A 72,089-nucleotide genomic window follows, 5' to 3' on the forward strand; every position below is an offset into this window, starting at 1 on the left:
CCCAGCTCACAGGTGGAAACAGCAAACTCAATGTATAACATGGATCACTTATCTGTGGGGGGTAGGTACAGTGAAGAAGCTTAATCACACATTTTACGTTCATCACAGCTTGAGGACTTGTCATTAACTTTTATCTATCGTGGGGTCAAGTCTTCCTATCTCCTATAATTATTATTAACATTCTCTATACACAATATTTACTGCATAACATTAAGATTTACACAACTACTACTACTCTAATCATCTGCAGTCGCTTGATCCTCCAACGTTAACAACCCCCCTCAGGAATTTCTCTTATCAGGGAGAGGTGATGAGTAAGATAAACCAAGCTTTAGCTGTGTCTGCCTCCTACAGCTAACTGCAGCATCCTTGTGCTATCCTTCCTGTAATAGGGACACTCAGCTCTCACATTATCAACAACTTCATTATTATTATATCTTACATGACATTATCACATTGAAAACACCATTTAACAATCAAAATCACTGCAAACCAATCACAGAACGGACATGTACACAAATAACAGCAAGAATGGACGTTCCCTATTCACACAGGTTTATACTAAACTTCATTCCTGATCATCTTCATTACAGGTCTATTCATATCAAGCAAGCAGAGCATGGCTAGAGTCAGTCACACTCCCCCCCTCCCTTTTTCTCACTGAACTCTAAAGCTAAAAGGTGGGGGTGAGGGTGAAAGAAGCATTCCCATGTAACAGACGATTTAACCATTTGTGAGCTGACCCCAGCACACAGAGCAGCACTCAGGCCATTGTCATCTTCATCTAATACTGCTGTAAACCTTCATTCCTTCACTGTGTGATCCCAGGACTGTCTGCATCATGTAATCATCCCTTCTGTCCGGCTGCCTACTATCCCTGGTCCTTGTCAGCAACACTGTCACCCATAGCAACCTGTCACCTCACTACCGTCACCCATAGCAACCTGTCCCCTCTGACACTTATCTGAAGGAGACCTTACATATTCCTCTGCTACGACTAAATATCCCGCAGTATCATACTGACCCCATCTTATAGCGCACACCTCAGGTAGACAACATATCATCAACACACAGAGGACAGTGATGGAGGCTGCTGACTATTCCTATGCAGTTCAGAGAAGGCACTAATCACTGGTGTCGTATACTACAAGTACAAGCATTGGGATGCCAGGTAGAAGGTACAGCTATGGGATGTAAGGAGCCAAGATGGCGTCTGGGCGGCGGCCGAAGGTATTACAGCAGGTACTAAAATGGCCGCAGGCCATGACTAGCACTAAGATGGCCGCCAGGGACGTGGCCTGACTAGGAGTACTATCAAGCCAGGCAAGCATCTAGCCACACCTTACCCCTTTGTGTGCAATGCCAACAAGTCCCTCATCTGACACACATCTATAATCTTTGTGTATAGCGCCAACATATCCCGCAGCGCTTACATAGACGGGGGATACAGAAAGACAAAAGTACAAACATTACAGAACCACGGTTACATAGTAATCAGGCAATGCGAACAATAGGGGTGAGGGTCCTGCTCCAACGAGCTTACACACTACAGGTAATGGGGTGATACAGAAGGTAAAGGGCTGGAGATGTGCACAGTATGGCAGGGTGGAGATGTGCACGGTATGGCGGGGTGGAGATGTGCACGGTATGGCGGGGTGGAGATGTGCACGGTATGGCGAAGTGAAGAGTGAGGGATGCTATACACATAGACAAATGGTCAGACATTTAGCCGTGTGACGGCAGAAACGGTGTGACTGCAGGAGCGGTTTATGATGGCTAGCAGGGATTGCAGTCAGTAGGTCAGGGAGCAGATCTACCAGTATGGCGCTCGTCACTCCTTCTATAAAAGTTACACTCAGAGCTCTCCCAGCATCCCCCATGTGTAGGACGGCGCCCCCTCCTGGTCTTATACTCCCTTCTGCATTGTTTAGCACAAATAATACAAGACAAAAATTTTTTTTTAGAGTAGTTTGTAAACCCCTAGGCTGTGAACACTGTCCATATGACTGCCACCATCCCCCCTGTTGAGACATGACACAGGCCATGGCTCAAAACTGCTGCACATCTGAAGAACAATTTAGGTAAGATAGCTTTTTTTTTTTTTTTTTTTTTTAACGGAGATGTACAGCCCATCTACAAAGAGTGTATTCAGCATCTACAAGAGATACATCCTGCAGATCTGGTCTGAGTAACACCTCATGTGCCATCTCTCCTAGACAGTTGTATGGGGGACCGTCTGAAGAAATAGGCAGTAAGGTAAATGGATGGAGCGTAGTACATCCCGAGGTTGTCAGGTGTGGCTGTGAGCAGTAGTGTCCTGCAGGGGGATGTCTAGAAGGACTAAGATACGAGTATAACTAACTGCGTGCGGTACTCAGTGTGTGGGGGGACAGCACTATAGTGGCAGAAGGTCTGACTACCACTTGTACACAGGCTGGGAGCGCTCGGCCACTGGATCTAGTCTGCTTCCCACCGTGTTCTTGAGTTAACACAGAGGTGATATATCCTTCTCCTGAGTCAACAGTTAGCACAAAGGGCTTGCTCTAGTTCAGCAGCCCCCCAGACTGGTGTGCCCACCAGAGTCTGTTTTAACCTGACAAAGGCTTCCTCAGAGGCCCATCTCACTGGATCCTGCCGGCTGCAGCCAGAGGGTCATCATAGATGATTCTGGTAAGAAGCGCTGTCAGAGATGCAGAATTTGAGATCCAGGAGCTGTAGAAGTTTGTCTGTTACGATCGTGTGGGCAGGCAAAGCACGGAACGCACATGATCATGACCAAAGGGGACGCACACGGGTATCACCAGGGTCACACGGGACTCACATCGGTTTCAGGCAACTGACCCTGTGCTACAAGGGAGGATGACAGTGGCCCTACCTAAGCGGGGACATTGCCCTAATAAGGGCAGCCCAGCGGTCTTCGGATCTGGGCCCTAGCTGATCCTAGGAGCCACACACCAGAACAGGATGCATTCACATGCCACATGACAGACCCAGAATATACTGCATACAACATACAACCACTAGTAACAGATTGGAAGCTGAATATAAATACCAGGTATTAGTTGACATGTTGTACAAGATGTTGAAAGCTAGCAGGCCACTTCACGGCTCCTGGTTATACTGCTAGTCCCTACACTAACCAGGAGTCTAGCAGAACCAGACAGCATTCACACAGAACGCTGCAACAGGACACAACACAGATAGCAGGACACACAGCAAGCTAACACAAAACTGACAGAATATAAACGTACAAATGGACATGAACCTGATCACACTGCAAACCTCACCAGACAAGCATTCATGACTGCTCGCCTGAGGGGCCATGCAGTGACTGACCAGGGGATTGGCTAGCAGACAGTACCACACCCAGCCAGCTCAAACATTAACCCTGTGAGTGCTGTGCTGCTGGAAACACAATAGAACAACATATCCCAGCAGCACATGTAACATTGTCATTCCCAAAGAGGACATCATTTGCTCATAGTTTTGGGACCTCCAGAATTGCTTGCCTACCTTCATCTGACAGGTTATGCCCCAAATATTTAACCGTGTGCTGACCGTATTGGAGTTTCTACCTGTTTACTTTTATGGCCTTGCTCATAAATAAACCTCAAGAGTGCGACTGTGTCCCTCCACAATTCTCTCCACTGTCTGCTGCTGGCTACCAACATACAGTAGTAGCTGACTACCTCTAAGAGGCTGGAACTGGGCTAAGTGTACTGACATAGCCTGGGAGAAAATTGTTGGAGGTTCACAGCAGCCCTGAGGTACTCTGGTGAAGGTATACCTAATTCTATCATAATATCTCATCACAACACATTTACTGGACATATTCAAGACTACATAATTTGACATTCACAGGCTTATTTGTCTCTAGGTCTGTTATAACTGGTTCAGAGAGGGATTCCCTGTGGGTCCGGCCATTAACCCCTCTTACCAGGATATGACTATTAATACATTTTACATTGGCTACATATTGGGATGTATTAATGCCCTGGTCGCTCCTGAGCCCACCAGGAAAGTAATCATCCGCCCATTCACCTGGAGATCTATCTCAGGCAGTGGAGATTGCCATGAGATCCTCCAAGTGTTGTACATCCACCTCTTCTAGTCATTTTTTCCAAGGTGTCCGAGAGTATTCGTTCTCTGGACATCCTCGGGCAATATGACCAGATTTCCCACAATTCCAACACACAATTGAGTCCCTGAATGGCACCCGACCTCTGCTTCTCCCTCTACCTCTACTTCCACGTCCTCTCGCTGTCCAATGACCTCTCTGACTTTCTTGAACCATTATATCACATTCTTCTCATATAAAAACCTCACTTTCTCACCCTTTTCTTTGTAACACTTTTCTGCATGTTTTGCATATTGCAAAACATCCTGCAAGATCTTATCCTCAGGGTAACCATGTATCTCACTATATAACCTCCTATTCCCTTCTGATTATACTATGGAAGGGGTCCACCATCTCCTCCCCTTCCATTCTAATTTCCTTCTACAGAACTCCAATCTGGCCATAGAATTATTCTATCTGCTCTCTCTATTTTTCATTCAATTGGAACTCCTCATTAACCCTTTGAATTGTTCATCAAACTGTCAGGCGTCTATTTTTATATGGGCGTGACAGTTAGGGGCTTCTTTTAACCAGACTTCAGCAGCGGATAATCCGTATTTCTGCTGATCTTTTAGCTGATTTTGTCCGTATTTTATCACATAATTCTTTACAACTAGGACTTTTAATTTATTTATTTATTCCACTCATCTCAATCACTCACACATTCGCTTCATGCAATATAAGACAGCAATACAAATAGTACATTATGTTAGTAGGCGGCCGCCCTCTTCATATTCTTAGTTACTCTATAACACAATATCAAAGAGAAAGTAATAGAAAGATAAGAAGTAAAGTTCCTGGACACCCCTGTGTCCCATGACGTCATCTAACCACTTTTTACGTGTCGCACGGAGTTAATTCTTTCCTGTAGCCTTCTCACAATGGCTATGGTCTCACATAGACTACTGCTATTGCCCCTTTGGCAACCCATTCATCTATACTTCTCATTTACCTTACACATTTCACATAGACTACTGCTATTGTCCCTTCGTCTATGATTGCCTCTCATTTACAATACACATTGTAAATTCTACTAACACTAAAGTATACAGAAGAAGAAGAAGAGAGTAGAGAAGTTTAACCATTGTTATACTTACTACACGTTATCTGGGAGGCTTCCAAATTCTCCGGCTAGTTCGGAAAAACGTCACTGTTTCAGACAGGATGCCCGACTGGCCTCTAATTACGTCTAAGCAAGACGGAGGTCTTTTAATGATCGGAGAGTACTTCAGACCCACCTTTTCACAGCCAGGCTGTCCTCTCCCTCTGCAGTGAGTGATTCCGGCTCGAAGGACCAAAAATGTAAGGAGAATTTATGTGTTTATCAAAGAGAAGACGATCCCAGATCTCGTGCAGAAGTCTGAGCCCAGGAGAAATTCAAATCAAACCAACTTTATGTGGTATCAAATAATTTCTACTTTATTCTGAGGTGGACAAAGTATATATATCCTAAATGACATCACAGTAAAGATTATACCTCCAAAAATGGATAGAATATATGATAGGTTAAGATAAAAAATGATTAACATAAGTTACACCTTCTAGGGTGTATCTATTACATACAATGAGACCACTATGAATTCAGGAGAAAGGAATGCATGTAATACTTTACAGGCCTCTACCCCCTGTAGTGTATAGCTTCCTGTCTATAGATATGCATACATGGGGGGTCTAGTAGACTCATCTTTCCTGAGAAGACATGGAGGCCTAAAGAAGGGTTATATTTAACCCTTTCACTACTCATACCAGTATCATGCTCTACAATGCAATATAGAATAATTAACTGATACATTGATCTACAATTTTCTTAACATACGGCACACAAACTGCAACAACAATTACATGATAACTTTATTCTATGTGTCAATACGATTAGTTGTTTTTTGCTGTAGTACTTGTATTTCTTTTCAAAGACATTTAATTTTTTAAAATTATTTTCTGCTGCATCTTCTGCGCGCAATATCTTTTTTTATTTTTACGTCGACGTACTTGAGCAAGGGCTCATTTTTTGAGGGATGTCCTCTAGTTTACGTTAGTACTAATTTGGAATACATACGACTTTTTGATCGCTTTTTATTGCATTTTTTATAGGAGACAGGGTGACTGAAAAAGTGCATTTGTGGCGTTCTTTTTTTTTTTCGGACTACGTTTACCGTGCAGGGTAAATAATGCACTACTTTGATAGATTGGACATTTACGGATGTGGCGATGCCAAATACGTATTTTTCTTTTATGATTTTTATTTTTTTATTATAGGTATGGCAAAAGGAGGGTGATTTAAACTTTTATTACTTTTTTTTTTTTTTTTTTTTTTTAAGGGGGGAAAAAGTCGGGAAAAAGAAAAAAACTATTACAATTTTGGTATGGGCATAATCGTACTGGCTTGTAGAATTACTTTAATACATTATTTATACTGCTCAGAGAATGCAGTGAAAAATAAAAATAAAAAACATGCCAGAATTACAGATTTTGTTAATCTTGCCACTTAAAAAAAATGGAATAAAAAGCGATCAAAATTTTACATGTTTCAAAAAATTAGATAAATGAAGACTAGAATTCATCCTGCAAAAAACAAGGCCTTCTAGGGCTCTGGCAATGAAAAAAAAAATAATACAGCTCTTGGAATGTGGCGACACAAAAGCAAACCTTTAAGAAAAAGAAATGTTTTAAATGTACAAAAATAGCAAAACATAAAACAACTGTATAAACTTGGTATCGCCTGAATCGTGCTGACTCAGAGAATAAAGTTATCACATTATTTATTCTGCACGCTGAACGCCGTAAAAATGAAATCCAAAAAACAAATGGCAGAATTTCTTTTTTTCCCCCAATCTCCCTAAATTTTTTTACAAAAATTAAGCAATACATATACCCAAAAACGATACCATCAAAAAGTAAAACTTCTCTCGCAAAAAACAAGCCCTCATATGGCCGCGTCAATGGAAAAATGAAAACGTTATGGCTCTTGGAACGCGACTGCAAAATAAGTTGAAATTAAATGATTAGACCATTTATAAAACCTGCCCTGGTTGGTACGACAGTGTAGTAAGAAACCCGCCACTCAAGAGGTTAAAATTTGAGAGCTCAGAGCATAATAAACACGCAATGAGGGAGGGACATGGTCAGGTTTATATAAGATGTCCAATCAGCATGGGATGGAGGTAATCAGGAGCTGGGTTGCAAGAGCGGGCTGAATAGCTCACTAGGGAGAGCCACCATCCCTAGTGAGCGCAGGAATTTCCAGGTTCGAGTCCTGACTGTAGTGCAGCAGAATAAATACATTTGTTATCATCATGATAATACTGACTCACAGAATAAAGTTAGCATGTAATTTTTGCTGCAGCGTATGTGCCATAAAAACAAGACCCCACGCCCCAAAGATGGCATATTTGTTTTTTCCTCTCTATTTTACTCCATTGAACATACAACCTGTGCATCAAATAACAAGCCCTCAGACAACTGCATTGGCAGAAAGATGAAATTTATGATTATTTTTTAAATGGAAAGGAGAAAACAAAAGTGAAAGAGTATGAAATTGGCATGTTCTTAAGGGGTTAAATAGCTCAACAAAACTAACAACTAGTTTCTCCAAATTCAGCATGAAATGCCACTTTTCATGACTTCTGCAGTCTCTGTATTATTCAACCCCCTGAATAAAAACCCTCATAAGAGTACACATTTACAAATTAGGTGATGTCTCAAGCATACCTGATGTAACTAATCAAAGGCTTTATTAGTTGCAGCAGGTGTGCTTGAGACAAAACACATCAAATACCTGGATTGGCTAGGGCATTGTAGATTGTGATGTTTGACTGCATGCTAGAAATATGGCTAAGTCAGGAAAGTAGTCTAAAAAGGTAAGAAATCACTGCTTTGCACAAAGAAGGAAAAAGCCAAAAGCGGATGCACTAAATGTTCCCAGAGATACAGTTGGAAGCATAGTTCGCAAGTTCAAAGTTAAAGGCACACTGACTACATTACCAGGATGTGGCAGAAAGCGGAAACTGTCACAGGCTGCCACCAGGTTGCTGAGGAGGCAGGTGGTCAAAAACCTTTGAGTGACTGCAAAAGACATGCAGCAAGATCTAATAGCGGTAGGTACTGAACTTTTCATTTGCACAGTAAGGCACATACTAAACGCTAAAGGTCTACGTGCCAAAACTACAGGACGTACACTACCGTTCAAAAGTTTGGGGTCACCCAAACAATTTTGTGTTTTCCATGAAAAGTCACACTTATTCACCACCATGCGTTGTGAAATGAATAGAAAATAGAGTCAAGACATTGACAAGGTTAGAAATAATGATTTGTATTTGAAATAACATTGCTTTTACATCAAACTTTGCTTTCGTCAAAGAATCCTCCTTTTGCAGCAATTACAGCATTGCACACGTTTGACATTCTAGCTGTTAATTTGTTGAGGTAAGCTTGTGAAATTGCACCCCACGCTTCTAGAAGCATCTCCCACAAGTTGGATTGGTTGGATGGGCACTTCTGGCGTACCATACGGTCAAGCTGCTCCCACAACAGCTCAATGGGGTTCAGATCTGGTGACTGCGCTGGCCACTCCATTACCGATAGAATACCAGCTGCCTGCTTCTGCTGTAAATAGTTCTTGCACAATTTGGAGGTGTGTTTAGGGTCATTGTCCTGTTGTAGGATGAAACTGGTTCCAATCAAGCGCTGTCCACTGGGTATGGCATGGCGTTGCAAAATGGAGTGATAGTCTTCCTTATTCAGAATCCCTTTTACCCTGTACAAATCTCCCACCTTACCAGCACCAAAGCAACCCCAGACCATCACATTACCTCCACCATGCTTAACAGATGGCGTCAGGCATTCTTCCAGCATCTTTTCATTTGTTCTGCGTCTCACAAACGTTCTTCTTTGTGATCCAAACACCTCAAACTTGGATTCATCCGTCCACAACACTTTTTTCCAGTCTTCCTCTGTCCAATGTCTGTGTTCTTTTGCCCATCTTAATCTTTTTCTTTTATTGGCCAGTCTCAGATATGGCTTTTTCTTTGCCACTCTGCCCTGAAGCCCAAAATCCTGCAGCCGCCTCTTCACTGTAGATGTTGACACTGGTGTTTTGCGGGTACTATTTAATGAAGATGCCAGTTGGGTACCTGTGAGGCGTCTGTTTCTCAAACTAGAGACTCTAATGTGCTTATCTTCTTGCTTAGTTGTGCAACGCGGCCTCCCACTTCTTTTTCTACTCTGGTTAGAGCCTGTTTGTGCTGTCCTCTGAAGGGAGTAGTACACACCGTTGTAGGAAATCTTCAATTTCTTAGCAATTTCTCGCATGGAATAGCCTTCATTTCTAAGAACAAGAATAGACTGTCGACTTTCAGATGAAAGTTCTCTTTTTCTAGCCATTTTGAGCGTTTAATTGACCCCACAAATGTGATGCTCCAGAAACTCAATCTGCTCACAGGAAGGTCAGTTGTGTAGCTTCTGTAACGAGCTAGACTGTTTTCAGATGTGTGAACATGATTGCACAAGGGTTTTCTAATCATCAATTAGCCTTCTGAGCCAATGAGCAAACACATTGTACCATTAGAACACTGGAGTGATAGTTGCTGGAAATGGGCCTCTCTACACCTTTGTAGATATTGCACAAAAAACCAGGCATTTGCAGCTAGAATAGTCATTTACCACATTAGCAATGTATAGAGTGCATTTGTTTAAAGTTAGGACTAGTTTAAAGTTATCTTCATTGAAAAGTACAGTACTTTTCCTTCAAAAATAAGGACATTTCAATGTGACCCCAAACTTTTGAACGGTAGTGTATATATTTTACTGACCCCAAAGCACAAGAAAAGACAAGTCCAATGTGCTCAAAACCATATAAATAAGTCACAGAAGTTTGGGGATTCTGTCCTGTGGAGTGATGAAGCAAAACTGGAACTTTTCGGGCCTAATGTCTGGAGGAGGATGGATGAAGCACACACTGAAAAGAACACTATGCCTACAGTAAAGCATAGCAGTGGCTTAGTGATGCTCTGGGGCTGCTTTGATTCCTCTGGTACTGGAAACCTGTACAGTGTGGAGAATAAGATGGATTCAATCAAGTATCAGGAAATCCTAGGAGAAAGCGTCACGCCTTCTAGTCAACTAAGGCTTGGTTTCAGAAACAGTCCTGGAAGATTCTGAAGTGGCCATCACAGTCACCTGACTTGAATCAGATAAAAAGTCTTTGGTGGGATTTAAAGAAGGTGGTTACAGCACACAAACCCAAGAATATTAGTGGACTGTAGACCATTGCCCACGAGGAATGGGCTAAGATTCCTCAGGAATGCTGTCAGAAGTTGGCGTCTGCCTATGTATCGTGTTTGAAGCAGATCATAAGAGCAAAAGGATGTTCTACTAAGTACTGAAGATGCTGGTCATAAAGGGAAGGGGGGGGGGGAATAATTCAAAGGCTGCAGTAGTTATTAACAGTGGCATTTTGTGGTGAATTTGAAGAGACCACTTGTTATGTTACCGTATATACCGGCGTATAAGGCGACGGGGCGTATAAGACGACCCCCCAACTTTCACCTTATACGCCGGTATTACAGTGGAGAAAAAAAAAATCAGTACTCACCTCCCCCGGCGTTCTGTCGCGCTCCGGCAGGATGTCGCTCGCTCCTCGTCCCCGGCGCAGCATTGCTTTCTGAATGCGGGGCTTGAACTCCCCGCCTCCAGAAAGCTAATACACACGCCGTCAGCCAGTTACAGCCATTCAATGACATCATTGAATGGCTGTGATTGCCTAAAACACACGTGGCTTCAGCCAATCACACTATTCAATGACATCATTGAATGGGTGTGATTGCTAACACACGTGCGCCTTCAGCCAATCACAGCCATTCAATGCTGTCATTGAATGGCTGTAACTGGCTGACGGCGTGTGTATTAGCTTTCTGGAGGCGGGGATTTCAAGCCCCGCATTCAGAAAGCAATGCTGCGCCGGGGACGAGGAGCGAGCGACATCCTGCCGGAGCGCGACAGAACGCCGGGGGAGGTGAGTAATGATTTTTTTTTTTTACACTTTTTTTTTTTTTATTACCGGCGTATAAGACGACCCCCGACTTCAGAGCAGATTTTTCGGGGTTCAAAAGTCGTCTTATACGCCGGTATATACGGTAGTTATATTGTTTACATTATTCTTGAGTGATTTTTATTTTTTGCAAAGAGCTGAAAGTTTGTAAATTTGGCAAAAAATCTTAATTTGTAATGGGGGGTTGAATAATTTTGATTGCAACTGTATAAGTTACTATACTACTAATGTATTCATTTACTACACTGTGGTTAGACTTTCACTAGTATATGAACTCTGTTGCTGCCCCATCAATTATTTGAACTAACATCTGGAATGGATGCTGGCACATGTACTCTTAGCATGGGAAATACTCTGCTGGGATTGTACTCATGAAGGGCTTATTCACACAAACAATCTTCAAGTCCATATGTTGTTCATATTTGCAACTGAAGGAAGGGAGATCTGTAAAACACTTTGGAACGTTTTTTAAGCAGAAAGTCATTTTTTTTTAAAGTAAATTGGAGTTTTACTGTTTATCACATTGGCTATTATATTAACACAATCTTATTGAAATTGCAGTGATCATATAAACTGTCATTTATTTATGTTCAAAGTACAGAGCAGGCGATTATGAACATTGATGCAATAAAATGTTTAATTAGCCTATTCTGTAGGCTTTTAGTAGAATAAACCTCTTGAACTGCTCCCTCTATCTCCATTCAGCTATGCAGCTGAAAAGTAATCCTAAGCAAACTCTATCTTCAGCTGGCTGAATATGGGTAGTGAATATGGGATCTCTGCTCTTCACTGTGCTTGCACTGGCAACTGTAGTGCAGGCACAGCAATGTACGTAGCATAGTTTAGATCCTGGCACATTTGCACAAGAAACGAGTCCTGATAGCCTTCTTCCAGGAGACACACTACAGAGATGGCCATCTCCCCAAGGCAAGTAACACATATTTTACAATCTGGTATCATAGTGTGCATCCTGAAAGGAGGGTATGCTGAGTGTCTGTAGCAATCCATGAGAGTCTTCCACACAAAGTTCTGGCCTCCATGGTAGATAGTGAGGATAGAATTATTTTCCTTAAATTGGATCTGGGATGTTGCATACCCCCGGTGGCTAATATCTATTCTCCCAATACAGGTCAGGTGTCGTTTGGCTGTCGAATACTGGGGCGCTGGCACAGCTCTCCTCGGGTTCCAATATCATTCTCGGAGGGGATCTCAACCTTGGCTTGGACGCTGAGCTGGACACATCCTCGGGTAAGTCCAGGCCCTCCCTGGTGGCCTTGCGTAGACGACTGTCTGAGCTGCGACTCGTTGACTTTGGAGGATTCTACATCCCGGGGAACGGAACTACAGCCATCACTCCACCACCCATAATAGTTATGGGCGGTTGGACTACTTTTTTGTCTCACATAGTCTTTTAGATTTGTACCTTAGATGCTCCATGGGTAATTTTATATGGTTGCACCACACACCTGTCTATGGGGCCTTGTTGGGACAGAAGAGGAAGAGGGGGGTGAACTCTTAGAGACTCAATGACAATCTTTTAGGTGACGCTTGCTGCCTTCAGGAAGTCAGACAGACAATAGAGACCTTTGCAGAGATCCATAAGACAGACATGACACCCCGACCATCGAGTGAAAAGCCTTGAAATGTGTTCTGAGGGGCATCTTTATCTCACATGGGGCAAGGCTCAAGAGGCATAGGGTGGGCAAGTTGATGGACTTGATTTCTCAGCTGGATAAGGCGGAGCAGGCTAATAAATCGAAATCCTGTCTTTAAACGTGGACATATCGACCATACACCAACAAATCTTGGGGATTATGAATAGGGCACATCTGTGCATGCGAGATAGAATAAAGGGGGATTCTACGAGCATGGCAATAAATGCGGCTCCTGGTTGGAAAGGGCATTAAACCCTAGGGAAAAACAGTCCTACATTTTTGCAATGAGCTCACTTGATAAAGGGAAAATACATGCGACAAATGATATTTTAGAATGCTTCAGGAGCTACTATGGCGAACTATATAATATAGATGAAGCAGTAGACACGTCGGCGATTGATCAATATCTACAGGAAAAGGCTCCAATAGAGATCACTGCGGAAAGCTTGGCGACATTAGAAGACTTCCTAGAATTGGAGATTTTGGGGGAAATTCAGAACTTGAAAATAGGGAATAGTCCTAGTCCCAACAGCTTTACCCCCAGGTTTTATAAAATCTGCAGGGACCTCATAGTCCCTCTTCTGAGTAGAGCCTTTAACATGGTCCCGAAACCAGGCAGAGACTCCATGTCATGAGGGAATTATCGCCCAATTTCCCCACTGAATGTAGATACTAAACTGTTTGCGAAAACTATCGCCACACATCTACGGCTCCTCACTCAAGATATTATCCATAGGAATAAGGTGGGATTTGTCCCGGAGAGAGAGGCAAGAGACAATACAATCAGGACACTTTCCTTGATAGGAAAAGCAAGGGAAGTAAATAGTCCACTGTGCTTGCTTGTGGTTGATGCCGAGAAGGCTTTTGACCGAGTGAGTTGGGTTTTCTTGGAGGCTGCATTGAAAAAGATAGGACTAGGCAGTAGAGTATTAAATTGGATAACGGCCCTATGTAATAAACCCACTGCACAGGTTTGGGTAAATAAGAAACTCTCTAACCCGATCAATATCAGAAATGGCACTCAGCAAAGATGCCCACTGTCTCCAACCTTATACTTTCTGGTAATGGAATCATTGGCTAAGGCCATTAGAGAAACTAAGGAGGTCTTAGGCTATAAAACAACCAAAAATGAGCCAAACATAAACCAAGTGGCATTGTTCGCAGATGACCTCTTGGTATATATCACAAACCCTAAATGGGTGCTACCCGCTATCCTGCAAGAATTGAATAGGTACAGCCAGGTTGGCAATTTTAGGATCAATCTGAGAAAGTCAGAAATTTTGAACATTACGCTCCCATCATCAGAAATTGTGCAACTAAAGCCTCTTTTCCCCCTGAGCTGGCCGGAGGACCACATTAAGTACTTTGGGGTGGTCTTACCTCCTGATCCAGGGAAATTATATGAACTGAATTTTGATCCCATGTACTCCTCCATAGTAAAAGACTTTGATAGATGGCGATCGCTAACCCTCTCGTGGTTCAGTAGAATCAACACTATTAAAATGAACTCTCTTCCTAAACTCCTCTACCTTTTCCAAACACTACCTATAAGGATTCCATGAAATTATTTTGTTCGACTTCTAAAAGCAGTGTCACACTTTGTATGGGGAGGGACCATGTCGCATCTTAGTTATAGCATAAAGTACAAAAATAAGTCCCACCTTTTAGTCAATCTTCTGCTCTCAGTTCCATTCAAACAGGCATACTCACAAGTGCTTTACATACCATCCGGTCACAGTGGCTCTCTAAGTACGATATATCCAAAAGTCGGGAACAACAGAACTTGTGTGAAAAAACTCCTGTTTATTATATAAAAATGTGCTCAATCACAGGAACATGCAGAGTGTTCTCCGTTGTAGACTACTTACCCAGCGGAAAGAAAGGGGAGGGACCGGCTTTCCAGACTTGCTTCTCTATTAAAGAACAGCAATCTGCAAAGTGGTTTTGGACTTGGTGCAGGAGGGGACATCCAAGTTATGGGTCGAGCTGGAACAGGAGGTTGCCGTGGGGAGGATTCAAGGACTCTATTGTCTGTGGGGTGGACTGGGTAGACATGGTATAAGGATTTCTCCCTTCATGAATTCACTCCTGAAGATATGGGACGGTTTCGCATATAAGCTTGACCTGATGACAATCCCGGGTCCATAGACGCTCCTGGTAGGGAACCCAGACTTTCCCCAGGGAGACGCAGGACTATCTTTACTGGACAGGTTGGGGACTCAGCTTCCGAGGGTCTAGGACTTGGTTGGCGGGGATGGGCTCTTGCCACTGAGCATACTCATACATGATAGGGGGCCCGTAGCTGGGGCATGGTTCCAGTACCTTCAGATAGGCCACTACATACAAGCTCTGGGTCCAATTTCTGATCTGACATCACCTTCCACCACCCATGAGATTTGTAGGAGCCCTCATAGGTTGAAAGGCGAGATCTCCACGATTTATGGCATCTTGGTGGCTGGGAGGCGGAAAGACTCCGGGGGAGGTTTTAGGAGATCTCGGGAAAGGGAGCTGGGACAAACTGTGTCAGTGGAGGATTGGACCAAGGCGATATGCCTAACTCATAAGATGATGGTCTCAGGTAATCACCGAGAGCTAAACTATAAGTTGCTGACACGGTGGTATCGTACTCCAGCTCGTCTGGCTAATTTTACCCGGGAGCTTCTGATTTGTGTTGGAGATGCCAGAGTGAGGTTGGAACATTTATACACACATGGTGGACCTGCCCTCAGGTCCTGGCACTCTGGAAGGAAATCAAGGGCTTATACAACACTCTGAATGGGATCTCCCTGGTATTCACCACGGAAATTGCTTTACTATCAATCTTGCCAGGACCTGTGGGGGCAAGCAAAAGAAATATGCTCTGTTTTTTCCTTCTAGCAATGAAAGCAGTGATTCCTCGGCTCTAGAGATCGGGAGGTGGTATGGATATAGTTTACAAGTTTGCATAAGTTGATGAAAGAATAGTTTATTACTAAGTTTTGAGAATAGATATTTTAGCAGGTAAAAACACAATAACGCAAGAGACTTTTAGGAAACAGTTTATCAGATACTAGTCAGTTACTTAAATACAGGATCAGTTTCTTATGTTTCCAAACACTAAAGCATTGTATATTTGTGGATTTGAATCTGTTATACTGTGTACAGTGCATAAGGTCTCTAAATAAAAAAGACTACATTTTGAATAAAAGTGCAGCTTATAGTATCCATTGCACGGGTAAATGGTTTTGAAAGTCCTGAGAGAAGAAGAAATAAAGGAGGAATTTCATTGTATCATGCGCCCATTTTTGCATAAATTTGCCTTTTTTCCTTTGTATGCCACGCTTGACACTTTTCTCAAAACTGGGAGGGGTGTGGCCTGCCACAAGTTGGTAAATCGTCTATGATTTATAAACTGGTGTAAGATATATCACAAATCTACCCCAGTTCTAATCTGCAAATAAGCCAGAGATGTAACTAATTTATTAGCAGATATACACCTCTTAATAAATTAGTTGCACCTTATGGTAGCTCTGCATGAGACAGCTATCATCTGAATGGCCGCTCGACAGAGCGAATGTAAGCAATAGTTCCATTTAAACACAGCCACCAACCAATTGATGAGCAAAACTTTATTTACTAGTCACCTTGTTTCAACTTACGGGAAAAGTTACTGGGTTAAAATTTCAAGTACATGGCCGACAAAGAAACTCAACCCCCCGATCTTTAGCTGTGTATTTTCTACCATTCGCACGGGCGTCTACTGTCTATAAGCAAAAAATAAGCTGCTGCGCAGGAATCCCTCAATCAGCACTAATCCACAAAATGATTACTAATGCTTAAATAGAGGCAGCTTTTCCCAGTGTTGGATGCAGCTAAACTTCCTCCCCCTTCCTTTTTTCCCAGCTTCCATAGGAGTCTATGGGAGCTTCCAACATATCTCGGCCAAAGATAAGGCAAAGATCTATCTTTGGACGCAGCATATAAATCGGTGACCAAAAACAGTCACAGATGTGCTATTTGTTTTCCTGGCGCGATTTTTTTAGGCGACCCAAAAGCGTTCATCTGAATAGATTGGAATGCAATGCTTCAGATGATCATGATTTTTGCCTGATTTTGTTGATGCCGCTAAATAGCTACATATATACGGTTGTGTGAATAAGGTCTCAGGGTGCGTTCATACAGAATGGAATTTGGCAGGGATCTGCACCTAAGTTCGCATCATAATTTGCACTACAGATTTTGGTGCAGATCTGAGTCAGACCCTACAGGTTTCACCCTTTCAATTGAAGGTATGGATTCATGTCAAAAGCTGCACTAATGAACCTGAGTTTTATTTAGCCCTTAATGCTAATTTTCTGCAGCAGAAAACCCTCTACGTGTGAATGTACCCATACTGTAGCGCTAATAGAGGCAGCTTCACACAGGTGTAAGCACAACTGCGCACACCTTAACAGGTTTTTATGCAATGAACGAGGCTTTCCTGCATGCGTATTGGCGTATTTTACTGTCCTTTTTTTGCTCACAAGGCATGTTCATTTGCGCGCAGCAAACAAAAGCACTGATTGCAATGGCTAATTAATTCCATAGATGTTTTTACAGTGTTTCACACATCTCCTTGCATATTGCACGCACATTTGCGCACCTCCATTGACTTCTACGGGGACCTTTGTTGTGAAAATACGCAGAAAGACAGAGCTTTTTCAGTTATTGGTGCAGCTGAAATGTGCACGCAAAATCGTGCGAACGAACCCACTGAAATCACTGTGTATTGTGTATGCAAATACGTCCGTGTGAGGCCAGCCTACAACTGCTGCATGAAACGCCAGTCTTTCTAAATACCCCCAACGTATTGATTACAGTGAAAGCATTTTCTTGTCAGGACTCCTACAGCACATCACTGCTCCTCCCCAGGACCCCTACGGAACCACCCAGGGACCCCCACAGAACACCACTGCTCCTTCCCGGGACCCCTACAGAACACCATGATCGCTCCCCGGAACCCCACAACCCCTCCCCGAGACCCCTATGGAACCCCACTGCCCTTCCCCAGGACCCCTACAGAACACCACTGCTCCTCCCCGGGACCCCTAGAGAACACCAGGGCCCCTCCCCGGGTCCCCTGCCGAACACCACTGCTCCTTCCCGGGACCCCTACAGAACACCATGGAACCTCCCCGAGGCCCCTACAGGTCACCCCGGCCCCTCCCCGAGGCCCCTACAGGTCACCCCGGCCCCTCCCCGAGGCCCCTACAGGTCACCCCGGCCCCTCCCCGAGGCCCCTACAGAACACCATGGCCCCTCCTCTGGACCTCTACAGAACACCATGACCCCTCCCCGAGACTCCTACAGAACCCCACGGCCCCCCTACAGAACACCACAATCACTCCCAGAAACCCCACGGCCCTCCCCGAGACTCCTACAGACCACCACGGCCTCTCCCCGGTTATAGAAGTAATGGCTTGTATTCAACCACAAACAGTGAAAGAAAAGCCAACTCCAGCAGCATAGGGCGCGCGGCAGACGTGTGACGTCACCACGCCCAGCGGCCTGTCGCCTAGCAACCACGCAGCGTGCGCTGTGAGACCAGGAAGTAGTAGTGGAGCTGTGCCCGCGGCATTGTGTGGCAGTGCTGACTGTCCTCTCCTCCGGGCAGCGGGGGGAGGAGGAGGATGTGTGAGGAAAACACAGTATGGCCGCCCGGCTGGGTGACGTGCGCCCTGTGTGTGCTGCTCACTCTCTGCTGTGTGCCCGATGTCCGCAGCTCTCCGGGCCCAACAGCAGCTGGCGTAGAATCCCCGACCAGTGTCAACGGCCCGCAGCTCCCTGCACCTGCCAACGGGAGTAGTTCAAACACTGCCAATGGCGATGTGTCCTCTACCGTGCCAGCCCCCGTCGTGCCCAAGCCTCAGACCCAGCGGGCTCTGGCAGTGCTAGTCGTGGTGAGCGCCGCCGTCATCATCTTCTTTGTCATCAGGACAATCAGGTGAGCCCTGTGGAGGTGATGACGACATGTGTGTGCAGGACTGACGTCACCACTGTGTATTCTCTCTGCACCATGTTAGGGTGACCTCATCCTTCTGCTCCGCCAGCCCAAGTGTGGACTGAATTGGGTTCACAAAGGGTGTCTTTCATGCGGACTGATAAGCGTAAAAGGTAATCGCAGCGCGTCCTATTTTGATTTGTCTTTACGGACCAGAATTGTCTATAAGTGTGTGGAGGGGAAAAAACGCACCCAACACGTATGTAACCTGCATTCTTTTTTTCCTTTTGCGCTTATGAAAACCTGGTGGTACACGGACCGTACGAGAACGTAAAAAAAAAACCTTAAGCTGCACGCAACACGCCAATACGAGCGCAGTGCAATTGGTCTGTTTTTTTATGGATTAAATTAGTTGATGCCCGTGTGAACGAGCGCTGGGATGCCCGCACATGGCAGGAATTTGCTGCGGATCTTGTTGCAGATCTACGACACGCTATGCAGCTTATTAGCAACATGCGAACATCCAAGCCCCCGCCCCCCTGGCGCATTTCACAGGGTACTTCTAAATCTACACTTGGCAGGCATATTTGAAAAGTAGTCAACCGCATGCAGTCTGCCCGGGAAGCCGCCACTCAGTGTGTGCATACACAGCGGCTGCCATCTCATTATGGACAGTGTAGGGAATGTAGAGAGGGGTCCAACACTGTGCTTTTGGCTAATCATATGGAACCCTGGGGCGGCAAGGCTCAGCATACACAGAACTACACTGTGAGTGCAACTCAGTGCCCCCTGGGGTCGGGGTGGTGGCTGCTTGGCGCCCCCTGGGGTCGGGGTGGTGTCGCCTCACTGCTTCTTTTGAAATAGTCATAAAGTTGAAGTTCAGGCTGGGCTCACACGAGCGGGTTGGATTCCGCATGCAGGAGGCCCACAGCGGATTCTGGCTGTGAGCCGGTGACCCTGCGTACCTCTCTTAACTGTACTACGGATAACCGCGGAGGCTAGCAGGCGATCATGCACAGTACAGCTTTGATTCATTATTGATTATTCAATGCTAATTGCAAAAGTATTGGCGCCCCTGTATAATGTACCTAACCTAATTCTCTAACTTCCCAGTGTCGTACAAACATGAAATTTGGCACGACCATTCTTTAGGTCCTAAAAGGAAAAGTAAAGGGGGCACAACTTGAGTTTCAATTCTAAGTGCAAAAGTAAGTGACCCCCTATGTAATGTAACTAATAACACATCTATACCGCACAAACATGACATTTGCCACAACTATTCTTTACAACCTGAATAGTACAAATAAAGGGTTCGCAAGTTCAATTTTCAATTCTAAGCATGAAAAACTGCAAAAATCCACAATACATGATATAGTTCTGGTGTTGGCGGCATTAGCACTTGAGATGACATGATATCACGTTCGGGAGATGTGAAGATAGCGGTGAAGGACTGTGCTTCAATGTTGTTGGTCAGTATGCACCGCCAGCTGTGTATGTGGACATTTGTGAGGGGTCATTTATTGGAGTCTCCACACAGGTGTCGAGCAGTCTGAGAACCAGGTGCAAACTGCCAGGCTAAGTACTGCTGTATCCATAGCAACTGAGGCCGCAAGGGTTTCTGCGGTATGTAGTCCGCCTATAACCCCTAATTTGCTCTAAGACCATGTGACTGTTGACATGACTATGACATCATGACAGGTCCTGTCAGCACATGAGATACTTCCAGACTGAGTACTGCTGTATCCATAGCAACTGAGGCTGCAGGGGTTTGTGGGGGATGTAGTCCGCGCATGATACCTCATTCAGTGCACAAGGATAATAAATAGAGATGAGCGAGCGTACTCGGATAAGCACTACTCGCTCGAGTAATTGGCTTTATCCGAGTATCGCTGTGCTCGGGTCTAAAGATTCGGGTGCCGGCACGGAGCGGGGAGCTGCAGGGGAGAGCGGGGAGGAACGGAGGGGAGATCTTTCTCTCCCTCTCTCCCGCCCGCTCTCCCCTGCTCCCCGCTGCGACTCACCTGTCAGCCGCAGTGGCACCCGAATCTTTAGACCCGAGCACAGCGATACTCGGATAAAGCCAATTACTCGAGCGAGTAGTGCTTATCCGAGTACGCTCGCTCATCTCTAATAATAAACCTTTTATGTGATGTAGCTAAGAGTCGGTAACTGAGTACATGATGGTGACATCATCAAAGCTGCTGTCAGGCTCTGCATGTAACTTACACAGCACACACACGGACGGAGAAGTGGTCGTTAGCACTTTGATGCCGATGGGAGTCTACCTCACCTCTGTGTGTAAATGCTAAAAGGCTGTAAAGTACATAAGGAAGAGGCCATGAACTGCATGGATGCCGTTAAAGCTAAAAAGGGGCTGCAACCTCCAGTCTGGGGGTGAATTTGAATAAAAAGGGGGTTACTTTTAACCCATTGAGGACCAAGTGCGGTAAATATAAGGCTCCTAGTCCTGGAATTAAAGCCCTGCCGATAGTAAAATTACAGCAAGTAACTTACGGTTAGTAGCAGCTAATAACCGTGAGAAGGCAGGAGGGGTTTTTAACTCTTTCTGCCTTTTGCTTCCCCGAGTTTGCAGCACTCAATGAGCTGTGTACTAGAAAGTGGAGGTGTTTCTTCCACTACGGTAGCCGGGGGGCATGTGACGGCCGGGATTCCCTGCTGCAAAAGAGCTATAGGGTAGCAGAAAACTCTGATTAGCTCTGCCAGTGACTAATGTTATTACAGGGGATGTTTTTCCCTGTAACTGGGGCTCCTATGGATGGCTCGGCCACGGTGGAAAAATGTCAAATAGAAAAAATAAAATGTGACTGTCTCCCAGAGGTCTTATGTAACGTCATGGGGGACATGTATGTAATTAGGTTTTTACTATCTATCAGTAAAACAAAACTGCAGAACAAAACAACAACATATACATAAGAAAGAAAATGACCCAAAGCCGACGCCAACCAAAACCGTCGCTGTAATCCAAAACCATGCATATTATATATCAAAACATCCAAAGCAAATAGAGGAACCCATTACCATACTTTATTTTAGCATAAATATACAAATTTTAAAAAACTATAAATGTTAGCTTTTTATCCCCAATAAAAAAACAGGAAAAAAGTTAGTGATAAAGATATTTTAAAAAATTGCCCTTTATGTTACAGGAAAAAAAAACGCAGCAAAAAATCTTTTAGTAGCTAAAGGAAATAAACTAGGCAGTAAAACCACCACATGGGTAAAATCCCTAAAAAGTGTCTGGTCCTTAAGGTACAAAACAGCCTGGTCCTTAAGCGTTAAAAGGTAAAAAGTGAGAATGGGAGGGGTAGCACATTCTGCAGAGGGACATTGGTACATGCAGTCTGAGTAGAATCTAACGCTCCTCTATGTCTATACTTATTTTATTCCTCAGTTCCTGTAAAGTATCCACGATTTCATAACATTTTCTGTGCGAACAATGCGTAAACACCCTTACCAAATTAACTCAAGCGAGGCCGGGTATATTTGCTAGTCTTCTAATGCAATACAAACAAACTATACAAGGACTTACAAGCTCATTGGACAGGAGAGTTGTTCAAGTCATATCAAAGTCATATGTGTGTGTATGTGTATATATATATATATATATATATATTTATTAGTGTGTGTTACTGAAAGGGAAATATAAACTTTTGGTTTTTTTTGCAAAATTATCTGTGCATGCAGCAAATAACAGATTTGTGTTGGAAATGATATGAATGTCAAGTATTCAGAAACTGAATTCAGCATCATAATTAGGAGCAACGTATTTACCGTATTTTTCGCTTTATAAGATGCACTTTTCTTCCCCCCCAAAGTGGGGGAGAAAAGTCAGTGCGTCTTATAGAGCGAACGTGCCGCTTGTTCGCACGATCGCGAGTTTAACGCGCAATCACGCGAACATTCGGCCAAAGAAACTCAGAATCAGTTCTCTCTCCTTTGCGCTGCTGCCCGCTGATTGGTGGTGAGCGCGTGCAGGAACAACTGTTGCTCCCCTTCCTCCACCAATCAGCTTGACCCCTTCCTCCTATGAGGAAGTGCTTACAGTTCTTTCATTATTGCATGACAAAGCTACCTTAGTCTCCTGCTGCATCCATCCAATTTTAGAAAGATGTCAAAGCAGAAGCGACTAGCATATAAAATCCTTTTAAACTGGAGGTAGTGAAATACGCCAAAGAACATGGGAACAGAGCAGCTGAGAGAAATTTTGGGCCGCCTCCAACAGAAAAAATGATACATGAATGGAGGAAACAGGAGGAGGAGCTGCAAAAAGCAGATAAAAGTAAGCACACTTTTCGTGGGCGTACTGCAAAATGGCCACAGATAGACGTGGAAATGAATGAGTGGATAATACGTCACAGGAACAACGGATTTTCAGTCTCTACAAAAATGATCATCTTTGAAGCCAAGCGTCTTGCTGCAGAGAAAGGCATTGATGACTTCACTGGATCCGCATCGTGGTGCTACAGGTTCATGGGGAGATGTGGCCTTGCTATGCGCACCAAAACTAGGATTGCGCAAAAAATGCCTAAAGAATATGAAGCCAAGATTGTGTCTTTTCATAAATTTGTAATTGATGCAAGAAAGAAAAATGGCTTTGAAATAGGCCAGATTGGGAATATGGATGAAGTCCCGTTAACTTTTGATGTTCCATCAAACAGGACTGTTTGATTTAAAAGGTGCAAAATCCATAACTGTGAAAACCTCAGGACATGAGAAAACGCATTACACGGTTGTGTTGTCCTGCTGTGCAGATGGCACCCAACTTCCACCAATGCTAATCTTCAAAAGAAAAAGCATGCCAAAAGAGGCGATCCCACGAGGAGTTATTGTCCATGTTCATGAGAACGGATGGATGAAGGTGGAATGAAGATATGGATCGAAAAAGTGTGGTCCAGACACCCTGGAGGGCTTCTGAAGAAACCTGCCCTGCTAGTACTTGACCGGTTTAGGGCACATATCAGTGAAAACACAAATATTTAAAGAAGCAAAGGCCCATCTAGCTGTAATTCCTGGGGGGCTTACCAGCCAGTTGCAGCCTCTGGATGTTTCTATTAACAAGCCATTTAAAGTTTTCATGCGAGAGGAGTGGAACAAGTGGATGGCTGCTGGGAATCATGACCTGACACCCACTGGACGCATGAAAAGGCCCACTATCACTCAGGTTTGTGAGTGGGTAAAAACATCGTGGCTGGCTGTGAAGGAGGAAATTGTTGTAGGATCCTTCAAAAAATGTGGCATCAGTAATGCCTTGGACGGTTCTGAGGATGGAATCCTTTATGAAGATGCTGACACCAGTGACAGTGAGTCACTGAGCTTGAGAAGTTCGGACAGCAGTGAGGAGTGTTTGGGGTTTCCTGATGACTAGAGGTGTATTGTTCTAAAATAAAAATCTCTGCTCATCTGTTAATTACAGTAATAATAGTTCTTAATGCGGCTGTTGACTGACTGCTGTTCATGTTTACATATTATTCTGTTATTTTATTAAATATTTAAGCCCACTTTTTGGTTCAAAATATTTTTTTCCTACTTCCCTCTCTCTAAAACCCGGGTGTGTCCTATAAAGCGAAAAATACGGTAACATTTATTTCAAAATATAACTAAAGCCATTGCCATTATCAGTACTTGCACTAAGGCCGGGCTCACACAAACCTATTAGATTGTGTATTATATGCGCATAGTATGTTATGAATGGCGTTGGTGAAAGTACATTGATTCTCACTGTTCCATTTACACTTGCGTATATTGTGTATATTATGCGCTTAAAAAATAACTAGCCACGTTATATTGTACAAAGCATTACACTTGTAGAGCTCTATTGTTTTCTATGGGTGCGTTCCGAACACAGTAGATATGGAGTTACATTGTGTATGTACAGCGATTTTTCTCCTCTCTTGTCTTCTTACACATGTTGCTAGGAAACATGAGAAGAAACATGTACATGTGCAAAAATGCGCCAATACGTGGGGATACAGTTGCTTATGCCAGTTAAATGCTGTGCTTTTTTAATGTGGAGTATTACCATATGGTTGTGTCAGCCTGGCCCAACAATCATGTTGTGATATAACAGGTGAGAAAAAAAATACAGCTTTGCATATACTGTCTATTTTGGAAAAAACAAAACAAAAATGGCATAATTTGCAAAACACAAGTGTAGATCGTAACATCAAAAATACAAAAAAAAAGTCACCAAAGATTCTTTAAAAATATATACCGTATATACTCGAGTATTAGCTGACCTGAGTATAAGCCGAGTCAATTAGTTTTACCTAAAAAGAAACTAGTAAAAAGTATTGACTCGAGTATAAGCCTAGCTATACTCGAGTATATACTAGGTAGAAAAAAAACCACAATACTCACCTCCAGCCGGCGTCTGTGTCCCCGACGTGATGGTCTCCCCTGCGGTGCGGCAAGCTGCATGAGAATTCTCTCTGCTGTCATCTCCCTGCTTGGCTTTGAATTCCCCCACCGTCAGCGCTGTGTAAGTAAGCGTTGGGATTGGATTGAGCGCCAGCCAATCACAGCTTGCTTTTGATAAACCAATCACAGCCATTCAGTGATGTCATTCACTAAATGGCTGTGAATGATCGAGCGCCGGTTACTCTCAGAGGGATGGGTGGTAACTCTGTCTCTGGAGAGCTGGCCAGCCAATAACCCGATGTGCCCATCACCTGAGCATATCCTATAACTGTGTGCGCCCAACCCATGTCTCCACCCTTACATCCGGTGGAGTCCAGATGCACCAGTGCTGAATCAGCCTATGTAAAGGCCAAGTAGATGAGCACCAGTCTCATTCATTGGCGCTCATCATCTGCATCTGATTGTCTAGTGTAATAGCACCCTAAAGGTCCATTTACACGGGACGAATGTTCGGCAAACTCGTCCCTGTGTTTTCCTCGCTCCCGTGCTCCTGCACAAGAGTTAGCAGAGCTGTCTCACAGAGCGGCCAGCAGGGGGGGCAGGGCAGTGCAGGAGCACGGGAGCGAGGAAACACAGGGAAGAGTGTCAGTCCTCGTTTGCCCAACATTCGTCCCGTGTTTAAAAAAAACAAAACACTGGTTGATCAAAAGTTATCTGGTGTCAAGTCCCAATTGTTCGTATTTGAACGACTTGTGAATGAATTTACATTGAGATCCCCGCTATGAATGATATGTCCTGTGGATAGGTCATCAATAATAGTATAGGGGGAGGTTTATGTAGTGTTTTTGTCTACTCTAAGCCCTTACTTTAATGGGGTTTTCTTTGAGTAGCCGAAAAAGGAATTCAAATGGAGCCATGAATGGAACCATTAACGTTAATTGGGTAACCTGAGACCAAAGGTGCAAGCTTTGGGTTCCGTTTGCTCTGGTTTCCATTAATTTCTGTAATTTTTAGACACAAATGGCTTAATTGACTACAGTCTTGTGTTCTCAGTAAATGACCACAAAATCAAACAACCAAAGTTTGCACCTTTTGGTCTCCTGTTGCCTAATTAAAGTAATGGTTCCATTTAGGGTTCTCTTTGAATAGTTTTTAGCTACTCATACTGAATTCTGGGTAGAAAGACTGAGTGTAGATCAAAATGTAGTCAGTTGATCCAACCAGTATTTTATCATGTTTCATGATCCTTTTTTTTTCTGTTCCTCCCTGGCAGCCTTATATTCCTATCTGGCCATGGTAATAAATATGAACACTCAGTAACTGGATTTTTTTTTTCTCTAGTCAGCAGTGCAAGTAGATGTGGCAATGCAATTCTGAATGAATTAGTTGTGACCATTAGTAACACCCTTGCTTAAAGCTACTTAATCGGCCCTTCTGCTGGCTAATAAAACTTTTTTATATTTTTGGAAATATCTTAGAATTAAAAAAATAAACTTTTAATATTATGTATTCTATATTTGGCTACTGGGAGATGGAGAATTGATACCGTGAGGTGCTGGCAGTTACTACCTTTGCCCTCCCTATAATCGGGTCTTGTTTAGTAGGTTACTTCTGTCCATGAATTTGCTTAATATATTAGCATTTGAAGTTGAAGTTACACGTCCTCCCTTATTCAGGTGGCTGTAATTTTTATTTTTTTCTTCATCTGTGACCTGTCCATGTATTTTCCGGACAAAACATGGCCCCTATGAGACTAATGGTCCATGTAAAAAATATTGCTGCACGTCGTATTCTCACCCATATGTGCGCTCGGCTAGGAGGAATTCATGTGGTAAAACGTGACGTAGACAGAAGTGATATATACCCACTATTATGGAGGAGACAGGTTTTTACAATAAATGTTTTATAGGAGCATAAAGTTATATAGCCGCCGTTTCACTGCCTTGACTTATCACATTGCAAGTTCGTGGATTCTATTCTGTCTCCTAGAGAAATATATCCTGGAATTAAAGCCAAAATAGTGCTAATGACAAGTAGCTTGCGTTCAAACACTGGTGCACCTGTATTAGTATTTCAGATGTGGATCACAGCCTTCCCATCTTGGCAGTGTGGGGGCTGATTTGTCTACCGGCAGAATCTTAACGTTCCAAACCCACAAGTAAACTTTGCTTGCTGCTTTGTAAAATGTCAATTAATGCAGTAAAACGGTGAGATTGGAGCATTTCTGTGTGACATTAAGCAGCTAAAGTGTCATAATTATGCATAATCTGTACATTACAATAGACAATCTGCCACACTTTATTACTGTAGAATTGCTTTCCAGCATATGCATTATGCTCCCTGAAATCCAATGAATAATTTGGAATGACCTCCTGGTCCTTGTATTCAGGAGCGCACATCAGACGCAGCATACCATTATTATCATTGCCATGTTTCTGTTAAAGAAATATTGTCTGGTTACCAAAATTAGGGGCTGTTGAGATTAGGATTCTCATGTATATTTCACGTAGAAAAAAAAGTATCCAAATATAAGCCATTTTAAACATACCTGAATGTTTTTAAAACACGCATTAAGTGGATTTTTTCTGAACTGCAAAAAAAAAATATACCATTACACAACTCATTGAAGTATTTCCTTTATTTGGCTCCTGGGTAGAATAAACCAGCTGCCAAGTTACTTTCGAAGTTGAAAAATTATATATGGGCCTGTCCTCATAGCATGATGCACTTGTATAGGATGACATAGTCTGATGACAGATCTGCACCAAAGGGATTGTACCAAGTTTAAGACTGCATTCCGATGGCCAAACATGAGTTGGGCCTGAGATTCTTGGGTGCAACTCGTACCACACAGCACATGGACACCTCACCTGTGTGCTATCCGGTGCATGGGGAAGTGAAGGTTGCATATCCTATCTTGTCACATTTTGCTCTAACTGGCTAACACTGTACCAAACCTTTGTTTTCATTATAACTACCCTGTTTCCCTGAAAATAAGACATAGCATGATTTTCCAGAATTTTTGAGGATGCAAAATGATTTTTCAGGCTTTTGCGGATGCTTGAAATATAAGCCCTACTCCAAAATTAAGCCCTGCTAACAGTTAATTTAAAAAGTCAATTTAAATAGTGTCCAGGCAGCTATACATGTAAAAAAGTTAACCCTTTTTGAACAAAAATTAATATAAGACACTGTCTTATTTTCGAGGAAACACGGTAGTTCCCTCCTATCACTACACATTAAACTGTGGTAATTAGCTATATAAAGCTGTGGAAGCAGGGAGAGGGAAATGAATAGCAGTCTGTGTGGGGCGGTTGAGGGTTTCTCTCAGGAATCCATTGTCTACTCCTGGCATGAGTCTCATTGTGTATGAAAGTCAAACAAATACTCCCCCACCCCCTCCTCAACTCGGCAAGCCACTCAAGACTGCACAAATTCCATTCAAATGGAACATCTTGAGCGGCCTGACTACTATTTATATGCTGGCTTAAAACCAATGGTAAACAACAAGTGAACAACAGCCCGTATTTACAAGTAATGATTAGCCGTCACTTTTGGCCGATTGAACAAATTTCAAGAGTCGCTTGTAAAGGGGCCTTAAGGCATGATTGAGGCACTTATGCCTAGGTCTACAGACATGAATACGAGTGTTCTCCAGTGCCGAAAGTACATCTGGATTCATTGCTGAAGACAACTTGGTTTCACTCCATAACAGTCCAGTTTCGTTCGCGACACCACTGCAAATAAGAGACGACTGGGCGGGTGTCAAATGCAGTACACGTCATGGGTGCTGAGAGAGCAGATGTGGTTCAGACAGACACAGGAGCCTGTAACGGTGGTGCCAACTGTCTCTGAATGTCAGATGATGGAACCATTGGAGGTGCTTGTCAGACGAACAGTCAATCGTCTTTACTGGTGGTCTGTTGAGGGTGTCCTGAGCCTGATTGTCATGTGTGCGTGCCCTCACATATTCGCTGGCCCCAACACATCCTAACCTAAGGCTTGAAAAAGACTTAGATTAAGTCGAAACGTCGCCATTTTATAGAGCAATAAAACCCTTTTCTACAATTTCTACACCGTTGATGCTGCCGCCTCCTTGGACACCATTGCATTTATTTGGGGTTGGGTTCATGACCCCACAGGTGGCTTGGCATACACAGATTGAAACCTCTGCACTTAAAGGGGTTGTCTCGCGGCAGCAAGTTGGGTTATACACTTCTGTATGGCCATATTAATGCACTTTGTAATATACATCGTGCATTAAATATGAGCCATACAGAAGTTATTCACTTACCTGCTCCGTTGCTAGCGTCCCCGTTGCCATGGCTCCCTCTAACTTCAGCGTCTAATCGCCCGATTAGACGCTCTTGCGCAGAAGGGTCTTCTGCCTTCGGGTCTGTCCGGCAGCAGCAACGTTCTGGCTCCGCCCCCTTCTACGCGGCATCGCGTAGCTCCGCCCCTCGCGTGTGCCGATTCCAGCCTCCTGGTTGGCTGGAATCGGCACACGTGACGGGGCGGAGCTACGCGATGCCGCGTAGAAGGGGGCGGAGCCAGAACGCCGCTGCTGCCGAGCCGAAGGCAGAAGACCCTTCTGCGCAAGCGCGTCTAATCGGGCGATTAGACGCTGAAGTTAGACGGAGCCATGGAGACGGGGACGCCAGCAACGGAGCAGGTAAGTGAATAACTTCTGTATGGCTCATAATTAATGCACGATGTATATTACAAAGTGCATTAATATGGCCATACAGAAGTGCTTAACCCCACTTGCTTTCGCGAGACAACCCCTTTAGTGCATGTGTTAGGTGTGCTGCGGGACTTTCCTATTTCTACTAACACATCCTAACCGTCTGGTCAGAACAGCCCTGGTGGCGGGCGATTTATCGATATAACCATCCATCTTTTCGCATTCCAAGAATGCGCCCCCTCTCAAATTCTGTTAACTTGGTGAAATCGCTTTGATTTACGTTGTAGAGGCGTCTAGTGGTCAACCAGCTCTACAAGTGGAAAAAGATGTCCATTACACAGAAGTAGCCTCTGAGAGCCTTTTATAGGTCACGGGTGGAACCTCTTTTTTTAGGACTTTAGGTGACAAGACCACTCATCTAATCATGCCACAACTCTGATCATCTATATATCTACCTCAGATATAACTACACGCTGAATTTGGCAGCAAAACAACAACTCCTTCTGGGTCCTTGATTGTTTTATTTATTTTTATTTTTTGACATTTTTACAAATGTCTTCATCTATTCATTTAGGCCTCATGTCCACGGGGAAAATCAGATCCGCTGCAGATTCTACATGTAGAATCTGCAGCGGGTCCCTCCTGCCCCGCGGACATGAGCGCTGAAAATACGAATAAATAAGAATTTACCTATCCGTAGCGGGCGGCGAAGCTCTGCTCTTCCTCACGGCCGGATCTTCTTTTTCAGCCGGCGGATGAATTCCTGACGCCGGCGGCACGTCGCCGGCACGTCGTCGACGTGCCGCGCGCATGCGCCGGGCACATCCGCCGAGCCGAAGCAAGGGAGATGCGGCCGTGAGGAAGAGAAGAGCTTCCCGGCCCGCTGCGGGTGAGTAAATGCTTTTAATTCCTATTTTAGGTCTCCCGCGGATCCGGACGGCTTCCATAGGCTTCAATAGAAGCCCGCGGGAGCCGTCCCCGCGGGAGACCCACACGAAAATGGAGCATGGTCCAGATTTTTTCATGCTCCATTTTTTTTTTAAATCCCTTTTATTGACGATCCGCGGGTATTTATGTACCCGCGGGTGGTCAATGCATCCCTATGGGGTGCGGATCCGCGTGCAGGTAATCCGCTGCGGATCCTAAATCATATTTTCCCCGTGGACATGAGCCCTTAGAAAGTGTATGTTCTAGTGTTTTATTCATGGATATTTCTGTCTCCATAGCTGAGAAAAACCCAACATGGTGAGAAATTGAACTATTTTCTACACTACACTTGCGGACCTTTGCTTCAATAGAATCCGCATAGTCTAGAAGTGAGAAAATGATCATTAACACATTTTTTCTGAATAGGTTTTGTTTTCCTGTATTTCCAATAGACTTATTCCCTGGCATTTCATCTATGATTCTCTGACAGGAAAGATTTAAAGCAACCCTCCAGTCCTGGGACCACGTTTGTCCAGGAATTAGAGGGAAATGAGGAGTTGTATTACTTGGTTCCCATTTTTCTCCCTATTGTGTAACTGATATGCTTGTTCCTGGGGCCCCTCTCTGGTGACCCAAGATGATTGGGGCGCTTCTAGCACTAGTCATTACACGCTGTGCATCAGTGGTCAGACACTGCAGGCTTCTTTTGGTTTGGTCAACACTGCTCGTGTGGGCATTGCCTTCATCACAGTTAACTTTTCATTTTGGAAAGAGATACCTGCAGTATATGGGTAGCAGAATGTCACCACAGTATGTCAACCTTTTCATGGCCAAACTAGAGGAAGAGTTTTTGACTACCAGTATGATTAAACATCCTGCATACTTCTGATACATTGATTTGCTAATTATCTAGACAGGCTCTGAAGATGAGCTTGCTGACCTTCAACAAGTTCCATCCAACTATTGGGCTCGCTTTCAACCACTTACAAGCACGGATACATTTTCTGGACGCGACCATATACGTCAAAAAGAAAACATCAGTTTACTATAAATCTACAGGCCGTCCCGTATATCTATCATGGAACAGCTTTCATCCATGACACATAAAGAAGTCATCTACAGTCTTAAATGCATCCAGATCTGTTCATACAATAAGAGAGAAACCATCTGACATCTATGAGGAATTCATTCCTACTGCAGGAATACCATGTACTGGATGTAGATCAGTAGCTCCACAGTCACAAGGAGGAAGAGAACAGCAGGGTGCCCCTAGTGGTCACATACAACCCCTAGATGAACATCGGCAGTGATTTTCCTGAAAATCTTAATTCTGAAAAGTCATTTCAAGAATAACAGGAAAGTTTGGGAATTCAAATTAAGTACTTTTCAATAATTGACCCAAGGACTAAATTTTGGCACCTTGTTTTTGACCCAGTATATGAACACAACACGCCACCATTAGTGACTCCAGATCCTAGGTCATCCTATTTCAACCTTTCATCCATACAGAGTATCAAAAGGAAGGGACAGCAGCATTCAATTCAAGCCTATGTAGGCAAAGTCTTCCAAATGCAAAGCCACTAGGTAAGGACTTGAACTGCAAGATCCTGAGAACATCCAACAACCAACCGTAGGGAAAGTGTCAATATAAATGGTGTGGACGAGGAGGAAAAAGAGGGCTGGAGCAAAACCCGTACAGTTGTGTGTGTTGTGAAAAAAATGATACTGTAAAAGTGGTAGAGAATGAAGTGGTAACTTCAATAGTGGGGGTGCTGCTTGACCAGATGACGCACCACCTGGGTGGGCGTGATAGAGTAAGAGAATAGAACAAAAAAACTGGCAGTGGAGAAGGTGCAACACTCCAGGTTAAAGCAAATAGGAAGTGACCAAAGGTGTGGAAAACTTCGCCTTTTATTTAATAAAGTACTGAGAACTTGAAAAAAGTGGGTAAAATAACAAACTGTGCACTACTTAACAGTTAGCTGTCCCACCAGTTCAGATCAGCCGCTCTGGTCCCAGAAGTTCCTGGGGTGGTCACATGTTGCTTGAACAGTGAACACTAGTGAACAGCACATGACCAGAGTGGCTGCTCTGCATAGGCAGGAGTACGGTGCAGTTTATTTTGTCGCATTCTCTACCCGTAGCCACTTTTTTATTTTTTAAACTCTTAGAAAGCTCTTTATTAGCAATCATTCTGCAGATAATTTAGTTTTGTTAGTATGCGGAAAACAATCATCAAAGGTTGGTTTTTAATGGAAACTTTTTACAGTTTTGAATTAAATTGGCACATAACAAGGAGATTGCAGAGAAGATGCCTTCACAAGACCAGCCGACTATTACAAAGAAAGGGGCGTGATTACAACACAACTGCCATGCAGTCATGTAGAGACAGTAAAATAAAAAATGAATCTACAATCGGAAAATAATAGATTAGAAAAATGGCAAATGTTTCAGTATCTGGTTTAAAAAAATAAATAAATAAAAATTAAATTTTTTTATATATATATATATATATATATATATATATATATATATATATATATATAATTATATTTATTAATGTGTGTGTGTATGTATGCAAGTTGGAATTTTTTTCTTAGACAATTTTTTTTGTTCTCGTTGATTATTCTGACTTTTGAGAATTTTTTTTTTCAACTTTCCAATGAAAAGTAAGGGTACATTGTCTTTTTATTATTGCTACACAATACACAGTTTATCAAATGGTATGCATAATGAAAATTATTTTGTGTCCGTTTAGGTCTTCTGAATTTCACCTCTTGTTGCATTCATCCTATATTTTACTCTAATCAACAGAACAAGAAGAAAAAATAAGAAAACTAGAAAATATGGAGTATTGGATACAAATATAGGAAATATGGAACTAACGCCATTAGAACAAGAGGAAGAAGATGATGACACTTTGTTTGATGCCAATCAGCCTCGAAGGTAAGCATTTGTAGTTGGGTTTACTGTATTGTACGCACAGAATAATGGTAATCCACAGATACAATACTGTTAATTCTCTCTATGTTCGTTACCTTTGGGATATACTCATTGCCAAAAAAATCCATCACCTGCAAGGAGTTGTGAGAATCGTATGAATTTTACATGTGCGAATGTAACATTGATATAAGTAACTGATTACAATATCAGAGCAAAAGGAGAATTAATTGCAAAAAACGGAATACTTAATAGGGGGGCTCTAGTACCCAGTTGTACCATCTGTAGCTTGGATACTAGATGTGATGTGGATGGACATGGAATCTCTAGTGCCCTGTTGGGTTGCCTCTATCTTGGATACAAGATATGATATGGGCGGGCATGAAGGCATACAGTTTCCATATGGAATCCTGCAGCATATCACTCCACATTTACTGTAACTGAGCCTCCAGATCATGCAAGTACGTAAGTTGATGTCACAGATGGTCCCATACATGTTCTATTGGCGATAGATATGGCAAGTGGGTAGGCCACGAAAATGTGGTAATGTTGTGAAGGCATTCCTGTGACACCCTTGCTGTGTTTGGCCGAGCTGGAAATTGCCTCTTGAAAGCCCTGCCATGAGAGTCAATACGTGTGGCTGCAAGAGGACCTGAACATATCACTCAGCTGTTATTATACCTCGTACCACTACTAGGGGTGACCAATTATCATATGTGATGGCACCCCAGACCTTCACACTAGCAGTGGGGGCAATAATCCACTCCACAGGATTGAGGCGTTCACCCCTAGGTCTCTAGACACTAACATGGCTGTTGTCAGTGCCCAAACTAAACCTGGATTTGTCGCTGAAGACAACCCGGTTCCACTGCATAGCAGTCCCGTTTTGTTTCTCCCAACACCACTGCAAATGGAGGTGATGGCTGGTGGGTGTCAAATGCAGTACATATAATGGGTCCAATGAGACCAAAGGTCCTTCAGCCAAGCGCTTGGAAATGGTTACGGTATACACAAGACCAAGTAAAAAATGGTGCCACCTGCCTCTGGATGGCAGAGAATGAAACAGTTGGAGCTGCTTGTGCTTGTCAGACAATGAGATGATCCTCTCGACTGGTGGTCTGTTAAGGGCAAGCTGACCTCGGTTGCATTCTGTGAGTGCCTTCAAGCATCCACTGGTCCCAACCTCCTAACAGTCTAGTCAGAACGGCCCGGGTGACGGACAGTTTGTCAATACGACCATCCAGCTTTTCGTATTCTGTTACGTCTAGTGGTCAACAAGCTCTACACAATTAGAAAAAGAGGTCCACTACACACAAGCAGCTTCCTGAGTTTTTAATATTTTTTATAGGCCACGGGTTGGAACCACTTTTAGAGCCTCAGGTGACAAGAGCGTTCATCTAATCACACAACAACTCTAATCATTTGCACATCTGCCGGAGATGTAGCTGCATGACGAGTTTTGCAGCAAAATGATAACCCCTTTAGTTGTACATGTGACTGTTCAGCTAATCACTGGCTTCATAAGTCGTGTGCAGCTTACGGAAGTATCACTGCAGAAGCCTGTGAATGGCCCAACAGTCTTGTGTGCAAGGAATCTGACCACTGCACGTTCTTCTGGGACCGGAGTGGTGAGGACTGTGGCTCCTGCAGTGGACTTGGGAGGACTTCTAACCAGGGAATGGTGTTTTGTTTAGTTTTTTTTTTTTTTTGTTTTTTGTTTTTTTTATTTAAGGCCATGCCCTGCCCAGAAATGTTTTTTAGAGATTCGTCCTGTCCTGTCATTATCAAATGTGTATGGGGGCTGCTCAACTTCCTCCTGAAAGTTGGGGGAAAGAAGGATTGGCTATGTTAAATTTCAGTACCCAATCTGGGAGAAAAGCTGGAACTAAGGGTGCCTGACTGCAGCTTACCTCCCTAAACACCTGGATTTTAGGCCAAGCTGAACGTTCCTATGTATGGGAGAGCTGGTAGAAACATCTGTCAGATGAACGTTTCTTTGCCCAACAGTTTTATTGAAGGTGTGTGGAAGCCTTGACTCCCTGCCATCCCATGTGGATCCACACCCTGTCCTGCCCACTGAATTTCTCCCATTACAGCTCTGTTCCATTTCCGCAGCCTCACTCCACATCAGCCGATGTTCTCACCCAACAAATCAATAAATATTAGATTAACCCTTTCCAATCCAATTTTGGATTCAGGATTTCCTAAAAGGCTCTCTCTTTTTGCTCCTATACAACGGTGCCATCTGCTGGCTAAAGCCAGTGTGTGCGCGCCAGAGAGGCTCTGACAGCGAAGTGGCTGGCAACAGATGGTAAGAATACCCTGTCGGACGTCTTCTGACATTTGAGCTGTACAAGCTTCAATCAGAATGTAGGAAGACGTCAGACAGTGGATTGGAAAGGGTTAATGCATTTTTCTTTTGTAATGTAAATAACGGTGAATAAAAGACCCGTCTAGTTTTCTACTAAACCAACTGCCTTCTATAGCGATAAAAGTTTTAGTGAAGATTAGCAATCGCGTTCCACCGTTTACTGAGCTACTGTTTGTTTTTCAGACCTCTAATCTGTAAAGCTTTGTGAAAAGAAGGCAGCTTTCTAGTTCTAATGGGGCCTGTTTTTTTCATAGTGCCATAGGGCATGTTGTATATTATGCGGCCTAACAGATGGTTTATGCAGATAATGTAAATCTTGTAATACAGTTGTTTAGTGCAGAGTAAAATATTGCTTCCTGTTGATTTGTGTTCTGGAGTAATTTACAATATAGTGCTCTTAAATGGCCTTAAAATGCATGTAAAACAGAAGAATATGCTTCATCTTCATCTATCAAGAACGGTGTGCACAGGTGTGTAAACATTCATCCGCATGATAAATGGTGACAACTACCTGATACGAATGGCAGTTCTGTGTTTATAGGGTGTAGAAACAGAACATTAGAATTCTAGCTATACATTTTATATGCTGAGGAGAGCGCTAAAACCTCTTAGAAAGAACTCTTTATTTTTTTGAAGTTTGGTTTGTTATTGATCTTGTTATTAGCATCACTCACTGGGGTACTGCTAATATTCACAGGGCTTGTCATAGTCCTTTTTTTCTTTTTTAAACTCTTTTAATAGCGATTGCAAAGTACATGGAAATAAATTACTCAAGGAAGTTTTTATGTTTTTGGTTTTTTTTTTTTTTTTTTTCGTTTTTTTTTAAGTGATGCAGATGAAGCACGAAAACTTTTCTGTACCAACGATCATTCTAAATGAGTGGTGGTGCTGTTAACCAGTTCTAGGAGCTAAACATATCTAATGTGGAATTTGGAATGGGGTTGCCAAAAGATACCCAGGTTCTAACTGCTGATGCTTATCCTCAGGATAGGCCATCAATAGTAGATTGGTGGGGGTCAGCCTCCTGGAACCCTCCCCCGGAGGATGTGCTCCCGCACAGATCTGATTTATGCCAGAAGCAGACAGCTCTGTTGTCTCCGCAGTGGCCGCTTACCTGCAAAACGCAGTAAGTTCTATTAACCCCTTCAGTGGCAGGTTTAGGTAGTCTTCAGCACATTTCAACACTGATTTTTAGGAGATTTTCCGGACGTGCCACTAAAGGGGTTAAAGTGGATGACTATGGCCAGTCGATTATTTGTGACCTTTCTTGAGGATGGACCCATCAGTAGGTAAAAGCTGGACAATCCTTTTTAACTATCTTATGTGGAGCACTTTAAATATACATTTATATAACTGCCAGATATCAATTATTGCGATAAGTTTACCATATGCTTGAAGCATGCAATCCATCCCCTTTACTGAAACTCCTTTAGGCTGTATTCCTAATTGCTTTTGGAGATTTCATCACAAATTCCATCATACATGCTACACCATTCTTCTCATCAAAACAACTTGCTTCTCTGCCCGGCCTGGACCACGTACAGATTTACCTACTAAACGCAATAGATACAGATGCTTAAAAACTATTATTTTTCCTATATTAACCCCAGTGTTAACTGATGAAGGGGCCTTATGCTGAAATGTGTTTTACGGCTGGCTTCTACTCAATAAAAGAGAATACACAGTATACCCTGTGTATACGACCTAAGGATTATTTAACTTTTACTGGATCAAAAGAATCTGATCGCCTCTCCATTCCCAATTTGACTTTTTCTCGATACCCATCTATCTGCTTAACCTATCAAACTCCTTTTGTAAGTCAATCAAACACTGCTCTATCACTTCCATTGTAAGTGGGAGTCATGATGCAGATGTAAACGGAGCCTTAAAGGAGACTTGTCATGATCTTTGAGTTCCACAATAGATTATGGGGCTCAAAGGTCAGGGAATGGGGAGTCCTGGGAGCGGTGTTTTTTACTCTCCGGATGCTTGTTTCTGTGCTGTGTGCTCTAAATGGCACAGAGCCAAAAAAACCCCAATATTGTTAAAACTTTGCAATCCAATTTTGGATTCAGGGTTTCCTAGGGGGCTTTCTCTTTCTGCCATTAATTAATGGCGCCATCTGCTGGCTAAAGCCAGTACTGCAGTATGTGACATGCTGGAGAGGCCCCCGACAACAGAGCGGCCAGTAATCTACAGTAAGAAAACCCTGCCGGACGTCTTCCGACATCAGAGCTGTACAGCCTTCAATCGGAATGTCTTTAGACGTCAGACAGTGCATTGGAAAGGGTAATCTGGACAAGTAAATTAAACTATAGAGATAATTGTTAAAGTGACCCTCTAGTCCTGGGACAAAATTCTTTCCAGGAACTGGAGGGGCAAGTTATATTACCTGCTGTCTGTTTTTTGTACCATTGTCCCTCCGATCTGCCACTTTCCGGACCCGGTTTTCGTTTTTTCAAGATGTCTGCTGCAGTTATCTAAATGTAAACTATTCATTGGTAGTGTGTCAAGACTACACATACTTTCTGATTGGCCAGCACTGCCACATAACCAGTGCTGGCCAATTGGAGAGCAGTGTGAAGCGTCTTATACTACTGATACATGGTGTTCGTTAGGTAGTTACAAAATTACATCAACCATCTTTGAAAACTGAAAATGGAGCCCGGGAACCAGTGATGCAGAGGATGGACCAACAGTGATATAACGCTCTTCTGTGGTATGTGTTCAAAGTTTTTGTCAAAGGACCAGATGGTCGCTTTTTTAAAACAACTACTACTGAAATCTGCTTTAATGTTCTGTGCATTAGGCCACTCTCATACATGTCACTTTTTACCACGATTAGCACGGCATACAGACCGCTGCACTAACCACAGTACAACACTGCTATTGGTTTCAATGAAGCCTCGCAGATGTGCTCGAACGCGGAGTTTCTAATGCTGCGATTTTCAAGCAGCGTCTGTTCTATTTCTGCGTGTTTTAGCGCATTTTAACGCACCTCATCACCCATCACAATGATAGGTTGGGTTAAAATGCACTGTCAAACACCGTCCCAAAATTGCAGTAAAAATGCCACAATTTCAAGCGGCGTTTTCTGAACACATGTATGAAAGTGGCCTTATTCTTCAGATGCATCTATTTTTCCTCCAGCTGTCTGCTACATACTGTTTTTGTTTTTACTCTGAGGACTATTTGACAACACCAGCTGATTGTAGAAGCCCAAAATTTTTGGTGGCACAAGCCAACCATCTGATTTCTGTGGGTGCCTCCCAACTGGTGATGTCATGGGAAAGAAGGATTAGCATGTTGAATTTCAACCCACAATCCTTTTGCTCTCCCGGTAGATAAACCGCCATCGAAGCAAGACACATGCACGCTAAACCAAGCCTGGTACGCATGTGTATGGAGAAGTTGGAAGAAATAGATGTCGTTTGACCAAGAGCTTTTAAAAGTGTATGGGAAACTTAACATTAAAGGGGTTTACTGAGCAAATACTAATGATGTTGTCAGAATAGGTCATAATTAGAGATGAGCGAACGTACTCGGATAGGCACTACTCGTCCGAGTAATATGCCTTATCCGAGTACCTCCCCGCTCGTGCTGAAAGGTTCGGGTGCCGGCACGGAGCGGGGAGCTGCAGGGGAGAGCGGGGAGGAACGGAGGGGAGATCTTTCTCTCCTTCTCTCCCGCCCGCTCTGCCCCGCTCCCCGCTGCGACTCACCTGTCAGCAGCGGCAGCTCCCAAACCTTGCTGCACGAGCGGGGAGGTACTCGAATAAGGCACATTACTCGGACGAGTAGTGCCTATCCGAGTACGTTCGCTCATCTCTAGTCATAATACCCAGTTTCCCTGAAACCAAGACCAACTCTGAAAATAAGCCCTAGCATGATTTTGAGGATGCAGCATGATTTTTCAAGATTTTTGAGGATGCTTGATATATAAGCCCTACTCCAAAAATACACATGTTACAGTTAATTAAAAAAATCTATTTAAATAGTGTCCAGGCAACAATACATGTAAAAAAGTAAAAGCTTTTGGAGCAAAAATTAATATAAGACCCTGTCTTATTTGGGGGGAAACTGGATAGTTGCTCGCCAGCAATCCACCACTCTGGATCCCGACAAACAGTTGATTGTCAGTACAGTGGCACCAGACGTCATCTGTCCAGCAGGAGATCTTAAAGGCGGCTTCACTCCCATTGAAATCAGTGGGGTTGAACCCGCTTTGGAGGCATTTTGCTCCGACCTCATTGGAGACGGGAGGAGAATAGACCTCTTCATTCCCATTGATTTCATGCGAGCGGGCTGGATGATCAGCTGATCGTTTTGGATCAAGCGTGGTGGATCCCCGGCAATCAACTATTGATGACCTATTCTGAGAACAGATCATCAAAAGTGTTTGCCTGGAAAACCCCTTTTAAGAGAGCTTCTAGTGAATATGTGAACTAATACGAGACAGAGAGGACACTGTGATATTGTACAAGGCCTACAGTAGAGCGACTAGAATGAAGCTCTGTTTTAGTTGAACCATAATGAAGTATATGGCTGATTCCCGGCAGTAGGATCAGCCTGCTTGTAAATTTTATGTGCAACAGGAGGTGCACTTCAATTATTCAGCCATTCTTTTGATGAGCCCCCCCCCTCCAAATGCATAATTTACTGTCACTGTCAGTTTGAGATCAAAGATCAAGACAAAGGAAGTTCTGACTTCTTAGATGTGATGTAACCAGTGACAGTAGTGATGGCCAACCCTTTTTTTTTGTAAAGGCAACAATGCTGAAATAGAAAGTGATCCTAGCTCTGGTGTGCAGGAGATTCTTGACTAACTTTCTTACTTTTTCTTTATTGTTCTCTCTTTCCTGCAGATAAGAAGATGCCTTTCATTGAATACAGTTGTTGACAGGGGAAACCGTTCTGCTAGAAGAAAGAGAATACATTTGCATACTGTCTTTGTGTTCAATAATATCATTGCTTATTTTGCACATACTTTATAGCTGTATCAAAACGTAAGTCACGTTCTTCATTAAAACACAAATATTCTTATGTGAAGGCTAGTTGTTGTTCGCCTCATTACCGTGGTACATATGTTTTTTACTTTTTTTTTTTGTTAAATTTTGTAGTAATACATAATGTTTATATTTCCATGTAAAAGATGTATTAATTTACAAATAAAAGGTGAATATTGTGTTTGTTGGTAAATTGTGTCAATAAAAAGGTAAAACAAGTCTCATATATTCTTACATTCATTGTTCCGGGTTCTTAGTTTTGTCTAAGGGCAGGGAGCGTAATTTTTATAGCGTATTACACGCACATAACACGCGGTGAATGGAGTCAACGAAAGTGCATTTTTAGATGCAGCATTTTACCATTCACTCTTGTGAGCCTGCCCTAAATGTAATATGAAGGGTGAAAACTGTTGGTCAAGTTGGATTAAAGGCTATGACCGCCTTTGGTGGACAAATTGTTTCTTTTCTCTTAAATGCTTGTGTTTTGGGCTGGCAATGAATTTTGCAGTAGAGTTTAATAAGTTTGCACCATTTGTCTTTAGCAGTTTCTGCATATCGCTGTGTATAGACACTGCAGCCTAAAGGCCCTTTTACACGGAATGATTATTGCTCAAAATGTGTCCAAGCAGTCAAAAAGCGATAATCGTTACATGTAAACACGGGCATAATGCACTTTTTGTTTGAACTATTAATTTTGGTTCGCTTAAAACCCATTGTTCAGCCGCTGAAAAACTGAGCAAATACATTCCATTTGAATGTATTTCGCTCATCTTTCAAAAGACTGCAGGATGTTTACAATAGCTGCGAGGAGAACAATGCAGCTGTGCTGAGCTTTGCAAACTGCAAATGAAGATAATAGTGTTAATTACTATTAAGACTCTATGCAAATAGTGTTAAAGGCCCATTTAGACACCGATTATCGCTCAAAAGCCATCTTTTGAGCGATAATCACTGCGTCTAAACGCATGGCTATTGTGCACTATTCGTTCATTGCTGACTTTCAGCAAGCTAAAAGTCAGTGATGACTCTTATCAGTGCTGCACGCTGAGTTCTCAGCTGTCAGCGCTCCTGCTGTTCTCTGAGCTATCAGTGGTATTCCACTCCGCCTTCATTTACATGCCAATAAACTCTTAAGTAGCTAATTAGCTACTTAAGATGTTATGTAAAGTGATCGCTCAAAACTTTCACTCAAACTGCCGCTTTAGCTAATTTTGAGCGATCATCGTTCCGTGTAAATGGGCCCTAAATATTTCAATCTTTAAGTCGTTTGAAAGATTATCTTTGGATGTACAAGGGCCATTAGTCTCAATAGGAGATCATCAGTGAGGCTGGATTGACAGCTTGGTTTTCAGCACTTTCTCATCTCCTGCACTCTTATCAGCTAATTTTATAACCACAACAAAGAGAAACTTTGTTATGGTCATAAATTGACAAGAACTTCCAGGGGGGGAGAGAGCAGAGGGAAACTTGGAAACTTAGCTGTCAGTCCAACACACCGACACATTTTCTACTGTGATATATAGGTGCTGCAGAAGACAAACAGTGCAAAATGTTTAATTAAACCCTGGTGCAGGAATGATTGTCAGCCCAAAAGACATGCATTTAAGTGAAAACAATTATACCCCTTCTTAAGGCAAATCAACCCTCAGAGCATTTAGACCTGTGTAAATGTACTCAACACATGGACCCTTCAGAGCATTACTCCCCACGGGTCCAGTGGGCACATTTGTCAGTGGGAGTGCTAATAGTAGTGATGTCAGGGAAGAGGCGAAGTACAGCCAGCCAGGAGTGGGAAGGAGACAGCTGACAGCTGTTACTGTATAGTACTACACTCCTCGTTTCTATGTTTTCCATGCTCCTAGTGCAATGATGAATATTCCAGAGATGATTTTGTCTTTTTCAGTTATTCATCTAAGCGGTATCTAAGAAAAAGGGGAAAAAAACATTTTTGCTATCTGCTTACCATTGTCAAACTTAGTTTTGCTGGTTTGATAACAAGCACGACTCTGTAATCTATGCCAAGCCTAATCGGAATTGGTCACCATCTGTGCAGGAATTGCGTTTTCTACATACAAGACAGTAAAGTTGGGTTCAGATGTAGCAGATAGTTTCTGCCATGGATTTTGGCTGGGGATCAACAACAAATGCGGGTCAAAATCCGCATATAACATGCACACAGATTTTTGTGGATTTTGCCTTTGTTTCCCTGACAATCTCATCCTACTACATTGGAAACTGTGAAATCCATAGTGAAAATCCACACAAGGAGGATTTTCCATACAAGGAGCATTCATTACATCTTGAAAATCTGCTGCATGTTCTTATTTCTTTGCGGAAATATCTCTTTACGTGTGGATTTTGAGAACCTCATCTACTTGGGTCACTCTCACACATTCGTTTTTTTTTTTACCGTGATTCCCCCGGCATTTTGAACACCACGGTAATCGCTGTATATCGCTCCCATTGGTTTCAATGGGGCCTCGCAGACATGCACTCAACTGCATCGTTTTCTGAGCGCTGTCTGCAAAATAACTGAGACCAAGTGAAATGCAGTTCAACTTTACTGGCATGTGTATTTTCACACTGGTGATATAATGACTTAAAGCGATCCTCTGGGCCTGTAGAAACAAAGATGGCCGAACCGCCTTTCTGAATACCTGGTATGCATTGGCAGTCTAAGATACTACAGCACTGCTCATGTGGACCGCACTGGTTAATCAAAGCAAGTTCAGTGTCTGGAGGGCCATTTACATGTAACAATTATTACTCAAAATTTGTTTAAATGTTCACATAGAAGGTGAAGTGCTGAGCGAGGACCCAGCAAGGTCTTTCAGTCTCAATGCTCTGCAGGAGCGCTGACTACCTTAGCGGTGATGTCAGCACTCGTACAGTCATTTACACAACTGTCGGCCCCTGTAAAAGGGTCGTTGGACTAATGATAGATACTAATGTATAATGTGCATCAGGTTTTCATTTTTGCTTCTTGTCCGGAAGGTTGCTTTAAAGGGAATGTATTGCCTGTATTTTGCAAATTAATAACAGGTACTGATACAGATTTGATTTTTGTTATGGTTTTATTTTCTGATAGAATTAAAAAAAAAAAACACAACTATTGTCTGTACATTACTATGCCATTAACACCATTTAGAGTTATGCTCTAGAATAGAGTTCATTATCACTAACCAGCAGTAGAATTCCCACTAACTTAAAAGCCAATCACTGAAAGATGTCTAAAACATAGCCTGTAATATTAGTTAAAAATAAAGTACCTGAGAAGATATAAATACAAAATAAACACCGGGGGTATGACTAAGGGCTCTTTCACACAAGAGCTGTCCACATGAAGTATAGCTGTGTGCAAAGCTTTAAAGATCGTGTGAACGGGGTAACTCCAGCTAAAGTAGCCCATTTACACGATCTGAGATGCAGACTGCGTGCTTTCCAGCTCCCATAAGAGTGTGTGAAAAGCATGCAGCAAAAATAGGACAGGTCCTATCTGCGCGCACCATGGAGCTGACATGCGAGTTTGCACTCGCATCTCCTACCTTGGATGCGCAAATTTAGCGAGTCTAACATTCATGTGAACACTTCTATAGGAACCCATTGGTTCTTATAGAAGCGCGTCCTATGCGTGCGGACAGCGCTCGTCTGAATGGCTCTAAACGGCTTTCCCTGAGCATAAGCTTTCTTCCTAGAAAGGAGTAGATGACTAAATTCAGTGAATTGAACTGTCAAGGAGAAAAAAAATCCAATATAGTTTACTGGTGTTTATCTGGTGTTCACATGGAAAATCTTATAAAGTCGTGGTTACTTTAGAGATACAGAGGAAAAAAATGTGTTCACCATTTTGCATGGTTCTTTGCGTTACTCAGGAAACACCACGTGGAGGTAACCATGCGACGTTTCCTTTATATAAAATGGCATCAGGAAGTGAGAGAATTAGATTCCGTACGTAAAATTTGGACTAATTCTTTTGCGCTTAGAATTGAATAATCGAGTTGGGACCCATTAGCTTTTCCTATTTATGACATAATCAATGCTCGTGCCAAATTTCATGTTTCTACGACATTGGGAAGTTGGCGAATTGTCGGTCGGGCGGACCCTTCTCAATACTGCTGACCTTAATGGACTTGCTAGAGAGTATCCCACTAATTCTAATAATTAGCAGCTGATATCCTGAAAACATTCTAACCTCTTTAAATTTCCAGTCTCAGGAATCTTTCACACAAGTGTATGCGGTTTTACGTTCACTCATCCACGCCATATATTCGCATGAAAGGACATTTTCCCAGGTCGTCTCCACGACAGCACCACCTGAGATCGCCTTCCTCCTGCTAGGACAGGAACACACCAAGAGGTTAAAATCTCCCCGTCCCCCGTCCCCCCTTCCTCAGTGGTTTCCTGTCCTGCCAGGAGGCAGGATCACTGAGAGGGGCTGATGGAGACGCCAGCCTGAAGGTCTTACCGGCTGATCGGAGGGCAGTGGTCCAGCCTGCCCTCCCTTCCTGCAGAACGACTCCCGGGACGCCACATGGGGTGGTTCCCCCGGGCCAGTTTCCTCCCGCGCGGGCCCATTGGGGGGTTCAAAGCGGGGCTCCAGCTCTCCTCAGACGCCGGCTTAGGACCGAGCGTGGCGCTTCCTGCTTCCCCTTAACGAGCACGGAGGGGGGCGGGGCGCCACGTTATGTGATTAGCGCAAGGACGTCATCGCGGCAGGCTCAGGCGGCGCTCGGAGGGGGCGGGGCTTAAAATTAAAGGAGCCAAATTTTAAAAAAATTAAAAGGAGCCTGAGAGAAGAGGGCGCCGAGCAACTAAAAGCCCCTCGGTGAGTATATGGCTTACTGCCCCAAGAGTGTCTGCAGGCACCAGTAATAAGACATGAATGCTCCAGCACCAGAGGTTGCAGAATGTTCAGCCGCAGCAGGAACCGTAAGTAGCCAGTGGGGCAAAACAAGGCATGCATATTCGTGTATGTTATTTGTAAATGTTGCATCCTTACATGCAATTTTTTTTGTTTATCTACCAGGGGGATAAAAAGGATGCCCCTCCCAGATCCAAGGCGAAAAAATGCGCAGAATGTGGCGCAAGACTACCGGCTTCGCATGTGAGGTCATTATAAAAAAGTACCTCTTCCACAGCGAAGACCTAACGGAACTTATCAAATCCGTTAGAGCCACGCTAAAGATGGAAGAACCCAAGGAACCCCGCACCATACAAGACGAGGTCTTTGGGGGATTGGGGAGAGGCGGAAGCATACCTTCCCGGTCCACAACAATATATCCAAACTGATACACAAAGAGTGGAAGAAACCCGACACGGGATCCTTCTCTAGGGGCGTTAAGAGACGCTACCCATTTGAGGAGGGGGTATGCTCGAGTTGGGAAGAAATACCCAGAGTGGACGTCCCAGTGGCTAAGGTGGCTAAAAGGACAACCTTGCTCTTTGAAGACGCCACACAACTGAGAGATCCAATGGATCGGAAGGCGGAGGGCCTATTAAGAAGCTCCTGGGAGGCAGCCTCCAGTACGCTCAGACCAGGGGTCGCAGCCACGTGTGTTGCTAGAACCCTGTGGGTATGGCTAGAACAGCTGGAGCTGCATATCTCAAACAAAACACCGAGGGAACAAATTATAGATTCCCTCCCTATACTGAAAATGGCCACCAAGTTTTTGGCGGACTCAGCGGCGGAGTCGGTGAAACTCTCGGCGAAAACAACGGCCCTAACCAACTCTGCCAGAAGAGTCTTGTGGCTGAAGTCATGGTCAGGCGACCTGGCATCAAAAAATAAAATATGCTCGCTCCCTTTTCATGGCCAGTTCCTCTTTGGTCCGGATCTGTACAAGATCCTAGAAAAGGCATCAGATAAGAGGAAAGGATTCCCGGAAGAGAACAGTATAAAGGGAAGACCTTCATCCGGGCCCCAGCACAGCAGCCGGAACCATATAGAGGCAAGGGCAAGACGGGCCACTGGAGTTACCCCAAGGGGGGCAGAGGGAGGAACTTCCTCTTCAACCCTCACCAGGGGGATCCAGCCAAGCAGAAGCCCTGACGCCATCCCAGTGGGGGCGAGGCTGCAGAGCTTCGCGGATCAATGGGCCTCAGTGTGCAGGAGCCCATGGATCCTGGAGATCCTGCAGCAGGGATACCGAATCAAACTGGTGTCCCTCCCCAGGAGAAGATATGTCACTACCAGAGGTCCAGCGCAACAACTGCACCCGCTCCAGCAGGCGGTTCGGGACCTACAACGTCTAAAAGCAGTGTCCTTTGTGCCACAGAGAGAAGAGACCTGGGGGCATTACTCCAGACTCTTCCTAATAGAAAAACCTGGCGGAGGCTCACGCATGATAATAAATCTAAAACCCCTGAACATCTTTGTCAAATATCGAAAGTTCAGGATGGAATCAATCACTTCAGCAGTGAGGTTGATCCCCGAGGGAGCCTACATGGCATCGATCGACTTGAAGGATGCCTATTTTCATGTACCAATCCACAAGGACTCACGAAAATACCTAAGGTTCGCGCTAGAGATGGGCAAGAGGACAAGACATCTCCAATTCAGATGCCTGCCCTTCGGAATCTCCTCGGCGCTCCGCATTTTCACGAAAATCATGGCGGAGGTCGCAGCCTACCTGAGGCAGAGGTCGATTCTCATAGTCCCCTATCTGGACGACATCTTAATTATAGCCGAGTCCAGAGAACTCCTAGCAGAAAACCTGGCAACGGTGCTCAACCTACTATAATTTTTAGGATGGACAATAAATTGGGAGAAGTCTAGCCTAGACCCCAGCAGGGAGGAGGAGTTTTTAGGCATAACACTCGATTCAGAAGCTCAATACTCTTTCCTCCCCGAGTTAAAAGCGCAGAAGATCCGACAGATGGTAGAATCCTTCCTTCAAAGACGGTCATGCTCAATCCGGGAGGCTATGTCCCTCCTGCGAAGCCTAACATCATGCATCCCAGGGGTAGCATGGGCTCAGGCGCATACCAGACCTCTGCAAGCAGCAGTTCTCTTGGCATGGGACGGCAAGCAATCCTCGCTAGAAAGGAGAATGCAGATAAGGAACTCAGTGAAGGTATCCTTACGCTGGTGGACTTCCCCAGGCAATCTGCGAAGGGGGGTCCACTGGATGCAGAATCCGGCCATGCAGGTCACGACCGACGCAAGCTCCTGGGGATGGGGGGGCGCACGTAGGAGACAAGCTCCTACAGGGTCCATGGCCGCAGGGGATGAAACACCAGTCCTCGAATTACAGAGAGTTGCAGGCGATCTGGAAGGCCCTCCAGCACCTGGGGGACGCGGTAAAAAACCAGCACATAAGAGTGCTATCAGACAATATCACGGCAGTCCCTCATATTCGGCATCAGGGGGGCACGAGGTCGCCAGCTCTACAAAGCATCTCACAAAGAATCTTTCGCTGGGTGGAAGGCCGCATTCGCTCATTATCAGCAGTACACTTGAAGGGATCCCTGAATCAGAGAGCAGACTTCCTCAGCCGAAGGCGTATAGACCCAGGGGAATGGTCTCTATCCCAGGAGGCATTCCGGATCATGACGGACAGGTGGGGTCTCCCACAACTGGACCTGTTCGCATCCAGACAAAACGCCAAAGTAGAGAACTTCTCCCTCAGACCGGAGGACCGGCCAACAGCAGTGGACGCGCTAAGCCAGGATTGGGGAGGAGAACTGGTGTACGCTTTTCCCCCAATTCCACTAATCCCAAGGGTACTGCAGCACTTCAGGTCACAGGCATGCATCCTGATCCTAGTGGCTCCCTTTTGGCCAAGGAGGAGCTGGTTCAGCCTTCTAAAGAACCTGAGCATCCAGGAGTCTGTCACCCTTCCTGCTCACGCGAGTCTTCTAACACAGGGGCCTCTGAACCATCCCGATATAAGCAGACTCCACTTGACAGCCTGGATACTGAAGAATCCATACTAAGAGGCAGAGGATTCTCAGACAAGGTAGTCAGGACACTATTGACAAGTAGAAAAGAGACAACCAACCGCATCTACCAAAAGATCTGGAAGAGGTTTATCTCTTGGAGACAGGGGAAGGACTCCTCGAGCAGCGGTGCTGACATCCCCTTAATCCTGGACTTCCTGCAGGAGGGACTGGACATGGGCCTCTCCCCGAGTACCCTAAGGCTCCAGACGGCAGCCCTTAGCGCCCTATTCGACACTAAGCTAGCGGGAGATAGGTGGATCAGTAGATTCCTGACGGCGGCAGATAGGTTGGGACCCAGACCTACTAATATATGTCCAGACTGGAACCTAAATTTGGTCTTGGGGGCTATGTCAGCAGAACCCTTCGAACCAATTGAGGGGCTCTCAATAAGAATGCTCACAATTAAAACAATTTTCCTAGTGGCCATTTCCTCAGCTAGACGGGCTAGCGAGCTACAAGCCCTATCCATCCGCCACCCGCTCCTCAAAATAACTGACACCAAATTAGTCTTCAAAACGGACCCGACCTTCTTGCCTAAAGTAGTGTCTCCATTCCATAGGGCTCAGAACATAGTAATCCCCTCATTCTTTAATAACCCAAAAAACGAGAGAGAGCCCTAAATTGCTTAGACGTCAGGAGAGCGGTCCTGAAGTATATCGATGCCACAGGTCCATGGAAGCAGGACGACAACCTGTTCATCCAATTCTCAGGCCCTAACAAGGGGAAAAAAGCAGCTAAAAGCTCTATAGCCCGGTGGATCCGCCTGGCCATTAGCGAATCATATAGGACCCTGGGGAAAGAGGCCCCCGTGGCTCTTAAAGCCCACTCCACGAGGGCAGTAGCGACTTCATGGGCTGAGCATAGCTCGGCATCTGTGGAGCAAATATGCAAGGCAGCAGTGTGGAAAAAACCACACACTTTTGTCAGACATTATAGGGAAAAAGTGCAACTTGATGAGGACATGACCTTCGGTCGTAAAGTCCTCTCGGCGGCAATCCCACCCTAAAAATAGCTTTAGTTGGTACGTCTCAGGTGGTGCTATCGTGGAGACGACCTGGGAAACGGGTGATTATACCTACCCGATAATCGGGTTTCCAGGAGTCTCCACGACAGCACCCGTACATTCCTTCCCGGAAAAAAAAAAGTTATAGGTATGAAAAAAAAAATATATATAAATAAATTTTTACATATACCAGACAGGTTAAAAAATTTAAGTTAGCTCCTACCCTGGCAGTTTCGTTATAATACACTGAGGAAGGGGGGACGGGGGGGGGGGGGGAGATTTTAACCTCTCGGTGTGTTCCTGTCCTATCAGGAGGAAGGCGATCTCAGGTGGTGCTGTCGTGGAGACTCCTGGAAACCCGATTATCGGGTAGGTATAATCACCCTTTTCCTGCGATCACGGGCAGAGCTAACTAGCGTTTTTGCACGGAGATATGTAAGCAAACTAAGAGTTAAGTGCTGCCCCCACCTACAGTGGGCTGCTACATGTGTTGCCTCGCTCTCTCTGGTATTTTTTTGATGCTTTTGGTGAGCGTGTGTTTCAGTGTGTAAAACATGGCTTCTGGGCAGGAGGATCGTGTTAGGGCCTGGCTTCTGCACTGTCGTTTCTGCTTGGCTTGCCAGCAAAGGCAGGAGATGGCTGCTAACCTCCCTGCTATTCAGCCCCTGGAAGCAATAGGGAGAGGAAGAGGAGTAAGAGAGGATGCCGATTTTGGTGCACACCCTTCTTCAAGAACACCAGAGCCTGGGCCATTTTGCCCACCTATATGAAGGCTTAAGGCAGCACCTAGATCAGTTTTTTTTTAATTTTGACGCTTGAGTGTTTAGCAGTTTGACCCACTATTGGCAGAGTTACGCCCTGCTCTTTCCCGCAGAGACACAAACATGTGGGATTGTGTCTCGCCCCCAGAAAGGCTGCTGGTCAGCACTATGGTTCCATTTATGGTGAGCATTTATACTAAATGCTTGCATACCTCTACTTGCTAATTGTCTTGTTTGTGGACCCCATTGTACTCACACTAATTTATCTGCACACCTAATGTGTGCAATCTTGTTTATGGGGGCGCCTTGTAAGCCCATGCAAGCCCCCAGTTTTGTTTGCCTTTCAAGATAGTGTGAACACCCTCAGTGTTGCAGTGCAATTATGGCAATGCAGGATGTGTTTACAGGGTTGACTGGTGTTGATAGTACTTTAAAATATTGTGCGTTGGTAGTAAATGTTGTCACTTTTCCCATCTTTACACAGTTTCCTGGCCACAGGGAGCTCATATGTCTCCCTTCACTTCCAGTTCAGTCATCTGATCTCCACTATTTCCTTAATTGTGGCTGAAACGTGTTTATTTGGCAGTGCCTGGTGCCGCAAGTGATGGCCCCACTGTTGCGGCAAGAATGGCTGGTGTTGCGGCGAGCTTCCGGGAGTCTGAGCAGTTTCCCAACTGCATTAGGGCGCTGGATGGAAAGCCGCTGCACTCAGGGTCCCGATATTTCAACTACAGGCAATTTTTTTATGTGGTCCTATTGTTTCTGCCTGGTTGATATTGGGGCCTATGGAAGTGCTACGGAAGCTTGCATCTTCAGTGCTTCTAGAATGAGTCTGCAGCTTTCGGCCGGCCAGCTTGCTCGCAGGAACATGGACACCGGGAGGCGTGTTTTTAATTACTGTCTCACACATGCCTAGCATTATGTTGAGTGTTGCATTTGGAATTCTCGTCAGCAGGTGGCTCCCGGGTAAAGTTGTGGATGATTTTTTTTTCCCGAGCCCACACGTACATGTTCCCTGGCAGTTAGACTATGTGCAGGGAAGCAGATGAGCTGTTCTCTCCAAAGAGGATTTTTTTTTTTAAGCCGGCTGTGCCTTTTTCCTTTTTTTAAGATGGGTACCTATTGGCACATGATTAAGTTAGGGACTCGAAAAACTACCAGGCCCCTTGTCGTGGGTTGCGAGCTTACTCTAACTTGGCAGCCGAGGAGTGCCACATTGTGGGCTACACACCCATGAAGACTTAGGACTTTACGGGGGCCAAATTAGTAACCATGACCTTGTATTTCTCTCCTCCCTTGGCCAGTTTCCCCAATATTGCCATAAGCCATATCTGAAACAATTTAGGCGGCTTAGTGTTTGGGCCTTGAAGGCCTAAAATATTTCTGCATTGTTGTGTCCTCCTAGCAATGTCCTGCTGTTCTGAATATTTTTTTTTCTGACAAACCAGGGTCTGAGTGTCGAGAAAGGTAGCCTGGGCAGCTTTGGCCAGGCTACTGTTGCTATCCAACAAGATAGACGCCACCTTTCTTAACAAACCCTGACGGTTTTGTAGTGTTGGGCCTCTTTACCTCCAGAACTAAATTAATCCACCTTGGCTCAGCCCCCTAAGCAGCATACCTCTCCTCAAATGAACTAGCCAGGAGCAGCTGCAAGGACAGGTTCTTGCAAGGTCTTGCAGGCTTTTGGGTTCTCTTTGTTTGCCTTTGCAAATTTGACTCCTTTCCAATGAGGCAATGCATTAGCTTAACTATATCCCACAACAAAAGCATTTGGAGACATTTGCGTTTGGTGCCCTGTTTTTTAACAAAAGGGACTAAAATGCGAACAAATGAAGTTTTACGGGTGTTTGGGACCCATTACCCTTGCAAACAAGCTGCCCCATACGAATGGAGTCTTGAATTTGTTCTGTTTAAACTAAGGCACTAGGACAAGTGTTACACCCACCCAGGCCTACACCACATTTTTTAAAGGCCATGCGCTGCACATCCACTTCCCTCCCCCACATGAACCAGGCACTATGTGTTTGTTGGGACCCCTAGCTGAGCACAGACTTGGACCTTCATTACGGCTTTCTGGGCTGCCACAGTAGATGCAGATAGTGGAGTTATCAAATGAAAGTACAGTTATGTGTTTATGAGGTAGCTGCTAATCTTGGTGCAAAGAAATTTGCTGACACTGGCTGTGCTATCACATGTGTAGTGAACCCTTGGACGACCAAAAAACCAAACCAACCTCGCTTCAGGGTGGATTGGCTCCAACGCTGTGGGAGGGGAAAAAAAGTCACATTCTGCCTTCAAAAGCACCATATGACACTCATAGAGAAAACCTTTTACTCTCAACAAATCCTGCTAGGGCCCCATACATTGCCCCCCCCCCCCATGCACTTCACACGCCATAGTCCGGTCACTTAATCTATCTTTAAGATTTTACATTTACGTCAGCTGCCTTCCTGCAGGTCAGTTGTGGGCACCTTGCAAAGGTGGCTATGGGGGCTCCAATTTTTGCAGGCAGGAACTTCTCAGGACCAGGTGAACGTTTGTATAGTAGTTTAAAACAATCACAGACTCGCCTCAAAATGTTCGCCCAAATCCGCGCTGAGTGCAAGCATGCGCAGAACAGTGCCTTTCAAACACTTGCTCCTCCGACAGGCAAGCCCACATTAACGGCCAACCCCCACAAGCGGCACACCTCCACCCTGACATGCGGTTCTCTTTTCCCGCTCAGCAAGCAGCCTACCTCTCTCCCGAAGCCTAATCTCTCTCCTTATTCTTCTGAGCTGCCCAGAATCTTTGGATGGCGCTCCACCCTTTTTGGGAGCTGGTCGCATTAACGGATGGTCCCGTATTTCCGCTCATGGGTTTGGCTGACCTGCCTCAGGATGCTCCTCTTATGTACGTTCGGGTGGAGATAGGACCCATGTCTCCCGTCATCCCGCTGGTCCATTATCTCGACCAGCATTTGTGTCTCCTGCCATCCAAGTTGGGGAGACTCTTCGGCTGATTTTCCCTTTTTCTGTTCTGGGACAAAGATGGCTGCTGCATCCTGTTTGGACCCTCGTGACGAATAGTGTTCACGCGATACTGCACTGGGATGGGACTGCAGTCATGAAGTCAGACGCACGAAGGCCTCTCCCACAACCCTGCCTTAGCTTCCATGCACCTGGGCTAAAACCCTGGCGGAATGTCTAAGAGTGTTTGTGACACTAATGCATGGGGAATAAAGTAGCATTTGGCGAATAAAAAAAAAGTGAAACATTCTGGCTGAAGCTGGGTGCAGCTCTGTTTTTCGGGTGAGGCAAGTGCACATTTTTCTGGGCAAACTCTAGGATAGCCCTGGTCACATAAACATTACCGTCTTTCGCGAGCACACAAGGGTTCACCAGGCGAGGAAATCTGTTTAAACACACTTTAAAATCGCCTAGCATGCACTTGGGCAATCAATGTATATTGCGCATAGTGCGTGGGAAAAACGAGCCTAATAGCGTTTTTTTCACCTTTTTTTAATAATAATAAAAAAAAAAATTACACATGACTAATAGCTTTTCGTGGGGGTATACAGAAAGGCTCTTTCCCACAATTCGAAGACCATTCCATATTCGCTAAAACGCATTTAAAAATGACAGGTAAACGCAGGCATCAAGCAAAATTAAACTTGCCAATAGGGAATGTAGGACCTCCATCAAGCAGCTAGTGACATGCTGTTGAGGCTATAAATTGCAGTGGAAAGTATTTAACTCAGGGCCCACAACACTGCACTATATTATCACTGCACTCTAGAAAAGAATAGGAAAACAGACTGTGTTAGGGAAAAGTTGCAACCACGTTGTATACCGAGCCAAGCTGCCCTCTTTGAGCAAACCCCAACTAATTTACACCATGGGAAAGACAGATGGCCTGGGAGGTAATGGAATATTGATGGCCATAAGCACTTTAACCCCTTAGTGACCAAGCCTGTTTGCGCCTTAATGATCAGGCCACATTTTGCAAATCTGACATGTGTCACTTTAACATGGAAAAACACCAGAAAGGTTTTGCATATCCAAGCGATTCTGACATTGTTTTTTCGCCACATGTTGTACTTCATTTAGGCGGAAAAAACATACCGATAGAATTTGTGTTTATTTATTAAAAGCGCCAAAATTGGGAACATTTTGAAAAAATCATCATTTTTTCACATTTCCAACTGCAATATCTTAAATATGTGCAAACATAATATAGAAATTTTTGCTAAGATATATATTTCCACCCGTTTACTTTATTTTGGGCGCACATTGGAAAAACTTTCGTTTTTTTTAACCATTTAGGAGACGTACAAATTTAACATTACTTTTTAGCATTTTGAGGAACACTTTGTTTTCCTACACCAAGCCAAGATTGGAAAGGCTCATGAGTGTCAGAATAATAGATACCCCCACAAATGACCCCATTTTAAAAACTACACCCCTTAGTGTATTCACTGAGGGGTGTCATGAGTATTTTGACCCCACAGTTTTTTTTCAGGAATTAATTCAATTTAGAGGAGAAAAAGTAAAATGTCATATTTTTGCAAATCTGTCATTTTAAAGACATATTTTTTCCTATAGTTTACATGAAAATGAGGATTTACACCCCAAAATGGATACCCCTGTTTCTCCCGTGTTCAGAAATATACCCATTATGGCCCTAATGTTATATTTGAGTCCACAACGGGGCCCAAAATGAAAGGAGTAGTCAGTGGCTTTCAAAACAGAAATTTTGCCTGAAGTCCTTTTAGGCCCCATAGCACACATGTAGAGTTCTTGAGCGCCCAAAACCATAAAACTCCCCCCACAAATTACCCCATTTTGAAAACTAGACCCCTTAAGGAAATGTATCTAGGAGTGTACTGTGTATTTTGACCCCACAGTTTTTGAATGAATTCAAGCCAAGCAAAAGGAAAAAATTAGGATTTTCGTTTTTTTTGGCAGATCTGTCGTTTTAAAAACAGCTTTTTTTGTACAGCACACATATGAAGGAAGACTTGCACCCCAAAATGGATACCCCTGTTTGTCCCGTGTTCAGAGACATACCCATTGTGGCCCTAATCTTATGTCTGCATGCACAACCGGGCCCAAAATGAAAGGAGTAATCGGTGGCTTTCAGAACATAGATTTTGCTTGAAGTCCTTTTAGGCCCCATTGCCCACTTGTAGAGATCTTGAGCGTCCAAAACCATAGAAAACCCCCACAAATGACCCCATTTTGAAAACTAGACCCCTTAATGAATTTATCTAGGGGTGTACTGTGTATTTTAACCCTACAATTTTTGAATAGATCTAAGCAAAGCAGTAAGAAAAAATAAGATTTTCATTTTTTGGGCTATTGTGTCAATTTAAAAACAGGGTTTTTTTGTACAGCACATGTATAAATGAAGACTTTCACCCCAAAATCAATACCCCTGTTTGTCCCGTGTTCAGAAACATACCCATTGGGGCCCTAATAGACTTACAGGACACATGGCTAGGGCTACAATGAAAGGAATACCCGTTGGATTTCAGGGTACAACTGAATAAATTCCAGGCCCCATTGCCCACTTATAGAGCCATTGAGCGGCCAAAACTATAAAGAACCCCCTCAAATGACCCCATTTTGAAAACTAGACCCCTTAACGAATTCATCTAGGGGTGCACTGCATATTTTGACCCGACAGTATTTGAATGAATCTAAGCAAAGCAGGAGGAAAATGTTACGATTTTCAATTTTTTTGGCAATTTTTTAAATTTAAAAGCAGTTTTTTTGTACAGGGTACATAGGAATGAAGACATTCACCCCCAAATGGATACCCCCGTTTGTCCCGTGTTCAGAAACATACCCATTGTGGCCCTAATTTACTTACAGGACCCATGGCAAGGCCTACAAAGGAGGGAACACCCGTTGGATTTCAGGGCACAACTGAATAAATTCCAGGCCCCATTGCTTATTCGTATGAAATAAAAATTGACTCCCTAAAAAATTTTCCCCCCGCCCACACACACTCCGCGCCCTTTTCATTCGCAAATCGTTCGCAAATCTTAGATAAAAGTAATAATGTGAACTGTGTTGTATTTCCGAAGACAGGGATAATTACGGAGGCCGGTTGGAATGGGCCCATGGGGCAATAAAACCGGGTATCCCCCCTCCTCTCATGCTTTTTGGGGGTCATTTCTTGACCTCAGTGGCGGGTATGGGGTGTAAAAAGTGGCGCTCTGTGAGTCTCCGTAAGCTTGCTGAGGTGCGGCGGTCTCACACAGAAAACGCTCAACAAGGTGCTCCTTGAACTGCAGAAAGGCGAACGTTCCCGGGGCTTCTTGTAAAATACGTATTACTGGTAGCGGTCTGAATAACGCCGGGCTCACGCAGCCGTACGTGGAATCCGCTTGCGGAGGCCCGCAGCGGATCCCATCTGTGAGCCCGGCTGTGACCTTGTGTACGGGCGCGTAATGTACTGTGCATAACTGCGTACTCACACAGGCAGTCATTTGCAGTCGAAATTTTTTTTGGTTTGTATTTCCCGCACCGTCGCTTAGCGATGACACGGGTACCCGCAGCCCGTATACAACGTAGTTGCGTATGGGCAGCGGGTATATCCATGACCATGGAGCACAATAGGCTCTATATTGCAGATAGCCGCAGTAAAATAGAACCTGCTGCGTTCTCTTTTCTGCAAGTGGATTACACAGTTCCGACCCACTAATGTGAGCGGAAATGTGTAATCCAATGCGATTGATCTGCGTAATACCGTGGATCAGACGCATGCGGAATCCGTAATTCCTATCCGATCATGTGAGACCGACCTAAGGTAGATCGCTACCTTTTTATCACGTGACCGGGGACCGCTCAACGAGGCCACCCGTCACTGCTCCAGGCTCTCGGCGACCAACGCGCCGAGAGCAAGGAGATTTTAAATTTCCTGGGCTCCCCGACTCCTGCGCATGTGTCCGGTAATTTGCCGGCGGTCGCATGTGCAGAATCCGGGTAAGTTCACGGATGAGGATCGCGTCGGGGTGCAAATACGGAGGCCTCCGGTAAAAAGTTTCATCTCCTCTCACCGATCGCATCGGTGAGGGGAGATGAAACGAACTTTAAAAAAAAAACTTTTACGTGATCGCCATTATCCATTGGATAACAGCGAAAACGTGATCAGGAACTGCTCACCGCGCCCTCCCCCCCCCCCCGTGAAATCTCCAGGCTCTTGGCTAAGTTTTGTAGCCAAGAGCAGGGAGATTTTAAGTTATCCTGGCAATCCACGGCTTTTGCGCATGCGTCTGTCGCTTTTTGGCATGCGTCTGTCGCGTGCGCAGAAGCTGTGGTAAGGTCCGCGGATAAATCCGGGGGCCTTAGGTACGTAATTTCATCCTCCCTCACGGATATGATCCGTAAGGGGAGATGAAATGTAAGCGTTTTAAACTTTTTTTTTTACTTTTTAAACTTTTTTTTTTCTTTTTAAACTTTTTTTTACTTCTTTACACTTTTTTAAATTACTTTTTTACCCTTTTTAAAAATTTAAATGATCACTGCTATCTATTGGATAACAGTGATCATCTCTGCTCCTGGCTACACATGGCAGCCAGGAGCAGAGGGATTTTAAATTTCCCGGGTCCTGAGCCCCTCTGTGCACGCGCCCGATGTCAGTCATCGGGCGCGCATGCGCAGAAGGGGACTCCAGAAGGGGACCACCGCCGAGGACCGGGGGTGAGTATTTTCACCTCCCCTCATGGATCCGATCCATGAGAGGAGGTGAAATGAACTTTATTTTTACTTTTTTTAAAACTTTTTCACGATCGCCGCTATCCATCGCCGCTATCCACCGGATAGCGGCGATCACGGGTCCGGGGACCGCTCTTCTGCGCATGCGCGTGACGTCATTCGTCTGGCACGCATGCACAGAAGAGCCGCGTCGGGTCCCGGAGGACCCATTCATCGCGGCAGACATCGGGGAAGCCGGGTGAGTATTTTCAGCTGCCCTGATGGATCCGAACCATCAGGGCAGCTGAATCTTTAACTTTTTAGCTTTTTATATTTGCCCATGTGAATGAATGCATTGGAAACCAATGCCTCAGATGGTCGCATATATCGATCGGCTGTAAAAATCTTGCCGTTTATGTGCTCATGTAAATGAAGCCTCAAACTGACTATATAATGCCCGGGGTCAAACTAATAAACTCTGGCTTGATGCATTTCTCTAGTCTATAAGCTGATTATCTCATCAAGAGCCTATTTGGAATAAGTTTGCATTAGGCCTCGTTCACATGATCACAGATATACTTCCTTAACCCTTTCCAATCCAATTTGTATCCTGGTTTTCCTAGGGGGCTTACTTTTTCTGCCGTTATACAACGGCGCTATATGCTGGCTAAAGCCAGTACTGCATGAGGTGACACGTTAGATAGGTTACGAAGGCAGATTGGCTGGCAATATACAGTAAGAGAACCTTGACGAATGTCTTCCAACATCGGAGCTGTACAGCCTTAAATCATAATGTCTTCAGACGTCAGACAGTGGATTGGAAAGGGTTAAAGATCGTGTGAATGGGTGAATTCCAGCTATTTTAATTAGCCCATTCACAGGATCGGAGGTGTGTGGTGTGTGTAATCCAACTCCCATAGGAGTCTATGGAAAGCATGCTCCAACGATAGGTCAGGTCCTATCTTTTCTCGCGCCATAGACCTTTGGTGCGAGCTTTGCAGTCGCATGTCCTATCTTTCATTGGTGCGAGGATTAAGTGCGTGTAAAATGTATTCATCTGAGCGGTTCTGTAGGAAACCATTGGTTCTATTTAGACAAATTTTTTTCACGCGCCTGTACTGCACAAAAACAGTGCTCATGTGAATGAGGCCTAAGAAGCATACATAGTAGATGAAAAAGGTAATAAAGCATCTTCCAGTCCATATGGTAGGCTGGCGGCAAGTCAGGAAATACCAGCGCATCCTCAAGCGTCCAGCCTTCTAAGCTCAAGACTCGGGCCCCAAATCTGAGGGCCAGGCAGTGTTCCACAATCAGGGGCCATCCTATTAGTCCTGTTCGACGTTCCTCTTATGCACCACTCCTGGATTGCAGCGGCACATGTGCAGAGCGGTCCCCTCAACAGCCGCGAGTCATAAGGCTTGCAGATGTTGTCAGAACCATCGCATTAGCTAAACAAGGTGGGATGCTGCTGGGCCTCCAAATTTGGGGGTGATGTCTTGAGCTTATAAGATTGGGCACTTGAGGACATGGTGGCATTTACTGACTTTCCTACTATATGGGCTAAACTGTGCTTTATTATCTTTTTTTTATCTACTATATGTGTTTCTAATGCAAACTTAATCCAAATAGGCTCAATCCAAATTCCAAATAGTCAGTGTAAGGGCTCATACCCAAGGGCCTTTCCGTAAAATGCCGCAGGTCTCTGGTGGTGGTTTACATATTATAGCCCATACACTCTGCCGGCAGAGACTGTGTATGGGCCAAGTATGGCAGTGTGCATGCCCAGAAATCTGACGTCACGGACGTGCGCAGTGTGATTTTTAAAATGTTTTTATTTTTTTAATTCCCCACTTTGTTCAGAGTGGGGATGCGTATCATACGCAGAGAAATAGAGCATCCTGCAATTTATTTCTCTTGCATATGGATAGGCAGTGCCCACTCGCCAGTGTGCATACACAATGAAAGTCCTTTGACTTTCATTACCTCAACACACCGCATACTATGCATGCATGCAGTGAATACACAGTCGTGGACATGAGCCCTAGGGACCAGGGAAATGCGTCAAGCCAAAGTTTATTAATGTGATCCAGTTTGAATCTGGCCATTCAGATAGTCCTATGGTGATTGGGGGGTATTTTTTCGAGGACAGGCAGAGAGGTGGTCTGTATTAGATTTTTTTCTCTCCTTGAGGGTGACTACCCACTACAGTTTTTTTTCACTGCGAAATTCGCAGCGTTTTTTTTTCTGCAGGGGTCTATGGGACTTGTAATGTTAAATTTGCGATTTTGCGCGATCGCGATTTTAACATTACAATGTTGGCCCATTCCTCCATGCAGATCTTCTCAAAAGCAGTGATGTTTTGGGGCTGTCACTGGGCAACATGGACTTTCAACTCACTCCAAAGGTTTTCTATAGGGTTGAGATCTGGAGACTGGCTAGCCCACTCCAGGACCTTGAAATGCTTTTTACGAAAGCACTCCTTTGTTGCCCTGGTGGTGTGCTTGGGATCATTGTCATGATGTAAGACTCAGCCATGTTTCCTTTTCAGTGCCCTTGCTGATGGAAGGGGGTTTGCACTCAAAATCTCACGATACATAGCCCCATTCATTCTTTCATGTATACGGATCAGTCATCCTGGTCCCTTTGCAGAGAAACAGCCCCAAAGCATGGTGTTGCCACCCCCATTCTTCACAGTAGGTATGGTGTTCTTCGTATGCAACTCAGCATTCTTTCTCCTCCAAACACGACGAGTAGTGTTTCTGCCAAACAGTTCTACTTTGGTTTCATCTGACCATATGACATTCTCTCAATACTCTTCTGGATCATCCAAATGCTCTCTAGCACACTTCAGTCGGCCCCTGACATGTACTGCCTTAAGCAGGGGGACACATCTGGCACTGCAGGATCTGAGTCCCTGGCAGCGTAGTGTATTACTGATGGTAGCCTTTGTTACGTTGGTCCCAGCTCTCTGCAGGTCATTCACTAGGTTCCCCCATGTGGTTCTGGGATTTTTGCTCACCGTTCATGTGATCATTTTGACCCAACAGGGTGAGATCTTGCGTGGAGCCCCAGATCGAGGGAGATTATCAGTGGTCTTGTATTTCTTCCATTTTCTAATTATTGCTCCCACAGTTGATTTCTTCATACCAAGCTGCTTGCCTATTGCAGCTTCAGTCTTCCCAGTCTGGTGCAGGGATACAATTTGGTTTCTGGTGCCCTTTGACAGCTCTTTGGTCTTCACCATAGTGGAGTTTGGAGTGTGACTACTTGAGGTTGTGGACAGGTGTCTTTACTACAGGTAATGAGTGGAGGACAGAGGAGCCTCTTAAAGAAAAAGTTACAGGTCTGTGAATCCCAGAAATCTTGCTTGTTTGTAGGTGACCAAACACTTATTTTCCACCATAATTTGCAAATAAATTTGTTAAAAATTAGAGAATGTGATTTTCTGGATGTGTTTTCTCATGTTGTCTCTCATAGTTGAGGTCTACCTATGATGTCAATTACAGGCCTCTTTCATCTTTTTAAGTGGGAGAACTTGTACAATTGGTATCTGACTAAATACATTTTTCCCCACTGTATGCCCAGGGGACAGTGACAGGAACACCAATAGGTAGGGAAGTCTAAGTGGATCAATAGGGCAGAGAAATACCTCCTATACTCACCACATTATGACTGATGAAGGAGCTCACCACAAAATGCATTTTGGTTTTGGTTTGAATTTGAAAAAAAAAAAAGTCTACTCTATGACTTGTTCTTGGAGGTTTGAGTGGACATACCAGATCTTCGTTTCATTCATACATTTTCACTCACCTAGTGAAAAGTTCACCTGGTTGGCAGTACCTCCCTTAATAGCTTATATGTACAATATAATGTACTGAAACACTTAAAAAAAAATTCTAAGTGGAGAGAAATAGAAAAAAATGAAATTCCACCATCTTTCGGTACGTCTTGTTTCTATGGCGCACAAACTACAACAAAATGGACATGATAGCTTTATTCTATGGGTCAGTACGATTACTACAATATCAAACTTATATAGTGTATTTTTTTGCTGTACTATTTGTATTTTTAAAAAAAGATGTTTAATTTTTTTTATTATTTTCTGCCTCCATCTTCTACATGCAATAGCTTTTTTTTTTCCATCAACGTAGTTGAAATATATACGACTTTTTGATAGCTTTTTATTGTATTTATCTTGTACACCGGGTGACCAAAAAAGCGCATTTCTGGTGTTCTTTATTTTGTTTTCTGACGACGTTCATCGTGCGGGGTAAATAATCCGTTACTTTGATAGATCAGACTTTTACGGACGCAGCAATACCAAAAATGTATTTTTTCTTATGATTTAAATTCTTTTATTATAAATATGGAAAAAGAGGGGTGTTGAACTTTTATTACTTTTTTTACTAAAGGTTTATTGTTCTTATTTTACTTTTTTTTACCCCCCCCCCCCCCCCCACCCCCCAGGGGACCACAACTTCCGATGCTTTGATCGCTCCTGCAGTATGATGTAATACCGCATTACATCATACTGCGATCTGACAGGCAGTCTATCAAGCCACCGCAAGGGCATGGCTTAATAGGTATTTTGCCAAGATAACCCCGGGGCCTTTCAGAAGGACCCCGGCTGCCATGACACCGGCACGGCGCCATTCGATTTAAATGTGGCTGTCAGAATTGACAGCGACATTTAAAGGGTTAGCAGCTCCAATGAGCCACTGGCGATTAGAAACTGTCGGCAGCTGTGATGTATGGAGGGAGATCCCCCTCCATATATACCCCGACGCCACAAGCGGTCAATACATAAAGATAAGGGCAGCAGTCAGTAGGTGCAATATAATATCCAAATTTTTATTCCTCTCCGACAAAAAGAATGCGCAACGTTTCGACACAGTTGTTAAGGGGTTAAGTTTGTTTACTATTCACTGGGATTCCTATGAGTATCACGTATTACAAAACCAACCCATCAGCTCTATATGTTCCTGTCAAATAGCTTTACTGTGACATTGGCTTCTGTGAATAGATTCTTCACAGCTCATACTTAGATTAGCTTTACATTTCAAGTATCAGAAAGTTTTATACCTGTCAGTATGCTGCACAATTAATTGGCTGACAGTTCCCAGTAATAATTTTTCTTTTCTGTTTTTCATATAATTATTGGCACCCTGGAGGTTATGTGTACATTGCTGGGAACCAGTAAATAACCTAAGATAAATTGCTCACTTTCTCTCATTTCAACTTTGTAATGCAATAATAAAGGAACAGCTTGCATGTTCCGTAAAGAAGAAGAGACTGATTGGATTACTTTTGGGCTAGAAATATCATAAATTTGTATTACTGTCAAGGATAATTTGTACTTCAGTTCCCATTCTTTCACAAAAAAAACAATGTGTATTCCCTGCCATAAGGACTCCCAATATTTGGTGGTATACCAATAGGTATTGCACCTTTCTGTTGTTACTTTACGTTCATCTCCTTTTTCTTGAAACAAATGACTTTTCTCCTTGTGCATAAGCAAAATCTGAATTTAGTTATTGGTTTGTGATTGGTTTATGATTTCAGTAGGGACATACGATCCTTGATGGGGAAACGTTTTCATCCTTCTTTTACTCTTTGCCTTCCTAGCTGCTCATTTCTGGAGGTTCCCTGGGATCAAGGACCATTTGGTTGTGGCTGTTTTCCTCTCTGTAGGCTCTCAGCTCAAGCACTGTCTCAGCTGTACATGCACAATGTCAAGCATCTACATCAGCACTCTCGTGGCATGAATGATGCTGTATGTCAGAAGATACCAGTGATGTAGGGAGCTATCCATGTGGTGGCTACCAAAAGTGCATTTAAATGTACCCTCTTCAGTACCTAGCCTGAGATCTGTTAAGTTCTCCTCTTGATAAGGATAGCATGAACCACACAAAAGACTCTGCTGCTATAAGTGGCATCAGATGGATGAGATATAAATCTCTTCTCAAAGCTTTAAGAGGTACTATCAACAACTGAAGATGTTAAGCAACCAACGAATGTCCAAGACAAAAGTAGTCTAGTAGTTTGAGGATGAGATACAAGTGTTTCCAGTTAGTGAAAATCTTTAAGAACTAAGAGTGGAAGAATGGGAAGATGCCCAAAAAAAAAGATTTGTTTCCAGAGAGTTTAGAAACAAGCTTTAATTTTACCCAGTAGATGCCAAAATTATTGAAGAAATGACCAATGTAGATATTTAGGTGACAAAGGTCATCAAGAAAACTATCCTTCTCTTTGAAGACTCCTTTCAACTCAGGGATATTATAAAGAGGTAAACAAATGGTATATTTAAAAAAGCCTAAGAAACCATATTTAATGTTGCAGCTAATTCTGTTGCTAGACCTATATTTTATGAATTAATCAACTGGAAAGTTACCTAAAAAAAACACTTCCAGAGCACAAATCATTGGAAGTCTTTCCCTACTGAAAATCGCTACAGGGTTCCTGGCTGCCGCCTCCACAGAAAAGGTAAGATGTGCAGCAAGAAAGGCAGTGTATATGGATCTCTCTGGCTCAAGACTTGCTCATGGGACACTTCATTAAAACACAAACTCTATTCATTTCCCTTCCAAATTTATTACATACTAGGTCCAGAACTGGACAAAATTCTCAAAAAGGCTATGCAATAGAAAAAAAAGAATTTCCTGGAAGAAAAAGCAAAAAAAAAAGAATATTTCCTATCAGACAGCTCATATTCAAAATAGAGACTCTAGAGCAGGGGTGCACAACTCTAGCCCTCAAGGGACCCCAACATGTCGTGTTTTCAGGATATCCTATAGTTAGAACACTTGTGGCAATGTCTGAGGCACTTATTACATCACCTGTGCAATACTGAGGAAATCAAGAAAACATGACCTGTTGGATTTCCTTGAGCACTGGAGTTGTGTACCCCTGCTCTAGAGGAAAAAGGAAAGTATGGTAGATAAAGAAGGGGAGGGAAGAAACTTCATTCTTAACCCTAATGAAAAGATCTAATAAACAATAGCATAAGGCAAGGAAGGAAGTTACAGAGAACCCATGGTTTCTACAGCTACTATCAGCAAGTTACAGAGTAGAATTTATATATCTTCTTTCAAAGAAACATTTTTACTTGCCAACAATTTCCTCTGCTCCAACAAATGCTAAAAATGACTATCCATAATTTTCTGTACATTGAGATCTTCAGCAAAAGAAACAAATGGCCATTAGTCAACAGTGTATCTAGTAAAAAAAACAAACATCTATAGAAACATTGTAAATTTACTTCCTTGAAGTGGTGGCTAAATGTCTCAAATGGCCCTTTTACATAGGCCAGCAGTCGGGTAAATGACTGCATGAGCGCTGAAGTCACAGCTATGGTCGTAAGCACTCGTGCAGAGCATTTGCACTGAAAGTCTTCACCGCTGGATCGCGGGCTTCTCACTGGCTTCTTGCTGAGTGCTTCACCTTCTATGTCTCTTAAGCCCCAGTTGCACGCAACAATTATCACTAAAAATTCGTTCAAATGATGTCTTTTTTTGTGATAATCATTGTGTGTCAATGCTACCATCGTTTGCTTTTTATCTGAATGATGATTTTTAGTTGAGTTTAAAATCCATTGTTCGGCCGGGCAGCTGATAGCAGGGACTGCAAGCTATGATTCTCCACAGAAGCGCTGATAGCATTGTATTCAGCTGCAGTCCTGTGGCAGGACAAAGGGTCTGTATGCAGATAACAAACCACCTGCTGTTCTTTGCATACAGCTCAGGGAGGATAATTTACATGCAAATGAAGGTAATAAGCTGCTAATGGGCATTAGTGCCCATTAGCAGCTTTTGCAAGATAATCACTCAAACTGTCATTCTCCCTATCTTTTGAACGAATTTTGAGCAATCAATTTGCGTGTAAATAGGGCTTTAGTCAGACAAAGAGATTCCATGGACCTTGTTTTCATTCATGACAATACCAGCAAACAAAGGCACCTTTACACAGGTACCTTTAATCGGGACGAGTGTCAAGTGCATAAACACCCAACACCTATACTATGGACTACACCTGACTATCGCTCCTGTGCTTTATATAGGAGCGATAGTTGTTCTGTGAATGGAGGCGGAGCAGGATGGCGATCACTTCAGACCACTTGCCTCTATTTACAGTTAACAGGAGTCGCTCAAAGATTGAGCAGCTCCTGTTTAGACAGCACGACAGTCACTTGGTTTTTAGTTCTGCTACAAAAACCTAGTGACTTCAACAGGTCTACTCAGTGCTTGTCAGTGGCCGCCTGTACACAGAAGATTATGGCCCAAATTAACAGTTCCCAGCAATAATTCAGGCAATGATCAACTCATATAAAATTAAATAATTTTTTTTCCAGAGACTGGAGTATCTTAAGAAGTCTTCAAATTGTGGCATGGGAAACCTTTCTAAGTAGTTTAAGATTAGTTGCAAAACTCTCACATAAAGATAGTTTAATACAATATGACTGCCGTTGCCTTCTTTTGACATCAAGGGATTACCAGACACACACATTTTCAGAATCAAGCCGAGGTGATCTTCTTAAGTGCAGAAAAGTCCTTCAGCGGAACAAACAGAACAACAGATTTCTAGAAGTAGATTCAAGGGAGTGATCTATTAGCAAAAAGTATTTCAGATGATTATGAACAAGTGGTGGATCATTCAGATCACTTTATTTGCATGTAAAAGGGCCTCTGGGATCTGTTTGCAGAGCCCAGTGTGTGACTAATCACACGCCCAGCTATGCAAGCAGCTGCATTGTTCTCCTCACGGCTCCCAGCAGGTCACAATGTTATCTGCTGGGTCCCACAGAGATAATAGCATGCAGTCTATTGAGAGACATTTTATCTCTCAGTGTCTGAACGATGGATATTAAGTTCATCTTAAAATCATTGTTCAAAGGAAAACTGAATGAATTTTGAGCTATAATTGTTACGTGTAAATGGGCCGTTAGGGCCTTTCCATTTACCCTAGGCATCCTGATGTACTCCTTGGCAGTTGGGACCTTAAGCTCTTCAGGTCTCCAACTGGTAAGCTCGTGTGTGTGTATATATATGTGTGTATATATATATATATATTTTAATTTTTTCGCATTTAGATATATATATATATTGTAGTAGTGCAGTACACAGAGGAGCCTGTAGAGGGTCAGAGACAGGACTTCTGGTGCAAGGGTTAACCAAGGGGTGGAGCAGAACAAGAGAGAATACAGAGAGGAGGTTCTTGAACTGAAAAGAGACCCCTGAGCCTGAAGCTTTGACCCGAGAGGGCCAAGAAGGAAAGGTGATACGGCCTACGGCCTATATCAAATTGGGGGGGGGGGGGTATGTAGTAGTGCAGTACACAGAAGGGCCTTTAGAGGGCCAGAGACAGGACTTCTGGTGCAAGGGTTAACCAAGGGGTGGAGCACGAACAAGATAAAAAGCCAGTTCCCACCAAGGAGAGAGAGAGAGGGCCAGTGCAACATAGGAAGGTGCTGCAGGCTGGTGGCCTGAAAAGGCAAAGAGTCCGACAGGGATGACGCCCCTGGACTCCCACCCAAGTTGGGGTGCTTATGGACATTGTGTGATGTGATGTGCTATGCTGTGATGTGCTGTGCAATAAATGCTGGCAGGAGCCAGACAAAGATATCTGCTATTCGTGAGCCGTATTTACCAGTGTGGTGCCCCATTTCTGGTACGAGAGACCAGCAATCCCGAGGCAAGAGTACCCCCCCTTGCTACATATGGTGGAGGATGCGCTGGCAAGATCTAGGGTGACGCACAAAGGGCCAGGAGGCTGAATGTGCGATACCTGCTGTATGCAGCGCTTAAAGGGCCAGGAGGCCGAAGCTGCATTTAAAGGGCCAGGATGCTGAAGCTGTGGTTAAAGAGCCAGGAGGCTGAAGCTGCGATTGCCTGGCAGAGCAAGAGAGGACCTCAGAGAAACCTCTACAAGGCAAATTAGTGGACTTGTTGATTTATTTCCTCATGGTGGACTGTGTAGTAAAGATGGCGACTGTTGCTGGAGGCCACCTAAACCCCTGTTGTGCTTTCTGGCAGCATGGACTGCAAAGAACTGACAGCAAAGGATGGACATTTCTGCATGACATAATTTTTTCTGTGCATAATGACACCATGGAAGCCGCACAGTGTGAACGGACATTTAAAGAAAATTTGTCTAAGAACTGTGTTGCTGACCGGGTGGGGCAAGAAAAGTCCATTAACCCTGACAGGTCATGTGTGGGGGATGATGGGATGTATTTTGTACCTAATATGTGTCACTATGTTTCCCAAATGCAGTCAGGATGTGAACAGGGTGCAATGAGTGCAGCCAACGCCCATGTGGGAGCCTGTGCAAGTAGACCTCTAGTGAGAGGGGGAAGGAAGAGTGAAGATAGGGGGTGTAGTACTAGAATTGCTGAAGTGAGTAGTACTATGCCTTCAGAGAGAGAAAGGATAGATTGTACTAAATCTGAAAAAAAGAAGAAAAAGGCTGCAGCTAGGGAGACAAGTGAGGTTGGCAGTGCAGATCCTGAGATTCAGGATGAGGCAGCAAGAGAACGCTTGGTTCAAATTCAGGAGGGATTTGCACCAATGCAAGCATATATAAAGTTTCTGGAAGAAGCGTGTCAAACTGCTAATGAAAGACTTGATGCACAGTTTGAGAAAGAAAGGACTAACTTGTGTCTGCTTGGAGAAGAGGCCAAGAGACAATGGTTGCTAGCAGAGGAACAGACAGATAAATTCCTAAAAGAAAAAGAAAGTATTCTTCAAGAAGTTGAGCAGCTGAAAGCAGAGAATGCAACTCTTAAAGAAGAATGAGCACCTTGAGAGATTGGCTAAGGAGGAAGCTGATCACCGGGTGTTGCTGGAACAGAAGAATGTTCAGTTTGAACAGAGCTTAGAAGAAATGAGAAGTAAGAAAGAAAAGTTTAAGGGATATCTTTCAACAGCCCATGAAAAGATACAAGACCTCAGAGATGTAGCCAGAGATGAGGCTGATCGCAGAGTATGTCTGGAGGCACAATCTGTGCAGTATGAACAGAACTGTAAGAAACTGCAAATGAAAACCCAAAAGTTGGAGATGACGTGTTGCAAGTTAGAAAGAGCTTCTACAGATGCACGTAATCAAACTACAGGTTTGCAGGATCAGGTTGCATAGTTGAAAATGCTGTTAGCAAAGAAAAATAGTGACTTGACTTAGAGTGCCAGATAAGTCAGCTTAAGGAAAAGCTGGAACTAGAGAAAGCTGCTTGCAGTCAGGCAAAGAAGCAAGCAGAGATCTTGAAAGACTCACTGGAAGCGCTGCATTAGAGACTGGTGTCCCAGCTACAGAGGAGCTTGGATGAGAAAACCGAAGTACATGGAATCCAAATCCAGGAGCTGGAACGGAGTCATGCTGTAGTTGTGGGGAAACTGTCCAAGCAGTTGAAGCAAATGGAAAAAGTGAAAGAAACATGGAAACGTGAGTGTCTTGAGCTGACCCAAAAGGTGAAGGGGTTGTTTGAAGACAAGTGTGCAAATGAGTGCAAAAGAAATACAGTGGAAATGCAGCTTCAAGAGCTACAAGTAGAAGTCACTGAAGGTGACAGTGTGCGGACAGCGTTGTCTGAGCAGGTGAATAGACTGCAGGTGAAGCTGGAAGCTCAGACTGAAGAGTCTCAGAGGCTGGTGCAAGAAGAGGCACAGCAGAGGCTTGGTCTTAGTGCACACCTGAAGATTATGCAAGATGAGAAAAATGTTTTCCTCAAGCAGTTAGTGGAAGATGCAGAAGCTAAGAGAAACCTCTCAAAGCAGATTGCAAAACTTCAGGCTGAGATGTCTGACCTAAAATATAGACTGGAGAAGAGTGCTGGGTGCTTGGATTCTGCGGAAGAGCAGAAAAGAGAGATACAAGAGGAGTTAGAAGTTACAAGGCAGAAGTATGAAGAGAAGATGGCTCCCTGTGATAAGCTTGAGAAGGTTAAAGTACATCTTCAGCAAGAGATAGAAGATGCTTCTGTGAAGCTTGGTCTCCAAAAGTAGCTTGTGTCCAAACTAAGAAAGACACAGCAAATATGTGAACAGCAGCTTATAGAGAAGAAAATTAGGTCTGCAAGATATGTCACTGAATGTGAGCGTGCTGAAGAAAAGGTCTGTATGAAAGGGACTGAAGTGTTAACTTTAACACACACCCTGAAAATGATGTCAGAGATGGAAGAGAAACTGTATGAGAACCCTGCATGCTGGGTCACGGTTGAAGAGCAAGACGGTGAAATCCTAAAAGAGGTGGAAGCGATAAATCAGCTGTTTTGTCTTCAAACTGAGGTCTATGATGAACTTGAGAAGTTTACAGTGAGTCTTCAGCAGGAAGTAGAAGACATAAGTGTGGAGCTTGGTTACCAATGTCAGATGGTGTCCAACTGGGAGAAGAAACAAAAGATGTGTGAACAGTGGCTTACTGAGGGGAAGTCGGTGTTCCCTAAAGTCGCAAAACAAAGGTGTAATGAGCGGGTGCACACTGAAATGCAAGACTGGATTAGCGCCAAGACAGATGCTGAAAAGAGAACCCTGATACGGGAAAAGCCAAAAGTTGTGTTCCAACGGCCGGCAGAAGAAGTGGAGATCCTGTTGGAGAATATTAAGAAAGAGACTGAAGCGCTAACCATGAAGCGCTCCCTGAAGGTGGTGTCAGAAGAAAAAGTGGTATTGCAAAAGTCCGCTAAGAAGTTAAATGCAAAGGTGAAGCTCTGGAAGTCAAAGAGTCATATTGCTGAAAAGAGGGATCAGAGACTAGTGCGGTCTAGGAGCCAGTTCAGACAGCTAGTAAAAGAGAAGGGCTTGTGGAAGAGTCCCGATAATGATGCTGGAAAGCGAGCTCGGGTACAAAGAGAACGCAAGGGCGGGGTCCAACAACTGGTGGCAGGACTGAAGAATTGTAAAAACAAGACGCAAGTGGTGAAATATTAGATATACCAAATTAGATGAAGGTGACCTAGGCACTCCAGGTGAACAGTTTGTAAAGACTTGGATGGTCTGGAAGAATGACATCATGTCTGTAAACAAAAGAAAAGTCATTAAGGTGAAACCTGAGCAAAGGATACAGACTAAACAGACCTCTGAAGTACAAGAGGCCAAGGAGAAGGCAGAAAGTGAAGCTACTGAAGCTGAGAAGGTTTCAGAAGTAGCAGCAGAAATCTTGGAAGAACTGCAGCAAGAGTATAATGACCTCAAAAAGCAAACCCAGAAGGTGAAGAAACAGATGGTCCAGATGGTAGAAGCCGATCACAGGGATGCTGGCTCCAAGGACCCACTCATCAGTGAACTGGATACTACCATGTAAAAGTCAGAGGTAAAGGAACTTCGAAGAATGCTAATGGTTCTAACCAAGGACAGCACTGTACTAAGAGAAGAAATAGAATTGTTACAAAGTGAGAAAAAAATGATAATTGTCAACCTGAATGAATTGAAAAACGAAGTGGAGGCTGTAATCCGTAGCAAGGCCATGCTGGAGCATAAGCTGCAGGAGGAACTGGAAGAATACAGAGAGGAGACCCCTGAGCCTGAAGCTTTGACCCGGGAGGGCCAAGAAGAAAAGGTGATACGGCCTACGGCCTATATCAAATTGGGGGGGGGGGGGGGGATGTAGTAGTGCAGTACACAGAAGGGCCTTT

The 72,089-nt window shown here is 44.0% G+C and overlaps 1 protein-coding gene across 1 annotated transcript; it reads left to right on the forward strand.

Moving 5' to 3' along the window:
* Nucleotides 1–18,361: 18,361 nt before the first annotated feature.
* FAM174A (family with sequence similarity 174 member A) lies at nucleotides 18,362–41,299 on the forward strand. Its single transcript, XM_066603026.1, has 3 exons — nucleotides 18,362–18,779; nucleotides 33,580–33,711; nucleotides 40,941–41,299. The coding sequence occupies exons 1-3, from the start codon at nucleotides 18,466–18,468 to the stop codon at nucleotides 40,942–40,944; spliced, it is 450 nt and encodes a 149-aa protein (XP_066459123.1). The 5' UTR covers nucleotides 18,362–18,465; the 3' UTR covers nucleotides 40,945–41,299.
* Nucleotides 41,300–72,089: the final 30,790 nt, after the last annotated feature.

The sequence above is a fragment of the Eleutherodactylus coqui genome, chromosome 5 (assembly GCF_035609145.1).
Source record: "Eleutherodactylus coqui strain aEleCoq1 chromosome 5, aEleCoq1.hap1, whole genome shotgun sequence".
In the NCBI taxonomy this organism is placed as follows: domain Eukaryota; kingdom Metazoa; phylum Chordata; class Amphibia; order Anura; family Eleutherodactylidae; genus Eleutherodactylus; species Eleutherodactylus coqui.

What these genes read in the sequence shown, in the direction of transcription:
- FAM174A (XM_066603026.1), top strand. Translation starts at nt 18,466, where the DNA reads ATGTGTGAGGAAAACACAGTATGGCCGCCCGGCTGGGTGACGTGCGCC. An exon ending in TTTGTCATCAGGACAATCAG is followed by an intron (nt 18,780 to 33,579) that starts GTGAGCCCTGTG and finishes TCTAATCAACAG; the next exon opens with AACAAGAAGAAAAAATAAGA.